Genomic DNA, 72,089 nt, shown 5'->3' with positions numbered 1-72,089 from the left:
TGGAAAATCGCTTAATAGGGTAGCTTTAACCAGCTTGCTGTAAATCCTTTAACAGGGTGACTAAAAATCTTTGAGTTCTTAAAATCCTCTAACAAGGTAACCTTTAACAGGGTTTAACCCTTAACCGGGTGATCCCTAGCAAGATCAGTTCCTAACAGAACCTATTGTAAAGTCTTTAACTGGACTAGGCTCCTAACAGAGTGGACTTCAAAAGGGTTCAAAGAACCGCGTGTGGGTATTCATCCCCACCATGGTTTTTCCCAGTTGGGTTTCCACATGAAAAATATGTGTGTTATGTGTGAGGCTTTTCATGCGATGCTTTGTTATTCTCTATCAAGTGGTAAAGCATGTTGAACCAGTAAGTCTTTACATTTTTGTTGATGTATTACTAGTGTATGCATATGGGTGAAGTGGAAATAAGATGTTAGATTGTGTGGAAAGCTAAGAGTTACTGGTTTATATCTTTCACATTCTTACTGTGTTTAACGGGTAGTAATTTGGTTTAGACCGGTGTTATTGCTTGCCAGTCAAGTGCAGTGTTTTTAGTCAAACCGGTGTAAGGAAAAGTTTTTTTGTTTGTACTGATTCACCCCCCCCCCTCTCAGTACCGGTTTGGTACTAACTATTCATCATTGATTCATCAATTGGTATCAAAGCGTCCTCCAGGTCCTCTATGTTCTAAGCTTTACCGCTTGAGGTAAAGATCCTATTCTAATGATGAAGAGGGAAGGTCCAAAGTTCAATAGAGATAACTTTAAAATATGGAAGGATAGAATGAAGATATACATCAGAAGCATGGGTGCTCAACATTGGAGCTATGTTGAGAATGCTTATGTTATCCCTACCGGTACTCTCACTGATGATCAAAAGAGAGATTCAGGAGAATGGCCAAGTCATGGAAGCCCTAATCAACAGTTTATCTAACATTGAGTTTATTGATGTTCAGGATAAAGAGAATCCCAAAGAAGTATGGGATGCCCTTGAGAATATCTATGGCGGTGATGAGAATGTGAAAAAAGCTAGGAAGAAAGCATTAGTGGAAAGTTTAAAGACATGCAGATGGTTGAAGGAGAGACCATTCAACAATATGGAATAAGAATCAAAATTGTTGTTGGAGATATCAAGAGTGCAGATGGTAAAATGGAAGATTCCACTGTTGTTAGCAAAGTTTTGAGATCCTTATTACCAGTCTATGCAATAAGGTTTGCTGCTATTCAGGAGTTGAGGTCTGTAGATAAGGAAAAGGTATCCCCGGACTCCATCATTGCAAAGTTAATAGCTTATGAGCTAAATAATTATGATGGCAATATTCAGAAGACTGAATCAGCCTTCAAAGCATCTGCTACACCATCTAGAAAAAGAAAAGAAGCTAGTACTAGTGGTGAACCAAGACAAAGTAGAGAAATGGATGATGAGGAGATCCTGATGGAATTTGTAACTCTTCTTGCCAAGAGACTTCCCAAGGGAAACGGTAAATACAGAGGTAAGCTTCCTTTGAAATGCTTTTCTTGTATCCGGATAGGACACATTGTTGTAAACTACCCTAATGGTGATAACAAGGACAAGTTGGAGAGGTTCAAGAAGTTCAAAGGAGGAAATTGGAGAAACTTTTTTGTAGCAGTTGATGAAGGTGTCACTGATGAGGAATCAGAAGATGAAAAAAGTGAAGATATTGTGTTTGTAGCAGTCAAGGAAGATGTGTCAGACAAGAAGGCTCTTGTCTCCCGCTTTGATAATTCCAATGAGTGGATTATTGACAGTGGTTGTTCCCACCATATGACTGGTGACCAGAGTAAGTTTCTATCTCTGGAAGAGTATGATGGTGGTGTGGCTCATTTTGGTAATGATGCACCATGTATGGTAAAGGGCAGAGGGTCCATCTCTCTGAATGGAAGAAGCAGTGCTGACAATGTGTATTGGGTAGAAGGTCTCAAACACAACCTTTTGAGTTTTGCCCAGCTGAATGATAATGGACTCACTCTGGAATTCAGAGATGGAGTGTGTAAACTAAAAGGTAAGAGTGGTGAACTGATGGCCACCGGTATGCAGACCAAAGGTAACCTATTTCAGCTAAATGCTAACGTTAGTACATGTCTAATGCAAACTGGAAAATCCTTTGTGCAGAGAGTGTCAATTGGGGAAAATGTCTTCCACAACCTTCAAAGGTAAATCTTTCACTACAGACAATTTACTTGATCTTGTGCATACTGATTTGTGTGGTCCTATGAAAACTAGGAGTGTGCAGGGAGATAGGTATTTTATGATTCTTACTGATGATTGCTCAAGAATGATGTGGGTCACATTCTTGAAGGACAAATCATTTCTAATAATTAGTTTAGTTAGAATTACATTTAAGAAAGACTTTGTGCTTCTTGATTGTAAGTTTGGGTATAATTATTGGAAATAGTTTGTTCATGTTTTTATGTATCTTAAGTGATAGAGAATTGTAACAAGTGGAGGGAAAATACATAAACTCTGAAAAAAGAGAGTTTTATGCCCGAAACTTACCCACAGATTTTAGTTTCTTGTTAATTAGAGAAGAAGTTTCAAAGGGAACCTCCCCTTGCTGAGAGGAGAGATTAATTTCTCAACATAGTTGTGTGTGAATTATATATTTTGTCATTGGTACGCTAGTGACAAAATATTCACCCAAAAAGTTATAAAATCAAATATATATTTCAAAATAGAATCCACTTTTGCTTAGGAGGTCCAAATCTAATACAAATGCCCATTTTATTTTTACACACACAAAAACAATTCACTAATGATTAATATCTAAATTTCAAATAGAATATCCCATTTCACTTAAAATATATTTAATTATAAGCCATTTTGTACCTTTATACCATTCACAATTATCTTAAGCCATAAATATAAAAACCCCACTTGTTTTTTGGAATAGAAATATAAAAATATTTTTTTGTGACACCTTTAAATTCTCCATCTTAAACCCATTTGTCTCCCTAAATATTTCAAATATATTTTAACTTTTTATGAAGCCATTTAAATCAGATTCACTTATAGCAATTGTAGACACTAAAATCACGTATACACTAATATTTTTTTGTGAAACCTTTAAATTCTCCATCTTAAACCCAATTGTCTCTCTAAATATTTCAAATATATGACATGTAATATGCCTTATTCTAGGTTTGTGGCCTCTGGTGTTGATTCTTGAGTGAGTTCAAGGACCTGGTAGACAGGTTTTCCAGGTAGAAAAGTGTTCATCAATGGTAACGTGTGTAGATTCATTGTACAGATCATGCAGAGTAATTTTGGTGATTATTTGTGTGTTCGAGGATGTTAAGACGACATGTGGGAAGCATGTGGAAAATTTGTTTTGGTCTAGATGATTGTTTTGGATTGGATTGAGCCGACTTGGGTAACACATTTCATTTGTGTGTTATGCATTTTTGGGCCAATAGGAAGGAGACCTAAATTGATGTTGCAGATATAAAAGATTGATTGATATGATCATTTTTGAGATCGGTGATTGTGTGGAAAGTGTGTATGAGTGATTGTGCTTAGTTTCACATGTGAAAGTGAAGGATTTGTGCTCCAGTATAACACAAAACAACAAAACAAAGCAGTGTAGTCGAGAAGAATAAAAGAAAGTATTTTGCGCTTAACCGTAACTATTTTTGGCATTTGTAGATGTTTGAACATTCCAATTATTATTTATAATCATTTGTAAGGAAGTGAGCCTTCTGGGGTTGTAGCTCTTATTGTAATTTGAGCAGTGAGCTTTAGGTAGCATTCCTGAATGCATGTGCATTCCCCTCATGTAATATCATTATACTTCTAACAAGGTATATTAATATTGTGGGTCTCAATCCCACCGTAGTTTTTCTCTTAACTAGGTTTCCATGTAAAAATCCTGGTGTTATGGTGTTGTGGCTATTTGATTTATGTTTTTAGACTCTAATTTTATTCATTTGCATTAAGTGGTTTAAAAGAGATAAAGAATGTTAAAATTTGCTAAACATTGATTCAACTCCCCCCCCTTCTTAGTGTTCCATGATTCCAACAGTTATGATCAGAGATTTGTTCCTCGGAAGAAGCCTAACAACTTGTGGAGGATCTAGGAAGGTGAGTCAATGGATTCTGGTAGTCTGAAACATCAGCTTGTTGTTACACTTGAGGATCTTGATCAAACCTAAGCTTAGGTCCGACAAGTGAAAGCAAGCCTTAGGGATGCTGAGAACTTCATTGAATCATTAAAAGATCAATTGAACAAGTCAAGGGAAAATATAATGGAACTTGTTGATAAGGTGAAGGAAAAATAAAGTCAAAGCATTGATGAAGAAGCCTTGAAGGAAAAAATAAAAGAGCATGAAAGACTTGCTAGAGATAATACAATCCAAAAGAATGAGATGAAATCTATTGTGATGAGATTGAGGAAAGGAAGAATAATGAGGAGAAGCTTGCTCAGTCCCTGAAAGACAAATATGAAGAATGTTACAGACTTGAGAACGAGAATGGATAATTAAAGCTTGACATATAAGAACCCAGACAACATGAGAAAGATCTTGGAGAGAAGATCCTTCTTCTTAAGTTTGATCTTGATGTTGCAAATGAGTACGAGGAGAATTTTCAGATAGATGAGATGCTTGCAAGCCAGAAGAATCCTAATGATACTCAAGGTCTTGGATTTGAGAAAGGTGAAAGCTCTATATTGTACAACAAAATAACAATTCAAGAAGGCCTCCAGTAAGGCAACCTAATGCTCATAAATTCAATGGTAACTATTTTGTTTGCAATAAATTTGGTCCTATGGCTAGTCAATGCAGAAATAGGATGATCACTAACGGTCCATCTTTCACTGGACAATTCTTCAAATGCAACAAATATGGTCATAAGTCAAATGAATGAAGAAGTGTGATGAATAACTTTTAGAATAGGAGAAATCTCAGGTGTTATGCATGTGGTATGTTTGGACATAATGCTAATTAGTGCATATCAAGAGAAAATCAGATGAACTTCTGGCCTATACAAGGAAATATTGTTTGTTATGCTTGCAACAAATCTGATCACATTGAAAAGTATTGTCGAAGAAGAATTGTGAACAGGAGAGGTCTGAAAGACAAGAACAAGAATGTGAAGCCAGATGAGAAGGGAAAAGAAAATTTTGAAGAGATCAAAGATTAGATAAAGAAGACATGGGTTAAGAAGAGTGATTCAATGGTAGGAAGTGGGTCCACACATAATTTTAGAGTTGGAACTACATCCGATAGTTGAACTAAGGCAACCGGCCTTGGGGGAAGCTATCATGAAAATATTTTAAACCCCCTGTTTGAGATCTATTCCTAATTCTGGTAGGCTGTAGAGGTGTATGTGATGATCACATATGTTTTTAATGTATTTCCTGAAGAATTCAAAGGCCCCACAACATCAAAAAGATTGTTATTCAAGTTGTGACAGGTCTATGTGCATCTAGAGAGCTTCCATCTTTGAAGGCTACGAAGAATGATATTGTGACTAATGTACCCGGATCAAAATTTGACAAACGAGTGATGACTATCAACTACATCCTAGAGCATGACATCATATTTGCTTATATGGTAATCAGATATAAGATCTATTACTTCAGTAGGGGGAATTCGGTCTCCGGTACTGGAATATATGTTGCTTATGAAATGATGAGGGAAAGAAAGAAATATGATCTTTATGAACTGCTCTGAAGTGAGCTGATAAACAATTTGAAGAGGATAAAAGAGAACAAGAAACATCCCTTCAAGTATGGAACTCTGCTTTTATGTTTGTTTTTTTACTTTATGAATGAGATTTCGAGTGTTGGACAGGTGCAGTAGGCATTTGATAGATTAGTAGGAGTTCAAACAAGAGTATACTTATACAACTTCGGTGACTCCAATTTCTAGAATGCAAACCTCTTGGGTTACTTCAAGAATTTCCAACGGGAAATGCATGAGAGATAAAGAAACCATGTTCATAGTGGAAAGATATCAAGACAATCTATTTTATGGTGGATATCAATCAGTTCTTGATGGAATCTTTGGAGCCTCAGATGGTATGGATTATGCCTATGGGATGTGAGGTGGAAGAAAAAATATTGGATATTTATGCACAATATATGCTAAGAAAACCGGTTGATACCAAGGAGGAAAGATTCAAGACTTATGCAAATAATAGTTTAAAGCTACATCAACAATTCAAGAAACTGGTGATACAGAAGAAGGTCTAAAAAGAAGTTGAGACTCTTGTAGAGAGAATGAGAATATCTAAGGAAGCAATCTAGGAAGCAAGAGAGAAGAATATCTTCTCTAAGGAGTAAACTATTAAGGTGGAGAAGAAGGATAAACTAGAAGCATTTACACCTAAGACAAGGCAATCAAGAAGTTTTGCTCCCTCTTCCATCTCACAGAAGCCCTCAAGAAAGCCTGCAAGAAAACTAAAATCTTCAGTCAAGCCATCCGGTGATGATGAGAAGAAGAGAAGTCAGTTAGATTTTTGACTATAGATGACGGGGGAACTGAATTTGATGAAGTAGTCAAGGAGGTTAAAGCCAAAGCAGCTAAGGCCACCAAGATCACTAAGGAGAATCCTTCTGATGGAATTAAATTTGGTAAGAAAACCAAATCATCTGAAATTGATAATGTCATTAAGCAAGGTAAATTTACTGTTGAAACTCCTATGTCTTTGAATGAGATTATAAATGAAGTAGTAAAGAATGGTAACTAGAATCCATTATCAGAATGGTATGAAAATTTTGATGAAAATGATAAAATATCTTTAGAAGAAGCAATTGTATAGTACTTGAATGTATATAGTAAAGCTCTAATTGAGCTAATGTCAGTCATACCCAAGAGGTTGTATGAAATTTTTGATGCTAGGAGATAAACGACAAATAAAGAAGATGAGAGATTAAAATAATATGTATTAGTTCATTTATGCTCTATGATTTCTAAAGAGGAGATTGCAAGAATACTTAAGTTAGTTAAGCATGAGTTCAGGAGTAAGACCAAAGTGAATAAAATAATGAATGGAAAAGTTGATGAAGTTATTAAGGAAACTGAGAGAATTTTGAGAAATATTTTGTTAGAGAAATAGTATGAAGTTAATTTGGAAAAAGGACAAGATGATACTCATCTGAAACCACAAAACATGCCATCTTAGGAAACTAAGAAGACACATGATGATACTTTTGTTCCAGAAGTACTGATTAATGATCAGGGTGGATTAAATATGCCGAAATATTTTAGAGTTGAGGACGCAGAAGATAAGGGTAAAGCTGATGTGGTCAAAGAAGATGAGGTTGAGAATCCTTGAGAGAAGGGTGCAGAGAAAGTGCAAGTTGAGGTAAAGAAGAAAAACATTCTAGGAGCAAGAGACACTGTAGAGCTAGTGAAGGAAAAAAAATCATAGATGATCCAGAGTTTATTCAAGGTCTAATTAATCTCACTTCTCTATCCCCCATTTAGAAGCTTCAGTTAGCATCATTTGCTCAAGAAAAGGCTAGTGAGGATCTTTTGAAGTCACACATTGAGGACAATATGTTGCTAACCCAGGTATCCAATATTTTGGAGAAATTAATGTCTTCATTTCAGAAGGACACTTCAGACACACCATCCAGATAGTTGAAGAGTCTAATCAACTTTGTGGACAGTCACTTTGAATCTTTTGAGAAATCTGTTGAGGAGAAATTACGGAATGGGTTTAATGCTAAGAGGCTCTGAACATTGAATAAGATGATTGCCAAGGATAGAGTCATTGTAGATGCCCGTGTTAAGAGCATGATGGATGCATTATCTGAAGGTGGCAATATGTAAAAATCATGCCTATCGTTGACAAGGTTCACTAAAGACATTGAGAAGAATTCCAAGGAGCATGAGGATGAGCTAGCACACATATCTCAATTAGTTGATACTCTGTCAGTTTCATTAAGAAGTCATGAAGATCAAGTGATAGCATTGCTTGATAAAATCAAAAGATTGAGTCATGACAACGATAGAATAATTGGAAGAGTTGGAGAACTTTGAAGTTGCATTAATCCTAAGTTAGATATTGGCTCAGTGTTCTCAAGGATACTCAAGATGCTCTGGCTAACAGTGATCTAGAAGAGATAAATACTATAGAAGTGCAAAGCAACCTTTTAAGAAGTTTTATAACAGTGTTGGAGAGTTTGAGGAAGTTCTAGGATAGCCACTTGGATACATTGAAGAATTATTATTTAAACATCTTTAAATTTTTGTGAGTATGTAAGGACTGTGTGTACACATGAAAATAGAATTTTTGGCTTCAATTTTTTTATTTCTAGGACCCTACCTTTGCCATTGATGTCAAAGGAGGAGTGTAGAGGACTGAAAAATGTTGATCTTAGGGGGAGTTGTTGATTTTTGGAGTCCGGTAGTCAATTTTTTGTTGCAGTATACAATATTTTGGTTTTACTCCAACACTTAGTCATTTCTCACTAAGTGTTGCCATTAATGCCAAAAGGGGAGATTGTTGGCAAGAGACACTGTATTTTCATTCAAATATTGTCATTGATGGCAACTGGGGTCAAATACTCAATCTACAATGCATAATTCATTCATACCAGAAAAATGATTGAGGTCTAGTTGAGGTTCGATGAGATATAATAATGTATCTGACAGTGTACAATATTTTGGTTAGCAAATCATTTGTGTCAAATATTTTATGTTGCAGATCTTGGAAAATAATTATGGACATGTAATATTACTTATTCCAGGTTTGTGGCCTTCGGTGTTGATTCTTGAGTGAGTTGGAAGATTCGGTAGACAGGTTTTCAAGTAGAAGAGTGTTCATAACCAATAACATGTGGAGATTCATTATGCAGATCATGTAGAGTAATTTTGGTAATTATTTGTGTGTTCAAGGATGTTAATACGACATGTGGGAAGTGTATGGACAATTTTTTTTAGTCTGCATGATTTTTTTGGATCCGATTGAGCTGACTTGGGTAACACATTCCGGTTAGGAGCTTACAATGATGCCCGATTAGAGAAGACCCTATTAGGAGTCACTTGGTCAAGGGATTTACAATATGAGCTCTATTATGAGCTTTGTCCTGTTAGAAACAACCTCATAGGAGGATGTAAACTCAAGTTGTTGAATTAGTTGGTTAAGGGATTTACATGAACAAGGCCTATTAGGACCTACCCAGTTAAGGGATTTTGAACCTGTTGCAACTGTTAGGGAACAATAGATGAACGATCTGTAAATAGCACTTCGTTCTTGCTTGTTCCGATCCACTTTAGCTCCAATATAATTCACTCTTGCAGACACACACCTCTGGTTCGACTACACACTCTTTTCTCAGATTACCGACACAATAAACTTCATCAAAACTAACCTAAATACACTTTACATCTTTGTCGGTTACAAAACCCTAGATACATCAAGATTCAAATCAATTGAGATCATAGATCATCACTAATCATTTCAAATTATCATACAAATTATTACAACAAATATCAAGATAATTTCAACTGTTGAATAATATAACACAACGCCACACATCAATCTGATAAGTAGTCAAACCCTTAAAACATTCTTATATACTCTTTGTTGTTCCCAAGAAATTTCATCCTTAATCGTGCCAAAACAATATTTTAATTTCTCACATGGGTTATGACACGTCACCATCAAGTTATGAACATAATGAAATTCACCGCCAAACCATAAAGCATCACCAATTAAGAGATCTTGTTATTGGTTCTAAAACCCTACTAAAACCTACTGAAAATACAACAACAATCACAAACATGACTTTTGGTTATCAAAACATGATGCGGTTTTGGTCATAGACTCATTACAATGATATAAACATATGTTTCAAACCACAACACCTAATTCCTCATCAATCTTCAAAACCAATTGCTTAAGTATAACACTGTTTCATGTTTACCGGTTAAGTCCTATTTGCCAAGTTTTCTGCCAGCTACATAGTTCATCTCACCAACTTAATCCATTACCAGTTAGGTTACACTAGTAAACCTCGATGGCAAAGTAATCAAGAATAAACAATTGCCATAGTTGCCATCAATGACAACACAAATAACTAATCACCAAGTCACCAACCAATATCTCAATCTATACCGGTCATACATCACCATACCATCATTCTCCTTATCATATCAACTATATCATCACCAATAGTCCTTTAATATTTCATCACCAACAGTCCTTCAATATATCATCACCAACAATGCTTCAATATATCATCACCAATAGTCCTTCAATTGATATATCAATATCATCATCAGTTATGCCAATCATGCTTACATTCTCCCCCTTGGCATTTATGACAAAACTAAATGAATCATCATCAAACTCATCATGCTTCACTTTCTCTTCTCCTCCTTTGTATGATCTCCTTCTAGTTATATTACTTCTCCCATGTATTCTCTCGGTCATATTACTTCTCGGCCTTTGACAACAATGCCAAAGGTGCAAATGCATCTTATAACATCATTATTGCTGCTGCTATCTTCATCATCTCTACTAACCTCATCTTAGCTACTCCCCCCAAGGAGTAGCCCACATCTCATCAATTCATAATGAAAAACATTCAATAAGTCTACTAGATTGATGCATTATATGCATCTTAGTTGATCTTGTGTAGGGTTCTAACCCCTAATTTACCTTTGAGATATTCAAAGGTTTCCTTAGGCAAAGGTTTAGTGAATATATCTGCTAACTACTCTTTGTTAGACACATGTTCCATTCTCCCTTTCTTCTCCTCTAGTCTCTCCCTTAGAAATTGATATTTCAACTCAATATGTTTAGTCCTTGCATGTAACACAAGATTTTTAGAAATATTTAGAGCACTAGTGTTGTCACAATAAATAATCACTGATTCAATCATATTTTGCTTAAAACCTTCCAAAACATGTCAGATCCAAATAGTCTGTGTACAATTCATGGATGCAACCACATATTCTGCTTCTGTAGTTGACTTTGATACACAAGTTTTCTTTTTACTGGTCCAAGATACCAGTCTACCTCCAAGAAGAAAAGCTCCACCAGTTGTGCTTTTTCGGTCATCAACATTTCCAGGCCAGTCTGCATCTGTGAACACTTTAAAAGAAAAGTTACCTCTATAAGGATACCATAAGCCATAATCAATTGTTCCTTTCAGATACCTGAATATCCTTTTTACTACTACCATGTGTGTCTCCTTGGGATTCTTTTGAAATCTAGCAACTAAACCAACATCATGTGCAATATCCAGTCTACAGTGAACAACATAATGTAATTTTCAAATCATAGACCTATGTTATTTCTCATCTACAAAGGGTGAATCATCCTCTTTTGATAATTTGCAACTTATCACCATTGAAGTACCAACTGGTTTGCAGTCTTCCATCCCAAAATTCTTCAAAACTTCTTTCACATACTTAGTCTGATAGATAAAATTTTGCCTTCTAGCTATTGGACCTGTAACCAATGAAAAAATTTATCTCACCAATTAGAGACATCTCAAACTCTTTCTTCATTTCATTAGTAAAAGCCATACAAAAATCATCATCTCCACCAAATATTATGTTATCAACAAAAAAATTTGCAATTAACATTTTATCTCCTTTAGTCTTTAAATAGATATTATTGTCCTCACTGATTCGTTGGAATCCTATCTTAATCAGGTGTGCATGCAGTCTCTCATACCATGCTCTCGGTGCTTGTTTCAATCCATATAATGCCTTGTGTATCTTGCATATGATATCTTTATCCTCTGTCAAATAAAAACCATCTGGTTGTTCTATATACACTTCTTCTTCAATAATACCATTCAAGAAAGTTGATTTAACATCAATTTGATAGACCTTAAAACCTTTAAAAGATGCAAAGGCAAGTAACATTCTAACACCTTCAAGTCTTTCCATGTGTGTAAAGGTTTCACCATAGTATTCACCTTCTTCTTGTGCATACCCTTTGCACACCAGTCTTGCCTTATTTCTCACAACCTCACCATCTTCATTTAACTTGTTTCTAAAGACCCACTTTGTACCAATCACATTTTTGTCTTCCAATCTAGGAACAAGAGACCATGTGTTGTTTTTCTCAATTTGATCCAATTATTCATTCATTGCATTAATCCAATCATCATCTTTCAATGCCTCTCTAACTGTCTTTCGTTCAATAGTTGAAATCATACAAGAATTTTCTCTGATTTTTCTTCTAGTTAGCACACCGACATTCTTGTCACCTATAATCTGGTCTTCTGAATGATTTAGCCTTACATATATTGGGATTACTAGTTCCAGTGTAGTGACTTCTTCATCTTCATCATCTTCCTCATCATCTACCAGTTGAGCACCTATTTCTGCATTGTTTGGTTCATCATTTTTTTGTACTTTTGGTTCAATAAACACTAGTTTTTCTTCATCATCTGCAGGCTCAGATCTGCTGATCTCATTAGGTTTGTTAGAGAATTCATCAACCTAAACATTCACACTCTCAACTATCTTCTTTGTCCTTATATTGTAACACTTAAAAGATTTTCTCTTGGTGGAATAGGCAATAAATGTTCCTTCATCACTCTTTGCATCAAATTTACGAGTAAAATCATCTCTTTTAATAAAATATTTGCTCCCAAAAACTTTAAAGTAACTGACATTAGGAGTTTTTCCATACCAAATCTCATAAGGTTTTTTATCATTACCTTTATTCACATGAACCCGGTTCAAAGTGCAAACAACAGTGCTAACTACTTCTCTCCAAAACATCTTCGTTACACCTCCTTGTATCAGCATAGTCCTAGCTGCTTCCACAATTGTCATGTTTCTTCTCTCAACAATTCCATTTTGTTGTGAGTCCTAGGTGTAGAAATTTGCCTCTTTATTCCCTGCTCATCAGAAGTGAATTCACCACCCTTGTCTTAGACATTTCAGACTCTTCCCAGTTTCCTTTTCTACTTAGGCTTTAAAGGACTTAAATTTACTGAAAGCTTTAGACTTTTCTTTTAGATAAGTGACCCACATCATCCTTCAAAAATCATTAGTAAAAAGCATAAAATACTTATCACCATAAAAGCTCCTAGTCCTCATAGAACCGCATAAGTCAGTATGCACTAAATCAAGAATATTCTCAGAAGAAAAGGATTTTCTCTTAAAAGATGTAGAATTCATCTTACCCATCTCACATTATTTACATATCACATTGTTTGGTTTCACAAGCTGTGGCATACCTCTCACCATGCTAGATTTGCTAACCCTTATCAACTTATCAAAGTTCACATGACAAAACCTTTTGTGTCATAACCAGCTATCCTCAATTCTAGCCACCAAACAACTATTCACATTAGCATTTAGATGAAATAGATTACCTCTGGTTTATTTTCCAGTAGCAATTAAATCTCCTTTGCATCCCAAGATCTTGCACACTCCACTCTTAAATTCAAGGTGATATCCTTTTTCATTCAATTGTCCAACACTCAATAAGTTATGTTTTAAGCCTTCTACCTAATAAACATCATCTGCATTACTTTTACCATTCAGAGAGATAGACCCTTTACCTTAAACCATACAGGATGAGTTGTTACCAAATCTTACCACACCGCCATCAAATTCTTCAAGAGATAAATTTTCTTTTATCACCGGTCATGTTGTGTGAACAACCACTATCAATTATCCATTCATCACTAGAGTCAAACTAAGATACCAAAGTCTTTTCATTAGACAAATCTTCTTTTACAGCAACAAAGACAATCTCCTCATTGTCATCATCTTCAGATTCCTCATCAATCTCCTTCATCAACTACAACATGGCATTGCTTCTTTCATTTTCCTTTTTATTTCCTAAACTTCTCCCTTTTATCACTGTTAGGACAGTTTGCAGCTATATGTCCAATCTTATTGCAAGAGAAACACTTAAGAGGTAGTTTACCTTTATATTTACCAATGCCTCTAGATTGTCTCTTAGCTAGAAGAGCTTCAAACTCCATCAAGTTGTCTTCATCATCCACATCTTCCCTGCTACCACCATGACTTGATCTGCAATCATAACAGTGATATATGTCTATTCCTTTTCTCACAGGTGTACCAGTTACAAATGCCTTAAAAGCTGATTCAAATGACTTAGAAACACTATTATCAAAACTATTCAATTCAAATGCAGTCAGTTTACCAATAAGTGAATCAACAATTACCTTATCACTATTCACTGACCTTAACTCCTGAATAGCATAAACTCTGATTACATAGGTAGGTAAAAGAGTTCTAAGCATCTTAGTTACAACAATGTCATCTTCAATCTTTCCTCCAACACTTTTAATACCACCAACAACCTCTTTGATCCTTTGTCCTTACTAAGCTATATTTTCACCTTCTACCATTCTCATATCATCAAATTTACCTCTAAGACTCTCTTCCTTTGATTTTTGAACATGTTTATCACCACCATAGATTAGTTCTAATTTCTCCCAACTTCAAATGCAATTTCTAATCCATGTACGTCAATGTATTCAGTATCAGACAATGCACTTACAATGGCTTCCAGTGCTTGATTGTTCTCATGTTGTTCCTTAAGCTGATATGGAGTTAGAGGACTGGTAGGGGGTATATATTTAGTAGTAACATGTTTCCAAAACTAAGAACCCATACCTTTAATATAAATCTTCATTCTATCTTTCCATATTGTGTAGTTATCCTTAGTAAATTTCAGACCTTCCTTCATCATTTTCTTTCGAATCTTTTCCTTAAGCTATTAAGTTTCTTGCAAACATAGGACCTAAGGCTCTGATTCCAATTATTATTTAGAGGAACCGGTTAATACTAAGAGAGGGGGTGAATCAGTATTAACAACCAAATGAAATCTTAAACCAAACTGATCAATACTTCACCAAAATAGATCATAACTAGTACTGGTAGCCACTAAAATCAATCTAATAATTAGATTTACCAAACTACTCATTTAAGTGTTCCATATCATGCATGCAATAGAAATATATCAACTTAATACAAACACAAATCAATCACCATATGACCACCATGATTTTCATGTGGAAACCCAAATGGGAAAAACCATGGTGGGAATTGGTACCCAGAAGATAATGCACTCTTTCAGGATGCACCTTGTTAGGAGCCTAGCCTGGTTAGGAGCTTACAATGGTGCCCGATTAGGAGTAGACCTTGTTAGGAGTCACCTGTCCAAGGGATTTAGAATATGAGGTCTGTTAGAATCTTTTCCCCATTAGAAGGAACCTTGCAGGAAGATTTAAACTCAAGTTGTTGAGCTACTCAGTTAAGGGATTTACATGAACAAGGCCTGTTAGGACCTACCCGGTCAAGGGATTTTGAACCTTCTGCAACTATTAGAGAACAACAGATGAATGATTAGCAAATAACACTTCCTCCTTGCTTGTTTAGATCCACTTCAACTCCAATCTACCTCACTCTTGAAGACACACACCTCTGGTTTAGCTACACACTCTTTTCTCATATTACCGACACAATAAACTTCATCAAAATTGACCTAAATATACTTTACATCTTTTTCAGTTACAAAACCTTAGATACATCAAGATTTAAATGAATTTACATTATAGATCATCACATATCATTACAAATCATCATACAGATTATTACAATAAATATCAAGACAATTTCAACTGTTGAATAATCATAACACGACACCGCACATTGATTTGATAAGTAGACAAACCCTTAAAACAATCTTCTATTCTCTTCATTGTTTCCCAAGAAATTCCATCCTTAATTGCACCGAAATAGTATTTTAATTTCTCATGCGGATTGTGACACATCACCATCAAGTTTTGAACATTATGAAACTCACTGCCAAACCATAATGCATCATTGGTTAAGAGATCTTGTTACCGATTCTAAAACCCTGCTAAAACCCTATTGAAAATACAACAAATCACAAACATGACTTCTGGTTATCAAAACATGATGCATTTCTGGTCATAGACTCATTATAATGATATAAACACATGTTTCAAACTACAACACCTAATTCCTTAGCAATCTTCAGAACCAATTGCTTAAGTATAACATTGTTTCATGTTTACCGGTTAAAGTCCTATTTGCTAGGTTTTCTGTTAGCTGCACAATCCATTTCACCAACTTAATCCATTATCGATTAGGTTACACCAGTAAACCTAGATGACAAAATAATCAAGGATAAACAATTGCCATAGTTGCCATAAATGACAACACAAATAACTGATCACCAAGTCACCAACCAATATCTCAATCTATACCGGTCATACATCACCATGTCATCATTCTCCTTATCATATCAACTATATCATCACCAACAATCCTTCAATATATCATCACCAAGAGTCCTTAAACCGATATGTCAACATCATCATTAGTTATGCCAATCATGCGAACAATGCATTTTTGGGCCAACAAGAAGGAGACCTAAATTGATGTTACAGATATATAAGATTGATTGATATGATCATTTTTTAGATTAGTGATTGTGTGGAAAGTGTGTATGAGCGATTGTGTGTAGTTTCACATGTGTAAGTGAAGGATTTGTGCTCCGGTATAACATAGAACAACTAAATAGAGCAATGTAGTAGAGGAGAATAAAATAGCATATTTTACACTTAACCAAAATTGTTTTTGGCATTTGTAGATGTTGTTTATCAGTTTAGACATTCCAATTATTATCTGTAATGATTTGCAAGGCAGTGAACCTTCTGGGGTTGTAGCCCTTATTGTAATTTGAGGAGTGAGCTCTAAGCACTGTGCTTGAATGCATGTGCATTCCCCTCATGTAATATTATTATACTTCTAACAAGTTATATTAATATTGTGGGTCTCAACCCACCCTGATTTTTCCCTTAACCAAGTTTCCATGTAAAAATCTTGGTGTTATGGTGTTGTTGTTATTTTCTTTGTGTTTGTGCACTCTACTTTTATTCATTTGTATTAAGTGGTTTAAAGGACATATAAAGAATTTCAAAAATTGCAGAACACTAATTCACCCCCCCCCACCTCTCAGTGTTCCTTGATTCCAACAACTCTCTCTTGTGTCCCAACATGATATTGAGGATAAAAAATAGACCACGTTGATGTTTCTTATGTCCTGGACCTCATCATTAAGCACTTGTATTTCATTCTTTCTAGGTCTACAAGTATTTAGATTTGATTGTTGGATGTAGTGGGACTACATGTACCAATGAGATATATAAATTTAAGGACTTGTCATTACTAATCAAGTATAAATATATTTAAGCACTTTGTAAGATGAGGTGGTTTCTATTGGAATACAATGAACCCAAGAACACTGAGAGGGGGGGTGAATCAGTGTTCTATCAGTAACACAAGATTTTTAACCTTTTACAACATACACATATAAATCGGTAAATGAAGAAACATATAACATGAACCAAATAAACCATCCACATAATACACAAAATTTATACGTGGAAAAACTCAAAAGAGAAAAAACCACGGTGGGATTTGTGACCCACAATAGCAATTCACTAGCCATATGAAAGATATTACATAGCATGGGGGCTTGCACATGCATGAAGGCACACTTCCTAGAGTACACTACTCAACACTAAAGAGTCTCACTAACTACAAGCTTCTGCTGAAATAAAATAGTACTGGTGAACTCACAAAATGCATCTGCAATGCCAAAAAGAGTTCCGGTTAAAGCTTTGTTCTGTACCGGTTCATAAACCTTGAACCTTCTATCAGTATCTCCTTCCTTCCAATAATGTCTTACAAAAAGTCTACAAATCATTGCATGATATAACTAGTCATTTTTTCGAAGCCTTAGCTACCCTGAATACCCTAATTATAGCTAACAATCTTAATCATGATAAATTATGGCTCGAGGGAGATTCACTTAATATTATTAAGTATCTGAAGGGGGAGTCGGAGCCATCTTGGTCAATTGAAAACATTATCCTAAAAGCTAGGGAAATCATCCCTAGTTTTAAAGAAATAACTATTCAACATGCCTTCAGAGAGAAAAATATGGTGGCAGACTGTCTGGCAAACCTAGGAGTTAATTCTAATTCTCAAATGATTTGGCATGGGGAAGATATTAATATGAACATTAAAGAGCTCCTTAGAAAGGACGGATTTACGGGGAGGGAAGGACCGCATAATCATGATAGGGTATATGAATAATTTACAATTTGATGGAAAGGTAATGATTACCTAGAAAAGCGGTAGAACCCCAATCATTTTTAATATTACGTCGCACACTTTCTGGGTCACCCTTTTCAAAATCCCGAGTAACTACAGGAAAGAAGTGTTGAGTTTGCAAAGGAATAGAGCTGAGAATCTGAATTCGAATATGGGAGGAGATTTAAGGAGGGAGGAACTAGATAATACGTCAAGATGGAAGACGATGCCGAAAGTGTGGGAGAAGTTGGAAAAAGGGTCCCTCACAAGCTTTATGGAGAAGCTGGTGGATTATGACAAAAGTAGGGTGAATCTAGCTGTTTCCAAAAAATTTGAAAATTGGTGTAATGGGTCCTTTAAAATCTATGGGGTTAAGTTCAAATTGGATGCAAGACTCATTGCTACTATGACTAGCATGCCCCATTCTGGGCTTAATTTTTTAGAGACCTCAAAGTCTTAAATAATGCGGTTAATTTGTTCCCATGTAAGGAAAAAGAGAGGGCCAGAATTGGCAAAGCCATAAGGGGTTACTATGAAGCGTCTAATATCAAGAAAATCTGGGGCTGGGTTTTGAATGCCATAATGGAATATATCACTGTTGAGGGCCGATGTTCCAAGGCCCACACTTACCACTTTGTTCTTTTAAACCATTTCAGGCATGACAAAAGGGTCTCCCTGCCCTACTACCTTTTTAGGTCCCTTTCAAGGTCCCTCAATAAACACAGTAAGAACCCCTCTAATCCAGTTCTCCATTGTGAGATTTTGTTGCGCATTTATGAGCACTGTAAAACCCTCGCCATTATGGAAAACAAGAGGTTATTTGCCTCTCCGGGGAAGAGAAAGCTGGAGGGAGGCGATTCTAGCAAGGATAAGGTGTCTTCTAGCAAAAAAAGTAAGAGTGCCTCTGGGACGGAAACCCATTAAGAAAAGATTGAAATAGAGGAAATGGGAAAAGAAGGCAGCAAAATGGATACGGATGATTTTGATGGTGAAGATAGCTGGAAAGATGAGGGGGTGGGTATTGAGGAAGAAGGTGGTGATAATGAGTCTGACAATGAAAGCCCTATCCACAATGATTGTCATGGCAAGGACAATAGCCACCCAATGGAGGATGTGGAGTACAAAGATAATGAGGATAAAGATGTGAATTCTAAGAGGGAGGAGAACAAGGATCCTAAGAAGGATATGACTAAGGATAGTTTAAGTGAGGATAAGGAAAGTGCGGGTAAAGGGTTATTCCTGGATAACCTCAGAAAACTCAGTGAGGCGAGACTGGATTATGACAGATGGACCTATGAACTCTTGAAGAACTTGGAAAAAAATGGGAAACGAATGGATGAGAAGAGGAAGGATAACGATAGGGATCAGATAAAATGGAAGTAGGATATGGAGGAGAAAATAAAACTGCTGGAAGAAGGGAGTGTGGCGATGAAAAATTTGTTGGGCATTATCCCGAATATCCTGTCAGTAGTCACTAAAAACTTGGAGGATATTGCTAACGTCTTTGATAATTCCAGTTCTCCTAAACCGGTGGTGGACCTTGACATGGATTTAGATTCTATCCAGATTGGCAGTGGTGAAGCTACTCTAGCTGGTGCTGCTAAGAGGACCAGGGCAAGTGTCAAGAAAGTTGTGGCTGCTTCTGCTAAGGATATCACTAATCTTAGGGAAAACATGAAAGAACTGCATGGGATTAGCAACACCTTGGCTAATGCCCTGAAAAAAATCAATTAGTTTCTTCTCTTGGGTCTTGCTGGTTTTGTTGGCTTTGTGGGGATTTAGTCAGTTCTCTATGGTTTTTTGTTGGATTTTCGTTGGTTTGTCCCTTTTTGTCTCTTTTTGCTTTATCTACTAAGTTTCGCTTGTAAAGGGTTTCGAGGCCCCTTCAAAACCTGTTTTCACCTTAATAAAAAACATTTGCATACAAATGATCTACATACATATCCTTTTCATATACCCATAATCCTATTCGCATCTCTCTCATATCATAATGACCTAACAAACTGACCTATATACCCTTCACAAACAATATGCCTTATGTCGGCTTACAATGTATTACAAAAGATATACAATGTCGGCCTTATACAATAAGTACAAAATGATTTTACAAATAAAACTTTCTTGATGTCGGCTTCCCTGAAGTGCTGGATGTCGGTGCCGGTGCCGGTGTCGGTGTCTGCCTTGATTTCTCCAATGCCGGTGAATGCCTCCAAATGCCAGTGTATGATTTCTATAGAATCTTGTTTCCATATAGAATCTTGTTGCCATATATAATCTTGTTGCCATCAATGACAACATATGAATCCAATGAGTGTCAGTTGCCAACAATCTCCCCCTTTGGCATTGATGGCAACACTCATGTGAAAAATGGATTCCCTACAAATTCAACTGAAATATGACACATGCTCCCCCTAAGAAATACACTCTATCTGATATCCTTCCCATATTATTTTGTTTGATATTTTTCTGATATTTTATATATATATATACACTCCCCCTTTGTCATCAATGCCAAAGACTGGTGAAAGAATTGAAAGAATATGTGCAAAATAATTTACCGGAGCTTGACCAATTTCAAAATTTCTAGGTAAGCCTTGTCCAGCAACTGTAAATATGTATCCCAACCAGATTTGAAAGTATCAGACATGGATACCAATCCACTCAATAAGTGTGCAAGTGTTTCCTTCTTTGAGACTTTTGTCGGTGTGGGCTTAGCAATCATATCCAAACATTCCCTCTTATGTACACCGAGTGAATCCAATCATGGACTCACCAATCCTCTAAGACTCCTTTCTCTCTAAATGATCTTTTCTCTCTCCTTTTCAGAAGAAAAAATTTGGTTCTCCAAAGACAAAATTTGACCATCAACAAATGTTGTTAGTGAGGGCAATCCATCAAAAGAATTTTCAATGTTAGCTATCTTATCATGTAATTCCTTTAATCTGCTATCTACATTTGTTGTAAGTGTTTCTATGTTACAACAAACCTTATAGATATTTGTACACTGTTTCAAACAATTCTCAATAAGATTCTATTTTCCTTCAATTTTCTTCTTCTATGTGTCAATGATTTGGTCAAAAGTGGCTCTCTTAGCCATAGTGAATCTCTCAAGTGCCCGTCGGTCTGAAATTTTCCTCAAAGATTGAAAGTTGTTAGATATATGACCAGTTAATACCTTAAGCTTGCCAGAAGGGCTTGCTTCATTTTCAATCTTACAATCAGGAATTGGTCTGTGTAAAACTATGATTGAGTCATCTATTATTCCTTTATCTGTCGATCCCTCCTTTATTAGTTTCTAAGTAGCCATCATCATTAACTCAGTGGGACTCATCTCAATTATTGATTACTTCTCAACTTGAGAAGTGTCAATTGCCAAAGCCTTTGCTGGGGAATCAACATTAACTGTCGGTATAGTCTAAGTTCCCTTTACCTTATCCTCCTTAGCACTGGTGGCTTCACCACTTGGTGCAGTGTCAATTACTGCCATTGGAGTATTATCCACAATATTGTTAGTACCCTGTACATTGCCTTGCTAAAAAATAGTTTATGTCGATATTGACTGTACACTCTCCTTTACTGCCAGTTTATTCAAAATTGGAGCTAAACTATCCAAAATACATTTCCCTTTAGATCTGTTCGGGATGGTGGAAGTTGTTTCTTTTACAAATTCTTCTTGGGAGGTCAGAAAATCAAGATTCTTTTGGAAGAATTTGGCCCAACCATCTATGATCTCATGTTTTCCTAAAATGTTTTGAAATAACCCCAAATTTTTTCATCTCTATCGATACCAAGAATGGTGATTGCATCCTTGATTTTCATACCTACTGGTATGTCATGAGCCTGACACTTCTTCCCTAGACCAGGTAGCTCATTTATGAAGTAAAACATTAGACAAACAATGAGATTTCCAAACCTAAAGGTTCCTTTCTTAACACCCTTAATCTTTCCAAGATTTAACATCAGTTCACTTCTCAACCATTCACACAAGTCATATTTACCATCATTCCTCAGCATCTGATGTGCAGCATGGATGCAAGAACTAACAACATAATTCGATCGGATAGATTGAGTTACCTTGTAACTGATTATCATGGTTGCAAAATTCACATCTGTGTCCTTGATTATGTTGATCCTCATCGATCTAGCATCATGGGTTGCACCAGTGAGCTTCTCAACCACAATGTTGGAGATCTTCTTGCCAGGTTCTTGTCCGACTTTGGGTAAGCTAGTGATAGCTTGAATAGCTTCCTTTGTGATCATTTAGGGCCGATACAACTAGATGAACTTGTTGTGAACCCTACTCAGAACAAATCTGATTACCTTATCTTTGAATTCTGGTATGTGTAGGATACCAGTTAACCCTAGATCCTCAATAGATTTGTATTACAACTTAATTGTTCCAGAGCTTCCCAGTATCACAGATTGATACATGCCCTTTGTTTCCTCTATGCCTATATCCTTCAAGGTGCAGTGAATGTATGCCCTTACATCTTCAACATACATCACACCATCGGGAACCATAGAGAATGCTCCCGCAGAGTCTTCCTTCTTAGCTATCTAGGAAGCTTCCTTGAAAATGAGTCTCAGCCTATCCTTGACTTCAACAATGGTGCGATTTTCAATGAAAGTAGGAGCAGATGATCTGGATGCCATTGTAAAGAAATACCTTAAAGTGATAGTCAGTTGAAAGATTTAGTTCTTTAAAAATCCTCACAGAATTCTTTTGCTCACTCTTAATCACCTAAGATTTGCCTTTGCTTCGCTCTAGATTGCTTGAATGCTAGGTGAATGAAAATGAATCCACTTTTCCCTTTTTCTCAGCGAGTGAGCCCTAATTCTTCACTATCATAAATGCTTCGTGATGAACCCTACCGGATGCCGGTTTCACAGTCTTATGTCGGGTAAACCTTCATCAATTATTAACACAACATTCTAGATCTCTTCCAGATCTCCTCCAGGGAGTATGCAAGATTTACAATGAGTTTACCAGCCCCTAAGGCATATGCCTCAGTTACCAGTGGAATTTCCTGTCGGTGTAGGAATGCTCTGGTCTACCGGTGGAGTTACAAGTGCAGGTACTGGTGTAGTTGTATCTCCACTTGGTTCTTTAGATTTTCTAACCCATCTCTTGGTGTGATATTGTTGTATTTCATCTACCTTCTATTTTCCCTTCTCATTTGCTTTATCATTGCTAACTGGTGTAGTTTTGCTTTTGCAGTATTTAGCAATATGACCTATTTTGTTGCATGTAGAACATGTAAAACTGTTCTTTTGAATTGCTTTGACATATCTAATGTCATTCATTGACCTACAATGATTAGCCAAATGTCCAAACTTTCCACATGCATGACATTGAACATTCATTCTGCAGTCTTCTGACTTATGACCATATTTCTTGCAATTTGTGCATTGACCGGGAACAAAATTGTAGTTTTGATTTGCTTTATTTCTACATTGTCTAGCCATATGCCCAAATTTATTACACACAAAACATCTACCATTGAATTTATAAGCATTAGATTACCTTACCGGTTTCCCCCATTCTGATGAGTTCTGCATATTAGTTGTCTAATTTTTATTTGCAGTACCGGAGCTTTCACCTTGTACAAATCCAAGTCCTCTAGAATCTTCATTTTCCTTTGTCTTCTCAATAAATCATCCAATTGTGTTGTGCTAATCCTGAATTTTTCTTTATACTCATTTACAGTAGTCAGATCATTTCTCAGAGAAGTTATTTGTCTTTCAAGCTCTTGTTCATTATTCTGGGAGTGTGCCAAATCAATTCTCAATAGATTATTTTCATGAGTCAATCTGCCACATTCTTCAAATTTGTTTTTCAGAGATATAGCAAGATTTTGTTCCTTCTTCTTTCTGTCCTCAATATCTTTTGATAACCTCATAGTCAGGTCTTGCATTTCATTCTTCATGAGCATGTTTGCTTGACTCATTTTTTGACATTGTTCCTTAAGTGCATTTTTCTCTTCATCATCCTGGTTTTGCAAAAGTTCCTTTCTCTTAGCTTGAGCTGATGATAACCTTTCTTGTAGAATAAGAATGAATTCATTAGCTGAATTCAATTCATCTTGCAGTTTCAAGTTCTTCATCCTCTCAACACCATAGTCCTCAAGTGTCATCTCAAGTTGCTTCTCCATAGCCATGTTCAATGATTCTGGTTTTAGGGTCTTCCTCAAGTTGTTAAACATCTTCCGAGGTACCAGGATTTGATACCAATTGTTGGAATACATTGAACCCAAGAACACTAGGGGTGAATCAGTGCTCTACCGGTAAAACAAGATTTTAACCTTTTACAACATACACATATAAACTGGTAAATGAAGAAACATATAACATGAACCAAATAAACCATCCACATAACACACATAATTTATATGTGGAAAACCTCAAAGAGGAAAAACCACGGTGGGATTTGTGACCCACAATATCAATTCACTGGCCATATGAAAGATATTACATAGCATGGGGGCTTGCACATGCAGGAAGGCACACTGCTCAACACTAAAGAGTTTCAATGACTACAAGCTTTTGCTGAAATAAAATAGTACTGGTGAACTCACAAAATGCATCTGCAATGCCAAAAAGAGTTATGGTTAAAGATTTGTTCTGTATCGGTTCATAAATCCTTAACCTTCTACCGATATCTCCTTCCTTCCAAGAATTTCTTACAAAATATCTATAGATCATTGCATGATATAACATTCACATACAAATGATCTACATACATATCCTTCGATATACCTATAATCCTATTTGCATCTCTCTCATATCATGATGACCTAACAAACTGACCTATATACCCTTCACAAACAATATGCCTTATATTGACTTACAATGCATTGCAAAAGATATACAATGTCGGCCTTATACAATAATTACAAAATGATTTTACAAATAAAACTTTTATTGATGTCGACTTCCCTGAAGTGCTGAATGTTAGTGTCGGTGTCTACCGGTGTATGACTTCTATGGAATCTTGTTGCCATATAGAATCTTGTTGCCATCAATGACAATATATGAATCCAATGAGTGTCAATTGCCAACAGTTTCATCCTACCAATACCTATGCCTTAGACAACAACCCTACAACACAAAATTAGGCCTCACATACCTTCAAGTATATACTGGAATCCCTTAGGTTGTTTATTTAACCTAGTTAGGCATCCTTTTGGCCATCATTCCATTTAATATACTACTTTGTAGACTATGACAAAAAATTACTTGCAACATATCCCAATTGTTTTGATAGTAGATCATGGGACAACCAATTCCAAGGTATTAACCAGCCAAACATGTGCTAGGATAGTGGAAAATCTATTAAGCCTTATCCTACTAAAATAGGTTGTGGCTACCCACCATTAGACAAATGGTATATTTACAAGTTTGCAAGGACTTGTACACCTACCTTACTAGTTTTGGCTTGTTCATGTGCATTATGTGTTTGTTAATATTTAGACAAACTCCCCCTTCTTGAAATTAGTCCAAACAGGGAATTTTTCCATGTTGAGACTTTTTTTTTGTTTGTTTTGTTTTTTTATTTGTATAAGTCACAACTTGGTCTACAACTACAACCTTGATTTCAAGTAAAAAATGATAGTAAAAAACTTGGTCCATGACCAAATTCATAAGGTTACTCTAGCCTAACTCATAGTTGTCACTTTAGTCCAATATAATTCAATTTATTAACCAAAATAAACCATTGTCCAACCTAGCTTTAGACCATTTAACCCATAGTTAAAAAAACTCTACGTTAACTCCATCAGAGTTGGGTTGACTCAAGTCAACATCAACCTCAGGTTAGTTCAACCTTACTTTAACTTTACCATAGTACATTTAGCCTTAAGTTTAAAACACCCTAGTTATTTTAATTGAAGTTAACCTAAACCATAGGTCAACCCAACCTTAGTTCAACTTAACAGTTATTTAATTTACCTTTATATCATCCAATGCATATTCAACCAACCCTAGGTTTACTCCACCCTAGTTAGTTTAACTCAAGTCAACTGAAAATGTAGGTCAAACCCATCCAACCCTAGTTTTTAGTCCATCCTATTTATTTTAACTAAACCTTAGTTTAACTTAGCCATAGTCAATTTAACCCATAACCAACTAATCCTAAGTTCACTTACCTTAGTTTAACCCTAGTCCAACTTAATTCAGCTTAACTTTAGTTCATAATTAATCATATTAATACTTAACCCAATCCTAAATTAACCATAGTCAAAAACATTATTAACTTCCATACTCATTTATCTCACATCTAGGTAACACCAAACTTTAGCCATGGCACCTGTAGCATCATTATTTGTACACCCTTAATTGGGTGGTACAATCATAGGCTTAGGTTAGCACCCACCTTATTATGTTGCATCTTGCATATTAATTTCCCTTTAAGCATTTAATTAATAAATTTAATCAAATCTAAATTCTTATTTTATCTCTCCACACATCATAAAATTGGGCCCTTAAACCTAAGCGCGCCCCTTTTTATTTTATTCTTCCAATTAATTAATTCATCAAAATCCCTAATTAGGTCCTATTTCGAGCTTCAAGGCCTGATTTCACATATCAAAACATCTCAAATCGCCGCATCCTCCTGGGAATCATCTTATAATCATAATATCTCGCATGCGAATCACATCAATCCCTACTTTTTCTCCCCAAATTTTGGGATCATGTTTTAGCAGTGTTATAATGTTTAAATCCAACTTGGTATGGAAAAATATCATTTCTATGTTGGCCTATGATCAAAAAAAAAGTTAGGGTTTCATACATATAGCCTTTTCTTTCCTCATTTGAAGGATCCATCTACAAGCAATTGAATGAGCCTCTTATGAAGTGAAAGTGCAGGTTGTGTAGAGTCTTCAATAAGAAAATCAAGAATTTAATCAAGCCTTCATCAACCATTTTCACCATCAAAGTGGAGCTTAGAAAATTTTGAAGAATAATAGGAGATCACCAACTGTTGATTGGCTTGTACCTCTCCCTTAGGGTTTGGTATGGTTTCATATTATGTTCATATAATTGTATGAGCTTCATAATACTTATTTTCATATTTACATTCATGCTTTAGATCCATTATTGCATTTTAATATTTAAAGCATTTACATTTACATTTACATTCATTTAGGGTTTACTCTCTAAGCATAGGGTAGATCTCTAGATTTACATTTAGGATCTTGCATACACACAAGGTTCTAGCACACACACACATTTAAAATTTACATTGGATATTTGTGGAGGTGGAAATCACCAAAAAAAGAGGTTTGACTAAGGAAAAACCCTATATAGCCACTGAAACACCATTTTTCAAGTTGCAAGTGCAAGTATGGAAATATGGCAGATGCACGATCTTCAGAACCGATAGAACAAACAGTTGCAAATTCAAAGGCAAAAATAGTCTTTAGGGACCAAGGATGGTGTCCTACTCCAGGACCAAGGTATGGCGCCTTGGTCCTCTGTGTTTTCCTACTTCTTGTGGCAGTTCAGCAGTGCAATATCTCAAATTTGTAGGTTTTAGATCCTAGCTCTATGTAGTATCAGGGACCAAGGTGTGTCGACCTGGTCTTGCTCAATTAGGCCCAAATTTTGGTGACAGGTACATATCATAATTTCATTTCCAGTTCTGTGGTTGATATCTCATATTCAATTCTATACGTTTCTGTTATTGCAGTTAAAGTAGTTTCTTTCATTCATCTTTCTATCTTAGTTTGTCATTATTGCACATTTTGCACACTCCCTTTCATAGAAGAAAAGGAATAGAAACCCTAAGAGTATTCATTGACTCTCTTTCACAAGAAGTAGTCAAAGTGAATCACTTCCTTAGGCTCTTTCACATTCCAATGTATGGTTGAAAGTGGGGTTAGGTCCTAAACCACTCAATCCCATTTTTCACCATCACAACACCATTTCACACTCAAGACATAGTCAATTTATATCGAAGTCATAAGTCTAACTCTTAACCATAACAAAACATCCCATGCACATTTGAGTTCATATAAAATCATAATTTATCCATAGTCATATCACACTCATTTTTTACCAATTTTTGAGTCTATTTTATCTTTGGTTGATCACATTTTGAGTTCACCTTTTGTCTTTCTATATCTTTTCATGTCAACTAAGAAATTGTTTTTATCGATAGAAACAACAATCAACATTTTTATTTTATTTATTTTTTTATTTTTTTATATATATAAAAATGGAGTGCTGAGAGGAATAGGTTCGCGAGGAAAGGCAAATGCGCAAGGAGAAGGTCCATGAGGTAAGGCAGTTGCACGGGGTTGGCTCTTAGGGTACGGATAAACTGGTGTGCAAGGCTAATCAGGCGTACAGGTTCATTCCGGAAGACAGAGATAATGAATATCTGCAAGACGTCACTAACAAACAGAAAGATTCAAATTGGAAAGTGTTTGATGTGGACTAGGAGGAAAATGTTATCTCTGAACATGAGGGGAACTGGGAAGACATCTCCCATCGGGATCAGTTTTTAGACCCGCCATCCAAATGTAGTCTCAGAAACCCTAACCATTGCATAGTGGATTTATCTAAGGATGTTGCTGATGATTGTTCTATCTTTGAAAACCATGCAATCATCGGAAGAGTTGTTGGCCCTAAATTTCCCAGGAAATCAATCAGGTCATGGGCAGATGAGCATTGGGGTAAACATGTTGTCATTAAATTCCTGCCGAAAAGTTTCTTTGTTGCAGTCTTCGCGGAGGAAGAGGAGAGATACTGGATATTTTGCTCTCAAAATTGGTTCTTTGATAGCCATCCTTTTTATCTACAACCCTGGTATCCTAATTTCGACCCTACTCAGTTGGCGATATATGATAAACCCTTGTGGGTCTGTCTATACAATCTCCCTTCTGAATATTGGAGTAACCCTTGTTTAGAATGCATTGGTAGGACTTTGGGCACTCTGCTGGAAATTTGTGAAGCAATCATTGATGCGGATCTATACATCTATGCCAGAATAAAAATTGTGGCGGTCAAAGAGATTCCGCCTTCCATTTCCATTATAACAAATGAGGGGAGTTGGGTTCAACAGGTGGAGATTGAAAAAGATATTACTTCATGCACCAGATGTGGTAGTAGGCGACACCCTGTCGAGAGGTGTAGGATGTTTTTCAGGAGGGTGTTCAAAAAGCCTCCCAACAAATCTGGCAAAGTTTGGAACCATATTCCTCCTACAAAATCAGAATTATCTCTACTGATTGGCCCGATCTTTGCCAATACTGATCCGCCACCAAAGCAATTATCCCAAGATAATGGAACTGCTTCAAAGGCCCCCATCTACAACAATACTCCTCATCCAGGATTGGTATCCCCTTCCCCTCCACCTAATCAAGATGATACTAAAGAGGATAGGCTTTCCGCTGAAGGATCTAAATCCTCTTGGCCAAATGAAGAACCAGAAAATTTGGACGATTTGGATATTTTGGATCCCAGATGCATTAGTCAATTTGCAAATACACTCCTGGGTAGAGCCAAGGGATCTAAGGGTCGCATAAGCCACAAAGTTATCCATGAACAAAGAGCTCATGAAATGGGAATTGTTAGTGTTATTGATTATCTTAAAGTATCCAAGGGAGGAAACACCTCCCTTGGAGAAAGATGAGGATTTCCTCCTGGAATGTCAGGGGTTTAGCTACCCCTGACAAGAGACGCTTGATCAAAATAACCATGATCAAGCTAGCATCTGATATGTTTTTGCTACAAGAAACTAAGCTAAATTCAGAGAAAGCTCTGGATTTTAAAAAAAATTGCTATTATTGGGATGGTATTTTTCAGGAGGCGCGAGGCTCGGCCGGGGGGCTTGGGATCATTTGGAACCCATCACACATCAAGGTAAGTAGTATCGCTTCCCATGAGTTTTGGATGGCGTGTTCTGTCAAATGTAAAAAGTCAAACCTATGCTTTCCATTGTTCAATATTTATGGTCCAATCAAAACAGAAGATAAGCGTAAGGTGTGGTGTGAGGTGTCGGATTTGGCTCTTAATCTAGATCTTGGGAAAGTTGTCATGGTAGGGGATTTCAATGCAATCCTCTATGCAGAGGATAAAAGGGGTGGTCTAAAGCTTCCCTCGAAGGTGGCAGAACACTTTAGAGATTTTGTTACCAATTGTAAAGTGGTTGATATCATCCCTAAGAATGGTACCTTTACTTGGAATAATAGAAGATGAGATTTTGTGAATATTGCTGAAAGATTGGACAGGTTCTTTGTTGGGGAATGGTGGTTACTGAGTCATCACTCCATCGACTCTGCTATCGAACCCCAAAGTGGGTCAGATCATTATCCTATATCACTTAACATTGGACAAGATACAGAGCAACATAAAAATTATTTCAAATTTCTAAGTATGTGGTGGTTGGACCCAGCATTTCTCAGTCATATTAAAATTTGGTGGAGCAAAAGTAATGTTTTCTCTGGTTCCCCCAGTTTCAAATTCACCAAAAGATTACAGTTCATCAAAAGGAGATTAAAGGAGTGGAACCGAACCTCCTTCAAAAATGTATTTGCAGAAAAAGCCAGGATTGAAGAAGATTTAAAAGCAGTTAACTCAGTTGTTATGGCCCAAGGAATGACAAATGTGGAATTCAAAGTTGAAAAATCCCTCAAAAATTAGTATTCTAAGATTCTGCAGAGAGAAGAACTGTATTGGAGGGACAAGGCCAGGGAGCATTGGGTTGCTGAGGGGGATATGAACACCAAATTCTACCATGCCTCTGTAAAGGCAAGAAAATGTGCAAACAGAATCTGTTCGATCCAAGACAAGAATAATTCCTGGGTCCATACCCCTAAAGAGATAGAACAAGTGGCTCTTGACTACTTCAAGTGGCTATTGGGTGATTGTAGGAAGGATGAGCCCACCTCCTTCCCAGCTTTAGATGATATAATACACCCGGTGTTATCAGATGCGGATGGGAAGATATTGATGGCTCCTTTTACCTTAGAAGAAATTAAATCGACCACCTTTGCGTTACATCCAAACAAGGCACCTAGCCCAGATGGCTTAAATGCTAAGTTTTTTCAAAAATGCTAGAACTTTATGGGGGTTGATATTTGGAGAGTGGTCAAAGATTTCAGGAAGAATGGCAAATTTATCAAAGAGATAAATCACACCCTGATATATCTTATTCCCAAAAAGCAGAGTACATTGCTATGAAGGATTTTCGACCGATATCTCTTTGCAACACACTATACAAGATCATCTCCAAAGCTATGGCAGAGAGACTTAAAGCTTTACTCCCAAAGCTGATCTTAGAACATCAGAATGGTTTTACACCGGGTAGGGAGATAGCCAACAGTATTATCCTAGTCTCAAAATTCATTCACACCTTGCATAAAGATAAGATTGGGGGAATGGTAGTTAAATTGGATGTGGAAAAATCATATGACCGAGTAGTATGCCAGTTCCTGCTCCGTGTACTAGAAAAATTTGGTTTTCCTCCCCAATGGATAGCCTGCATTAAGTTTTGTATCTCTTTGGTTAATTTTTCCCTGCTGGTTAATGGGAGCGTTTGTGCTTTTTCCCTGCCACGAACAAACTAAGACAAGGCGACCCCCTCTCCCCTTCAATTTTCATCATTATTGCAAAATTTTTAGGAAGATTAATTTAGAAAAAACATTCGCAAGGGACATGGAAAGGCATATGCATCCATGACTAGCTATCTACCATCACACATTCTCAATTTGTAGATGACACGGTGGTCTTTAGGGAGGCCTCTGTGGCAGAAGCTAGATGCATACTAGAAAATTTGAACCAGTATTTAGAAATCTCGGGCCAAGTAATGAACAGGGATAAGTCACAACTCTTTCTCTTTAACACTAGCAGACAAATTCAGACAAGAATCTTGGGTATCCTAGGGATCAAGATAGAGGAACTTCCTATGAAATATTTGGGCATTAAAATTGACAAGGGATGTCGTCAAACACACATTTGGGAGGATGTGAAACAATCCTGTATCGCCAAATCAACACAATAGAAGAATAGATGGTTATCTCAGGATGGGCACCTCACAATGATCCGATCAGTTCTGTCGGCTATTCCAATCTATAGCATGTCATGCTTTAGAATGCCACAGGCAGTCAGGAAGAATTTAGATAACATGATGAGAAAATTTGTGTGGGATGGGGCTAAAGATACTAGCAGCATTCCCCTCATCAATTGGGAAATGATGTGTTATAATAAAGAATCGGGGGGGACTGACTTAAGGAAAATGGATCTCCAAAACATTGCCCTTGGAGCAAAACTCTCTTGGAAGATGTATCATGAACCCCAAAAACTCTGGTGCAAAATCTTTCAAAAGAAGTATCTTGACATGGATCAACCAGACAAAATCCTTACAGTGGCAAATGCAGACAGATGGTCTTCAACTTGGAATTTTTTATGGGAGTGTAGATCTGTGATAACTGACCACATCTCTTGGCACATTGGATATGGGTACACAACAAAATTTTGGGAGGATTCATGGGAGGGTGAACCTGTGTTAAATGAATTGTTTATGGAGCAGGATTGGACCAATTCAATCAAAGACAGGTACGGTTCTTATGTTGAGGACTATTTTGACCCAGACCACTCAAATAGTAATATCCAAAAGTGGAAACGGTGGATTTTGGATGTCCAGATCTATGCGATCAGTTAAGATCCATCCTTAGCAGAAGAAATATCCTTGTGTCCAATGCAGACGATAATATTTTCTGGTGTGGCTCAAAGTCGGGTGAGTATTGCATGAAGTTGGGATATAAGGTCCAAAGGGCAATAGGCCCATTCACTGATTGGTCGTCTAAACTATGCTGGCACAATAGACTTCTCCCCAAAGCTGGCACTTTTCTATGGATCGCTCTTCATAATCGAATCCTCACAAGGGATAGGTTCAAATTAATAGGCATCTTTGGTTCAAGCATATGTGTCATATGTATGAATGCGGAAGAGTCGGTTGATCATCTACTCTATACTTGCCCAATGGCAGTGTCCTGTTGGAATTGGTTTTTAGAAAAAATATGCTACACAACAGTTAGGAATTTGAATTTGAAGGATTTCCTCGCTTCGTGGCCTATGAATAGATCTTCTATGTGGAGCGATATTTGGATTACAGGCCCGTCAATGATAGCTTGGCATTTATGGAAGGAAAGGAATAGGAGGATTTTTAAAGATAAATGCCTCCCAGTGGATAGACTCATCGACTATATCAAAGTGTCCATAGAGGAATTGATCAACAGGAAGCAAAGAAAGCAATTTCGACACTTTACTGATTGGGACAGAAAAATGGAGGAAAATTGGTCCCTGGCCACCCTCTCTCAGATGCCAAAGCTCTCAAAGAAGAAAGGCATTAGAAAACATATCAGATGGAAGGCTCCCCCCGCGGGATGGCTGAAGTTGAATTTTGATGGTGCCTATCGAGGAAATCCCGGGGCCTCTGGTTTTGGAGTTGTTATTCGTAATAGTGAAGGCAAGTTATTATTGTGTAGTTATGGGGCCTTGGGGGTGGCCAACAACAATGAAGTAGAAATTCGGGCCCTCTTGGAAGGCCTTAATTTATGCGTTACCAATAAAATGACCAAGATCGTCATTGAAGGGGATTCCTTAGTTATTATTCAAGGGATTATCAAAAGGGGATTTGAGAGTAGGAACCTAAACAAATGGGTCCCATGCATATCTCAACTCCTTAATGATATTAATCACTATGAATTTACTCACACATATAGAGAGGGCAATTGGGTGGCAGATTTTGTCGCCAATTTGGGGGTTGACATCCCACTTGGTACTACCACTTTTGATATACAATCAGTCTCAGAACCAGTCCACGATCTAATCAAAGCAGATTACGCATAGTAAGGTTCTACGTCGGGTTCACATTTTGGCGGCATGCTAGGACACTTTTGGTATGCAGGGTCTATTTTTGAAAAATAATGGTTGCAGATGTTATAGACAAGTGGACCGTGTGCATAGTAGATCTGTAATCTACACTGACACTTCTCGATCTCTCGGTTCACGAGAGATTTTACAATCCTCATTGTGGAAAGTGTTGTTCGGTGGAAGCTCCTAGAATGGGATGTTTCCTGCTATTTATGGGATCGTTCTTTGAATATCTCCATACCCGAAGTGTCTTTTCTTGAGTTGGGACTGTGGATAATGGCCTTCTTTGGAGACATCTCGTGTGTTAACTGTGAAGAGGACCTGAGGGGGCAACTACAGAACTTGTTCTTTATAGTGGATGCGGCCTATGATGCCATGGAGGGGTTGGTAGGTGTGGTTCTCAATCACCAAAGGAATTGGTGCGACTCAAAGGTCCTTGAAGCCACACTTATCCCGATGGTGGATGTTCTGGAGTCAAGGGAAAAAATGGTTGAGCTTCTAGGCGGATTTGTTAAACCTCTCCTAGTGGACACAGTGGCTAATTGTATTTTGAATTTACCATCCGATCAGAGACTGAGTATCCTGAAAGTTTATTTTCAGATGGAAAACTATCTGCCATCTGAGAGCTCGGAAGAAGGTTCATCTACAGAGGATGGGGAGGAGTCGGACATCGAAAGGCACAATCGTGCTATGGAAAAATATATGGCGAAGATGGAAGAACGAGATAAAATGAGAATCTTCTACGAGAACACATGGGAAGTGTTTCGTTGTGATGTTATGAACGGCAATATGGAACCCTTCAGGCATTTACCCAAACTGAGGAGTAGTGGTTGTCGGATCAATTGACTAGCAATGTCATCCATGTTGGTGAATGCATTTCTGTTATTCTACAAGCCCTGCATGGCATATAGTAGTTGTTAGGCCTTCATGAAATGGTTTATGGTTTTTTGATTCGAAACTTTATGTAATCTTTTTAATTATTAATATAGGGCGCTATCCCCATACTTGATAGCACTTACCCAAAAAGTAAAAAAAAAACAATCAACAGTTTTTATTTCCCCAATTATCCAATTATTACATGAATCCAGGAAAAATCATCAAAAAAAAATGTATACCCAAGATCACTCTTATGAACCACTTCAATAGCATAATGATGATAGAAATGTCCTTCACAACCATAATGAATATTTAGATGATATAGATAAGTTTTTAAAAATAAAATGAGTCTAAAATTACATTGAAACATATTGAGATCACATCCTTCAAGAACTAATATTATAAGGAGCTCAATTACTATGTGTTTTAAACCTTAAATAATTAAGAACACAATAACTCCCTCTTACAAAAAATGATGAATATCATGAAATATGTACATAAATGACACTACTCATGAGAATTATAGAAATAAAGAAATGAACAAAGGGATAGACTTTATTGGAAATTCCCATCATGGTTCCCTTGAAAGACTTCAAAATATACCAACCATATTTTTTATGGTGCCCATGAAAAGGCTTTAATCATCTAAGCCTTCGATCAATCATAACTTAATGTATATAAAGGATACTCTTAAAAGACTTCAATTTGGTTCACCTTCCACTAAAGGACATAAGTTTAAGGAGATAAATTTCCCTATCCCTTTGAGATTTTAAATGCACAAATACTTATTGTTCCACACTTTTAAACACCAAAATTAAACAAATACAAAGGAAATTGATGATCAAAGGTTCATATTGAGAATTTTATATCGCTTTCCATGAGGTGTCCTACAATGATGATTATAAATGTTATCTCTTCTCTTGTATTCTACAAAGACAATATTTGATTGGTTTGATCATCTACCTAAATAGACAACAAAAAATTTCTTTAAGTCAAAGAATTTTGTTAAAAACTTTCCATACAATGTCAAACATAAATTTATAATATTTGACCTTTACAATGTAAAAAAAACTAAGGTGATATTTTTTTTCTTTACTTGAATGATGACTAAGCCTAGCTAGTATGTTTCCCTGGTCTATAGTGAGAATAAAATTGTAAAAAAATCTTAATTTTGAAATGCATTCCATTTATGAGTACATTGTGTATCTTTGACAAGATCATTGAAAAATATGTTCAAATCAAGAAGGAATTAGTTTTCGAAGAGAGTCAAATTTTTTAATCAAGGTTTATTACGACAACATAGCCAAAATGAGAAGCCCAAAACATACAAAAAAAATAGTCAATCATGACATTAGTGATACCAAATATATACAAATAGTTAAAAAAGACTTGTATTGCTTGTAGGGCAACATGAAATAAAAACAAGAAAATCCAATACACAACTTGCATGAAACGTTGGAGAATATATTCAAGAAACTCTTACAAGTGGTATGAAGACCATGAATGCTATGAATACCACTGAGTGAAAGGCCATAAAACTAACAAATGCATGAAAGTTAAAGATTACATCCAATATTTTATAGATCAAGGTGACATTAAAGTAGAAGGTGGACATCTTCACTTGATGTAGGTTTGGGAATATACTAAAAATTGTTTCCAAAACATGATCAAGCTTAAATATCTCTCAAATAAAACTTATATACACATATGATATATACTTTCATAAATCCTCTTATGACTATGAATTCCGTTCCAATGGAGAATTGGCTATGGAGATTCCGCGCGGTCAGAGATGCTTTGTCGATCGGGTCGAGTGCTCTCGGGAACGGGCCAATCCATTGGGGAAAGAGGGAGTCGCACGACGAAGCGGGCATATGATGTTTGATTCTTTACGAGGAAGCACTCTCCGAGGGCATATGATGTATAATTCCTCGGATAAGATTTCGGCAGTCATGTCGGAAAACGACCTTCCGGTCCGGATACGGAAAAACTCCATCCAGTTCCCGATGGAGACGGAGTTTTGCGAATTCTTCCCGGAACTAGAAGATCATTTCGAGATTTTCGAGCATATCCGAGGGTTCAATGTGACTATTGCAACTTCGGCCAACACGCAAGAATAAATGTTCGGGACGGCCGTTGCTGTCTCGCCGAAGCGCTATAGAGGTAGGGGTGGCCATGTGCCAGCCGCCGCTGGCGACAATATCCTCAACCAACTACTGAAGGAAGGCCGCCGGCGCGCCCTCAAGTGGAACAGCATCCAAACGAAGACGAAGCACCTGTTCGGAAAAATCATAATACAAGAGTCTATCTACATAGACCTGATCATATCGATTTCGGGCGGGGCGTAAGTAAGGTTATAGTCAATTCGGCTCCGGAGGCCCAGAACCATTTCTTCTCCAAACCCACTGTTCATCAGGGTGGGAGGGAATCTATAATTGGGTGGGGATATTGGCGAGAACAGTAGGAGGCGGCATAGAATTCGTTTATTCGCGGCTCAGAAATCGCATCCCGCGAATAAACGACGCTCAACTCACGGGCTCTCTTCACTCACGTCGAAGTGGTTACTACATCCGCGTACAAATCTCATCAGTCGTTACCTTCTGCTCCTTCATAATCATTTCTTATGATTGGACCTATTCCACCACTATCAAAGGTAGGGCGTTTCATTGTGATGCCGATCGCCAACCAATTCCATAGTCATTTAGTACGTCCTCCCGCCCGCTACTGACCCATCCGGTACTTATTCCTGATGAACACCCGCCCGGTGATTAAGGTAGATTCATTTCCCCGATCAGATGCCTTGGTTGCTACATGATCATGATCAAGACCCTATTGACCAACCCTTCTTCGAGTGAGTCTGGCCCCGGGGACTCGATCGAATCAACTGCCAATAATCCCTTCATCTGAAGATAGTGGTCTAAGCGCGAATTCAAATATGGATGGATGTTGAGTGTTCGGAATCCCAGGCAGACCCGGAACATAGAACATTTAGGAGCAAACTCATTCACAAGGTGTTTGGCACCGAGCTATTTCGAGAAGTGTAACCACCTCTGGAACTATAGCGTGAAGATTCCCCCGCGACTTTAGTCTGATCATGGGCGTTCGCCCATCCGGGGGTTAGGCCCATGATCGGACTAAAGTCCTCGCAGGTTAAATGCTGCATCGAGAGAAGTATCACTAGTCAATGGTTCTACTGTTCCCCCCTCAATGGTTCTACCGTTCCCCCCAAGATTCGAAGTTGGGGTGACTGGAGCGAAAGAATATCGTATGAATCTTTCCTGCTTTATCATACGAATTTTGCATTGAAAACTCCTCCGGGAGAAGCTAGAATTCGTTCCGTTTGGATATCGATCGGTCCCAGTCCGACACGGTTGACGCGCCATTGGTTCCCAGAAGAGTCAATATCTCCATCGGCTAAACCCCATCTGACCCCGCCTTTGGACCCGTATCCTGTTCGTACACGATCGACGGAGGCCTCTCCGACATGTGCTACTACGTCTTCAGTAGCACGCTCCTACTCCGTCTTTCCCTCCATAAGTTATCAAATTTGGTGCCCTTCGATCCCCAGTTGCTATGAAGGACGAAGGGTGAGATATAATCAATTTTTTCACCCAAGTGGTTTCTGCTTCTCCCCGTTCTTGTTTCTAACTCTTCCCCGGGCAGTTCCCAATGTTCGGCACTTCCCATGCTTCGCGGGGACAACATCAACTAATTTGCTCATGATCAAGTTACAACCTAAGATCTTTGACCACATTATGTCAACTGTTCGTATTTCGTTCATTCCACCAATATGCTCCCAAGTACCCGTAATTGCGATCCGTTTGCCAGAACCGAAGGGTCTTTCTGTGAAAACCTCCGCGAAGAATTGTCGTTCTTTCATGGTTTCCCCGCTTCCTACAGCAGCTTTTTCCGCACCTCCGGATATCTGGTGTCAAATCGTCGCTTGTTCACCTATTCATCTGACGATGGAGTTGACCATCTCGGTGGCATCGATTGTACGAGTGAGGGAAACCGGTCAGCTTGGCTCTCCCTAGGGCAAGGGTCGAACCATAGGGAGAGGGTAGGGCCGAGCTCCCCCCACCCCGGCACTAATAGTTATAGTAGGGGCCCTCTCATAATGGGTCTGGGGGAGCACCCCACCCCTTTCTAGTTCAACTATAGTGGGGGGGGGCCCGCTCACCCCCACCCCCCCGGCACTATAGTTATAGGGTGGCCCTATCCACAGTAGGGCATATAGCAATAGAGATCTACCTACTGATCTCTATTCGATTCGCACGCCAACCTCTAGTTCCCTCCCACTGCCATTAATCAACCTGCTAATGAAAGCAAATATATCGAGACCCTCTGCCATTAATGTACGCCCCAGTCGAATTGTAGGGGGCCCTTCGACATGGTAGGGGCACCCCCAGCCCCCTACAATTCGGCTGGGGGTCCGTCGAGACCCTCCCCCTACCCCCAGCCGCCCTACAATTCTATGGGGGTAGGGGAAGGGTGAATCAGCGCAGGGCCCTACTCGAGCTACCTCCGTTCGAGTCTTGACTGGAGCCCCCAGCCCCCGCCCAATAACTATAATGGGGGGGTGGGGGGGGCGGGGCCCTTCAAATAGTAGGGGGGGGGTAGCTCGATTGTAGGGGGCAGTCAAGCCCTACAATTCTATGGGGAGAGGTTCCCCCGCCTTACTATTCTAAGGGGGTTGTAAGGGCCCTACTATTCTTAGCCAGGGGGGTGGGAGGAATGGAAAGTCGACTCTTAAAGCAGGGTGGGCCCTACTATTCTATGGTGGAGGCTATAGATTGGGTTGGGTGGGCCCTTACGGGCCATTGAATCTGCCGCCCTATGGGGGCATGTTACATATAGAATCGAGAAGAATCTAAAAGGGAGAATAGTAGGGCTATCGAACGAAAGAACTAAAGTTCGACTCAATTGTTTCTTGCCCGTAGGGCTTTCGAAAGAACTTTAGTTTAGTTTCAAAAGAAGTTCGACGAAAAAGAAAGATTAGTTTATTTCGTGTGTGGGGAAACTTGACTGGAGGGAGATTCTAGTGGAGGTAGATTAATTGTGGGGGGCTCAAGTCTTTCGGAAATAAAAGTAAGACAGAATTACTCGAGCGAATTACTCTGGGTGGGGGCGTTGGGTCGGTTTTACAGTCATATGACCTAAACCCATATCTTTAATTTTCAATGAGATGGTCCGATAGCCTTGGAACGGTTTTACGAGTATTACAAGTCCGATCCTGCTGTCAGATTGTTCACGGAACGACTATGGAGATTATTCGGACCATATTTAGGCCTAGTATTATCCTGATGTTCATCTCTATACCATCATTTGTTCAGTTAGACCCCCGCTCTGGCGACTTGTGGTGGGGAATTTGAGCCCCCCACCCCCCTACCATTCTATAGGCTAGCAACCTGATTCCATCAAAACCCCACTTGTTTCGAAACAATGGGCGGAACCATGGCCCTAATCACGGATCTCAAGACGCAGCAGCAACACCTGTGATGCAAGGAATCATTGACTCACATCAAATCATTGCCGATGAACCATCATGGTATCTCCCCCGTAGGGCTGATTCTGATTTTGGTTCTCGTATCACGGATGTTGGTTCGAAAATAACCCCACTGTGCATTTTAAGCCCCCTATCTATATAACTGGCACTATAGAATTACTCTCCTGCTGTCGGATTGTTCGTGCAACGCCTTACGAGATTATTCGGACCATATTCCCAATGAGACGACTCTTTATTGGACTATTCCATAAACGGATTCTACTCCATTTACCCACACTAATCACGAGTTCTTCTCCATCTCCCTCGTATATCGTCGTAATGCCCTTCATCACGAGTTCTAAAAAAGACTTTTCATGCCATTTCCATTCAAGTCCGATTCGGATTCCTCCGCCGTTTTCTCTCCCCCCCGAGCCTTTCTTTCGGAGTGATAAAGAAGATGGTACACTTGAATCATATCCTTCAAGTACTTATTGCTCGCCCGGAATTCCACTTCTGCAATTGGTAGGTCACCGGGTTCTTAGAATCAGTCGTGTTTTCCGTAGTTTTCCCATCTTACAACTCCCGTACCAATTTGATCGATTCGGAATGAATTGGTTCAACATTCTACTAGGGAGCCCGATCTTGACTCTGATGTGTGGTATTCATTCTCGTTTGGCTCTTGGAATCCCCAGCAGTGGTTGGAACAGCTCGCAAAACTCAACCACTTTACCTACTTTATCGCCCCCAATCGTTTTCCGTACCTCTATCGAAACGAAATGGTTTCGTGTTCCTTCATCGATCGGTTATTCCCCTCCGTTCGCATCTCCCTTTCCAATTTCGGTCTCAATGGGGCCACGAGATTCAATGGCAAGCAGCAATTGAATTATCGCCCGAGGGTCCACTGGCGGGGATTTATTATTGCCCGGGTGGGTGGGGGATAGTGCAGCTAAAAAACCCTGCCCTTACGTCAGTCAAGGGCAACTATCCATCCATGGGTATGCTCTCTCCCGGCTGGGAGAGGCGGCCTATCCACCCTACCTAACTATATAACCCCGTAGGGGGACATTGGACCTTACAAGTGGTATTGGACCGGCTGATGCTTCAAGAGTAATTGAAGGATCAGCATGTCGCAGTATATGAAAGACGGTGCGTTATCGTTGCTTCCACCTCTGCTTTCTGGTTTTATGTTTTATGATGTTATATATGTGTATTTGACTGCTGCTGGAATAAGGCCTTGTTTTCGAATAAGCACCTCATATTATTTGTTTCCTCGCTTCTCCTTTTCACTCTTAAATTTACCACTTTGACTGCGGCCACTTAAAGTATTAGATTAATGGCTCTTACTTAAAAGTAAATTTCGGATAATGCGACATATTTTTATTTAGCCCTTCATTTTCTCATTGCCACTTGTTCTCGGGGGGCAATAGTAGCAGCATTATTGGCTTACGCGGAGCTCCACCTCTTGCTCCTCAGACTTTAATTTGTTTGGGGCTTACTTTTTGTTTGGTTTTTCTAGTCACTGAAATGAAGATAGTGCGTTTTAGCCTTAGCCAACTCCTTTACGCCCTTTATTTCCGCATCTTTGTTGGCGGTCAACTCACTATCAAAGTAATTATCAATGATGTCAATGCCAATGAAATGAATCCCCTTGGTCCTTTCCGAATGAGGTTAGCCTTTGCCTCTCCTAACCTCGCCAATTTCGAAGTCTTCTCTCTCAAGCCTTTAGACATCTCTAGAGTTCGATCATGAGTCATGAATGCAGTCTCCAAAGTACGCCTTAGCAGAAGTCAAAAGGATATCTACGTTAATACATCTAGACTTACCGGTGGTCTTAGAATCCCTAGATGTAATTTGCTTTTAAGGCTTGGAGACTGGGATAGCAGTGTCATTGAGAAACACTGGTTTGATTCCGGAATAATAATCTTATCAGCAGGTGGGTCGGCCGATGCCATCTTCTATGGCCGACAACAGCTCTGAGGGGCCAGCAGGAATACTCGCGCATCATCAGATGCAGGAAAAATTGCCTGATCATCACCCTTACCATCGGCTTTCTCCCCTTTTCCCTTGGTCTCTTCTACTCCGGGATCCAATGCTTCTGGAGCTCCGTTGTAGAAGCTGATTGCCCATTGCTCATTTCCCTTGAAACACCTTTCATTCTCCTGAGCATGATCAGTCTTCCCTGTATCATCTTTTGGTCTCTCGACTTGAATTTCGCCTTCTGAGTCGTATCCAGCCAGTCGACGGATAGATATAATTGCCCTCGCATCCACTTGTGGAGTTAGGCCCCCTACAATTCTAATGGGCCGATTCAAGTAGAAAGAATATTTTTCCCTTTCCCGATGGATAGACGGATCGTCGAATCGATCGATCGGCGGCCCCTAAAAGAAGATTATTCGGATAAATAGATGGATCGTCGAATCGGTGGCAAATTATTCGAATGATAGACGAATGAGAGACGAATCGTTGAGGCAGATAGACGAATGAGAGACGAATCTTTCTCTATCTTTGCCAGATTATATACGTAACATGCCAACAGTAATAGAAACCTCCCGGGGGGGCCACCCATCCACCCCGGCCTATTCGACCACCCACAATAACCCCTTCTAATTTGTCTTCTTGGTTGCCTGATTGGGATAGGAGTTCCTCTTTGTCTTCTTGGTTGCCTGATTGGGATAGGAGTTCCTCTTTGTCTTCTTGGTTGCCTGATTGGGATAGGGGCTAGGGGGAAACCAGTGCCAGGGGGTGGTGATCCGATGCTCCACCCTTCTGGCCGGTACATCCAACCTAATCAAGTTCCTTCTAGACTTAGAATAGTCAATTAATGGCATTTCTGGCGCAACTATAATGAAGAAAGGGGGCGGATAGTTCAATGTTACGTATAGAATTGGGCTGACATATGGAATCGAGAACTTCCCATAAATCTTCCGGAAGCATCTATATGACTGTGGGGCAATAATCCCTACTATTTGAAGGGCCTCCCACCCACCCTTTCCTAGCCATAGAATAGTAGGGGCCTCCCACCCTGCATGCAGGGAAGCCTAAGTGTAGGGAAACTCTAGTTCCGATAGCCCTACTATTAGGCTTGATTCTATACCAATGACTTGAGGTTGATAGATTGATTTGATAGTTATGTTTTGGTATTGATGTTGACTTATGATCTTGATGATGTTATTTAAACGATATCGACGTCAAAAATGGTGATGTTTCCTTTTTTATGATAATGCTCTTAACGAACTGATGCTCGGTATTGGTTGATTGCTTATGGACTAAATAATGATGTTGTGACTTGATGCTATTTATTATTGACGATGGTGTTGGTTGACTGATTAATTGTCATTGCTTGATGGTGATATTGGTATAATGATTTGATGACGTTGTTTGTTTGATGTAACATTTGAGGAAACAGAAGGAAACAAAGCTTGGGAGAAAGCGATGCAGGACAAATAGAATGCCTTGATTAAAAATGAGACTTGGGAGTTAATTGAATTGCCACAAAAAAAGATGGAAGTATTGAGAAGCAAAAAGCAAAATTAGTAGCCAAAGGCTTTGCACAAATAGAAGGAATAGATTAGAATGAAACCTTTGTACCTGTAACAAAAATGAGTCAAACTAGGACAATTTGGTAATGTTGCACAAAATAATTGGAAAATTCATCAAATAGATGTTCAAGTGCATTTTGTCATTACTTTTTAGAAGAAGGTATCTACATGGACTAGCCACAAGGATACGCAAAGAAAGGAAAGGTACATCCTACATGCAGACTAAAGAAAGCACTATATGGACTGAAACAAGCACCAAGAGCATGGTATTTGAGAATTGATGCACGTTTTAATAAAAAAGGATTCCAAAGAAGTCATTCTAATCCTAATTATCAAAATTTTGAGAGGGGTCTAAATGTCTTATGAGTCCTAATCTAATAAAGATTCTAGTGTTAGTGGCAGAGGGAAAAATGAATATTAATGACCCATGGTAACTATAGGTTAATGAGATAAGTAGTTTTAGAACTTGACATGGATCCCATTGACAAAGGGACCTTGGGATGGAAGTGTATGAAGAGCAATGGATTATGGTGATGGCCTGGTGGATTATGGGATGAGTTTGCCCTTTATCCCCTCATTTTACTCAGAAATGGGAAAAGGACAAGGTCGACCCTGGTTTGGATCAAGGTTTTTTTTAGGTGTTGGTTCTTCGAATGAGATTGGGGCTATGGATAATAATATACCAATGGGAGGGTGTTAAAATGACCTATCATTTTGACTAGGTTATAAGGAAACTATCCCTCATGGACCTAATCCTTTGGTCTTTATGAATGATCCACAAACATTAGCATTGGAGAGTAGGGATGTCTTGGCTTGTCGTATCAGTACTGACGCCCCTTTCAGAGATACGAATACCCTCAGAGGTCAACGTGGCCCGTGTTAAATCGGTACTGGGATAAATTAAGAAATCCTCTTTCCACACAAACACAATTATAATAAAACTTTTATTGTTCAATGAACACATGTTGAGGCACAACAAACCTTAGGATCCCATATACCTACTCCCATAGATAGATATGATATTATCAAACAACTTGAGAAGTATTCAATAAATATTTATATCTAGATCTTCTCAAACCACTGTGAATTCACCGAGACATATTAGATACAATCTTGAAAGAGTTGAGTGTTTTTAGAACTCATCATGCACCTCAATTTTTATTATTATATCACCTTTACTCTTGAGTGCATGATATGTCCTATACCATAATCCTCCTCTTCATATGAAATCTTTTGTTTCCAAACATAAAATCAAGTGTGTACAGATAGATAACAACTTTGGATTAATTTTTTGTACCTATTAATCTTTAAACTCTTGGGATACATAGTTATAGATTATTTAGAACTCCATACAATCATAATCAAAGACTATGATAATGCAAAAAAGGAGACTACTGAAAGAATCATGCTTCCCATCCAATTTTGACTTGTTGTCCATAAGACCCTCTCTCATTTTGTTGATATTTAACTTCCATATAAAATTATCCTTCGTCACCAATGGGTACATTCCAACCACACCCACCAATATCTCAAATTATTTCATGGAGGCATTGAAGTCAACATCCTAGTTGGTCAATACTTCTAATATTGTAAAATATTTGAGGTTTTATTCCTAAAATCAAAATACTATTTCATCACTAAATCTATAGAGCCACCATCTTAATTAAATTCCTCTTATATTTGATCCTAATGCTATACAGTCCAACCTAACTCCTTCAACTAAGGTCAATATCATTGATAAAGGGTGCGTCAAGTATAAAATCAAAGAGGCCTTCCACATTGGGGTAATTCCATGATCACCTAAATCCCATGGTCATCCTAACATGGAATACAAGTAGAAGTGAGAGACCTTGCACTATGGATCAACTACTTTTAACAAACATGGTTTTCTCTTCTATGAACAAATTGGATCCTCAAAAGTGTCATAGTTACACATTGAAGAGAAATATGCCTCTATTTTTTGATACATTTGACTATGGAGATAGCCACCCAAGACCGAGAGGCCTAATGGAAAGAACAATGAAATGAGAAGATAAAGAATTAATTGTATTCATATCAAGAATGTAAATATAATGAATCTAAAATGTATTAGAGACTATTTCTTACATAGGCCAAGGTTAGACATATAATAACATAAGATTATGACATATGTCTTGATCTTATGATATGACACGTAAACTGATAACTTATCCAAGTTGATTATGGTGGAAAAGTGATAAATATCCACTTAAAGTAGGAATTCCACTTAAAAAGTGTGAATAATCCCAAGTGTTTCCTAAGTAAACTTACCTAAGATGTGTGATTAGTGCGTAGATGTCTAATTTGCTAGGTGAAACCCCCCTTTTATACCAAGACCCCCCTTAAGTGAAACTTAGGGAGATTGTACACAAATACAAACAATGCAAGATGCAAAATAGGTCCTAGCAACTAGGCCATGCTAGGTGTTGGGAAAATAGGTGTTGTACACCTTAAATAATAATACTTAGGGAGATTGTACACAAATACAAACAATGCAAGATGCAAAATAGGTCCTGGCGACTAGGCCATGCTAGGTGTTGGGAAAATAGGTGTTGTACACCTTAAATAATAATATTTATAATTATAATATCTATTTATTATGTGAGTTTCCCATGGACATGTAAAGTAATATTTATTTATTTGATGTTGTGCATGGATGTGTAACATGTAGAGATTCCTTGGGAATATTCTTGGGCCACTTGATGAGTTGTATTTTAATATTGGGATAATATACTATATTTATTTAATATTGAGGAAATTAATTTCATAAGGTTGCCAATATTAGATGTGGGGTCAATCGGTAGTTAGCCCATGTTATTTGCACATGGTTTTGATGTAATACCACTTGGTGGTTTTGTGGGAGCTTGTGTGTATAAAAGCAACTACAAGGGTAGTTGTTTGGGTTAGCCAAGTTTAGGATTTGTGGAGGTTGGAAGCATGGCATGGGATGTGGTTACATGCTTGTTCACATAGAGTGATTGTTGATGGTTGGGGTTTTGAAAGCTTTCATGGATGTATTGCAATGTTAAATTGTTGAATAATACATGGATGATGGATGCTTTTGGAGGCTTGGGTTTTCCCTCATGAGGGTTTTCCTAGGGTATATCTTGTGTTAACTTTGATGGGTATGTTGACTATTCTTTGCATGTGGATTCTATGTGATTATTTTGTTGAAATCTCAATTGGGTTATGTGGAAATTGTCATAAAGTTGGCTGCAAGTTTCCTTTCAAGTGGTATCAGAGTTATGGTTTATGTTGTTATAACACTAGGTGTTGAATCCATGAATGCATGAAAGAATGTTAGATAAGACAAGATATGAGGGTTTGTTGTAGGTTGTGGGGTTGCAGATTTGTGGGTTTTATTTCATATTTGGTTTTATAGAAATTTGTTTCAAATTGGGTTTTCATGGATTTACATTTTGGGGGTTTTGGGGGTGAAGTTTCAGATTTGACCTCGTGGGACAAAATGGACCCCAAGGTTGTGATCAAGGAGGCCAATAGATGAATTTTGATATAAAATATGCCCATCTTTGATGATGTTGAACTGAGAAGCAAAACATTTTAAACGATATGATTGTACAGTCATACTGCCTGTGAAATGTCATCGTCTGAAAAAAATAAAAAGATTCCTACAAAATAATACCTATCGGCTTTTTTGTTAAATAAAAAAAGTAAAGATAAAAAAATGAAAAAAAAGTTGAAATTGAAAAACAATTTAAAAATAAATAAATATTGGTGGGGGATGGGCCACCACCTCCATCCTCCCACGGGTCCCGTGGGTATCGACAGTACCTGCAGGCCCGTAGACCTGCATGGCTTGTTGCCCCCTTGGCTAGTGGTACCATTGGTACTGGTGGCATTGATGGGATTCTCTCAACCAAGACACCAGTATCGTGGGGTCCCATGGACCACCCACTTCAGTGGGTTAACACAAAAAAAAATTCCATCAGTTTATTTAAAAAATTAAAATTTGGTTTTTATATAAAAACTTTGAAATATTTTTGAAATCCATCTAGCAGATTTATATTCTAATTTAATTTGTGGATGGGTCTGGCCAGGGGCAACCTGATATTATTTTATTAAAAAAAAAATGAAAATCAATTATGGGGCATATTAGAGAGAAAAATGAAAAAATATTTTTGATGGAATATTGGCAAAATTAATTTTTGGAGTCCATGCTTGCATATAGTCTAATAGGTTATTTTTCTACAATGGAGCATAACTCGAGCATATGATGTCAGATTTTCAAATTCTTATAGTTGTTGGAAAGGTGACTTAGTGTATGGAGAGGCAACAACAATGAAGGAAAATTGAGAGGCAGGGGGTGAATCAGTTTTCACCATATTAAAAAAAATAAGCACAATATCAGATCTAAAGAACTGCAACAAGAATAAAGATAAACACAATAACACCAACACACATAACACCAAGATTTTTGACGTGGAAAACCCGGTTAAGGGAAAAACCACGGTGGGAACCTACAATAGTATGTGTAAATATTACAATGGGGAATGCACATGCATTCAGACACACTGCTCAAAATAAGATGACCCAGAAAGATCCAACCCTCAGGGAAGGTTCACTACCTTACAATAATGATTGAACTACAATCTGGATTACATGAACTGCAAATATAGCATCTGCCAATGCTTGATGATTGTTCTGATTAAGCACATTTGTCTGTCCTGCAACAATCTCTACTCAATACACCATACGAAAGGATGAATTCATTTGTTCGCACATACACCACTCTCTGATAATGCAGACACAACATCACACCCAATTTACATGACTATACCACCTATTTATACAAATCATCAACCTTTACTACAAGGTCGGCCAAATCCTCAACCCTTAATTACAAAATTACATCATACAATATATAAATCAACCACTAGACCAATATAATGACATAGATGACATAGCATGGACCTAAATCAAATCTCCAAACACTCATATCCACTGGAAATCTCGGCAAGATCAACTGCAACACATTAAACCACCAAAAATGCCGCATAACATGAAGAATATCACCGGATCAACAAAATCGCCAATACCACGCACAAGGATCAATACAAACCATAAAAAATAGGACACGATCAGGAAACACCAACAAGCATGTTAGAACCATCCGCAATAGTTGCATCAACACCATTTATTCAAATCTTCATCGATCAACACACTAACTCACAAGAACACTCAACAGTAGCAATTTAGACTAGAAAGATAGCTCGTGGAGCACCAAATCATGAACCATCTGAAATAAAGATACACATTAACATCCAAAATACTCTCCCAAATCCGCAACCAAATATATGATCATACTGGGGCACAACATATCAAATACCAGAACACTGTAATACTGAACACAGAAGAACAATCTTCATACCGGAATCCACAACTCGACCAAATCACCACATAGCATCATAGAATCAATAAATAATTATATATCTCTAGTTGATTCAACATCCCAAATAGTAAACCAACTAGATCAACTCACTGCAAACACCAGAACACCAAACAACTCTCTGCAATACCAAAACATAGGAATATGTTGACATCAATGACAACAACATATCCTAGCTGACGTAGAGCCATGCAACAAAATAGGTGATAAACTTCTCTCACCCACAACTACTATGTCAAAATCAAGTTTTTTTGTTTGTTCAAGGTGTCAAACAACACACCTACCAAGTTCTCAACTCACACAACAACTTGTGTGACCAGATCCATAAAGGATTAGTATCTTCCAGTACTGATGGGATGAAAACACTCTACCCTTTGTGAATGGTAGACAATCTTGTAGTACCGATGGGATGGAAACCTATTGGATTTTGTCTATTGGTGGTCTAATCAACACAAAACATCCATAAGATCTAACTACCAAATGTGTTAGGGGGTACTATTCTCATAACTGTATCGATTGACTAGTAGCCCTACCAGTTGAGTTCTCCACACATAACTTAATAAAATTTCAAAGGACAAGAAAATCTAAGGGAATATTTAGATACCCTTTATCAAGTTACATAATTCCCCAAAATTTTAGAACCTAACCCAAAGTTTGAAAGGTCTATATCCTTACTATCCTTCCAGACCTAATTAAGCCAATTAAGCCTAATTTCCAAAGAAAGTACCCCTTGTATTAGCCCCCCAACTAAACCAACACTTCTTCAAGGTGGGGTAATGTGTCAAACCACCAAAACCAAGGTTTTAGGACTTGATCCCATCTTCTTTGTCCACTGCAAGTGATTTTTATTTCTTCAATGCAGGCAGTCACATAGAGATGCCCGCCTAGGGTCAATTCAATCTCTTCAGGCTTGGACCCTCCCTGCAAACCAACACCAAAATATTATGGTACAATGGCCCCTCTCAAATTTTACCACAGGTTGTTTAGTCCTCTGGTGAAAATGTCAGATTAAGGGCATTTTTACAGTGAAACCCTAGGTACTTGTAGGGTTTTGACCAGTCCGGATAGGGTTTGATGGATCTCTACAACCTGATTGTTAAAAGACCTCAAACTTGTTTCAAATTAAAGGTAAGAGACTTCCCTAACTCATCCAATTATTTTCAAGCATCCACCAATCCATATGGGTCAGAAATAAACATCAAACACACAGAATTTCAAGAAACTCCAAGTATATTGTATTGCTCCAAAACTCCAAAACATCACCCATTTCAACAACTTCAACAACCATAAAATCGATCCAAGTGGGCCTTATATATCTTCCCTAATGGTTTCCAACCACTTTTCAAACTTTTGAACCATTGGAGGATTAGTTGCCCCTTTTTACAACATTTTGCAATGACAACAAAAGTTGTCAACTTGCACTTTTCAAATTTGGCGACTCCAAGGTGCATTCGGCCCATTCCAAGGATTGGTCTGATGTTTCTAAGACCAATATTTATTTCTTGACTCGTGTCTAGACTCCTATTGACCCACATGGTCATTTTCCCATGGTGGCTTATAAAATGCAACCATGACAATGTCTTACATCAATTGGGTCTTATTGACTCACAAACCTATCAACCTACTACATATGATCATTTTCACCTCATGGGTGATATTAGACTCTTTAGGCTTCATTTATGTCTTTGGGTTCTCCTGCACCATACTCCCCGGGTGGTTGAATCTCAAGTCCAGTTGAGATGATTTCTTGCAATGTAGTTCCATGTTTCTTCATCTGGTCTTTATCCATCCATACTGCATCTACCTCAGGGAGTCCTTGCCACTTGACAAGGTATTGTTTTTAGAATTTATTCCTAGTTTTATTCACAATCTTGGCATCCAAGATCCTCTCAAGTTTGGGTGGCCCTTGACTTGGAAAGTATTTCAGTATGTCTACAACATCTTCCACTAGGAATGTACCATCTTCCTACCCTGTACCTTTGAATGGTGTCAGATCTTGAACATTAAAGATTGGGGATATACCTATATATGAAGGTAATTGGATTTCATTTGCATTGTTCCCAAACTTCTTGAGTATTTGACAAGGTCCAACCTTCCTCATCATGATCTTTGTTTGTTTCCCTTTTAGCAATCTCTCCTTTTTCAGATTTGTCCATACCATGTTTCCAACTTGGAACTACACATCTCTCTTTCTTCTATCAGCCTGCTCCTTGTACTTCTCTGTATTTTTCTACAATTACATCCTAACTTGGTCATGAATCTCCTTTATCCCTTCAACAAATTCTTTTCCACAAGCATTGATATGTTCAGTTGAGGGTAGGTTTCTCAATTCCAGCACACCTCTTGGATTCAACCCATAGACAATTTGGAAAGGGCTTCTTCCTATTCTCCTATTAATGGAGTCATTATAGGCATATTCTTCTTGGGAGATGATGGAATCCCACTTTTCACCATGCTGCTTGGTGAGGCACCTTAACAAAATTTTGAGTGACCTATTGACCACTTATGTTTGGCCATATGTTTGGGGATGATATGTTGAACTAAAACACAAGTTCGATCCTAACATCCTCCATAAAGTCCTCCAAAAATGCCCTAAAAATTTCACATCTCTGTCTGACACAATGTTCAAGGGTAAACCATGTATTCTCACAACCTCATTGAATAAAAGGTTTGCAACATATGTAGCATCACTTGTTCTCTTGCATGGCAAGAAATTTGCGAAACCTGTCAACAACCACAAAAATATTGTCAAAACATTTTTGAGTTATTGGCAAACCCATCACAAAGTCCATGCTCACACTTTCCCAAGGTCTTGAAGGAATGGGAAATGGCTGGTGTACTCATGCATTTGTTCTTGTCCCCTTGGCCTTTTGATACACCACACATGAATCCACAAATTTTATGACATCTTTCTACAATTTAGGCCAGTGATAAAATCTTCTCACCAACTCAAGAGTTTTGTCTATTCCAAAGTGTCCTCCCATGCAACCCCTATGCTTCTCCTTAATTATGTTATCTCTCATTGAACATTTAGGAATGGATAACTATCATCCTTTGAAAAGAAGACCATCTTGAATCAAATAAGCAGAATACTCTAAATGATACATGCTATTAAACTCAGTGCATACCTTGTATATGTCTTTGAAATCTTAATCTGTGTCATACATACCCTTGAGGGAATCAAATCCTACACTCTCCAACTGGATTTTTGAAACTATTAGTGCCCTCCTACTAAGAGCATCTGCAACTTTGTTTGAGACACCTTTCTTGTGTTCTATTGTAAAGGTGTAGGCCTGAATGGACTCAATCCACTTCATATGTTTATGGCTCAATTTCTCTTGACTATTTAGGAAGCTTAGTGCCTGATTATTTGTATACACAAAAAACTCTTTTTGAAGAAAATAGTGCCTTGACTTATTTAATGCTTGAACTAATGCATACATCTCCATATCATAGGAATAATATTTCTTCTTAGCATCATTCAACTTTTTACTAAAAACTACCATTAGTCTACCTTCCTAGCTGAGTACTGTACCTATTGCCAAATGACTTGCATCACATTGAATTTGAAAGATTTTGTCAAAATCAAGTAAGGTAAGAACCGGTTGTTGGGATACCTTTTTGCTCAACATTTCAAATCCTTCATCCACTTCCTTGGTCCATGAAAATTTTCACTTTTGTCCACCATTGATGGTCTCTAACATGGGAGCATAAATCTGGCTAAAATTCTTGATAAACTTCCTATAAAAGGTAGCAAGGCCATGAAAAATACTTACATCACCAATTGTTCTAGGAGTTGGCCATGTGAGAATGGAATTCACTTTATCAACATCCATTTTCAGATTTCCTCTAGAAATCACAAACCCAAGGTAAATCAGTTCCTCTTGCAAAAACACACACTTTTCCATGTTTATCATTAGTTTATCTTCATTCAACCTTCTTAAGACCATATCCAAATATTTTAGGTGCTCCTCCTTTGTCTTGCTAAACACTAGGATGTCATCTAGATATAGTATGACAAACTTACCAATGAACTCCTTCAACACCTCATTCATGAGTCTCATGAAAGTGCTAGGGGCATTTGACAACCCAAATGGCATCACCCTCCATTCATACAACCCTTCATTTGTTTTAAAAGTAGTTTTCCACTCATCACCTGCTCTAATCCTTATTTGGTAATAACCACTTTTTAAATCAATCCTAGAATAATAGTTTGCACCTCCTAAACAATCAAGCAAATCTTCTATTCTAGGCACAGGGAATCTATACCTGATGGTTATCTTGTTAATGGCCTAGGAATTAGTGCATAATCTCCATGTTCCCTCCTTTGGTTCTAAGATAGTTGGGACCACATAAGGGCTCAAGCTCTTCCCTATTAAACCTTTATCAAGCAACTCTTGGATCTGCCTTGCAACTTCCTCATTTTGTTGGGGAGTCATTTTGTAGGCTATCTTTTTTGGTAAGGTGGCACCGAGAATGAAGTCAATGCAATGACTTATCTCCCTTATTGGTAGTAGGGTCCTTGGCAACTCTTCTGCAACTATGTCCTTGTATTTTCTCAACATTTCCTTCACCTCCTTAGGGACTATCACCCTTTTCTTTCCTACCTTGCCATCTGCAGTGGATTCTTCTCCTTGCCTTGGTATTGACATCATTTTAAAATAAGGTGTTCCTTCTTCCTTGATTGCCTTGAGGAACTCTTTTCCTTTCATGACCATAATATTGGCCTCCTTCTCTTTCTGATCCTCACTGTTATCATGTAGGGGTATCAATTCAATCACCTTTTGATCTTTGGTGATGGAGTAGGTGTTCTTGTGTCCATCATAATGGGCCTTGAGGTCATATTGCCATGGCCTCCCAAAAAGAAGATGACAGGCATCCATCTCAACAATATCAAACATAATTTTGTCTTTGTATGCTCCTATCAGAAATTCAACCCACGATTGATACTCTACCAAGGTTTATTTTCCTTTAGTAAGCCAAGAAACTTTATATGGAAATGGATGAGGAATTCTTCTCAATTTTAGTTTCTCTACCATTTCTAAGGATACTAAATTTTTAGTTGAACCTAAATCTATTATAACCTTACATACCTTGCCTCTTGCTTTGCATGTGGTCCGGAAGAGTGTCTTCGTTTGTGGAGGTTTAGTATTTCTTGGCACCTTCAACAATGTTCTCCTCACCATCAAGGATTCTCCTCTCTCTGGAAGTCCATAGGAACAGGTGAATTGACACTCTGACAATCAGTGTCTTGAACCAAATGTGTTCTCCTCTCTCCTTGGGAGCTTGATTCAGTCTTCTCAGGGCACTTGGCTCTAGTATGACCTACTTGATTGTAGGTGTAGCATCTGAAAGGCTCCGAGCTTCTTCCACCAAATCTACATCTTTGATTGGGTCTTGGTCCTCTGAAACTTCCTCTTGTGTTACCATCTCCATGCTGACTTTCTTGATTAGCCTCTCCTTGTGGCCTAGGACTATGTCCTCTACCATTCATATGGCCTCTGAATTTCCTGCCCCATCTACCTCTGTTATTCTGATAATTCTTTCTCTTTGACTTCTCCTCTACCCTTAGTGCTAACTGAAAGCACTTATTTACTGTCTTTGGTGCTAGTATGTTGATCTCATCTTGGATACTATATTTCAATCCACTAAGATATCTTGCCAATTTCTCTGGTTCCTCCTCATGGTGTTTGGTCCTTAGACTCAACCTATGAACTCCTTGGTATATGTACTCACATCAAGGTCTGTTTGTCTCAAACCTTGTAACTTCTTGTAGACTTGGACTTCATAGTCTACTGGCATGAATTGTGCCTTCACTTTTTCCAACATTCTATCCCATGAGGTTATCATACCTCTACCTTCCTTCACCCTCTCACCTTGGAGGTAATTCCACCAAGTGAGTGTTGCTCTTTTCATCTTGGACTTACCAAAGATAACCTTCTTATTCTTAGGGGTCTCTTTGCATTCAAAATGGTTGTTAATGTCTCAATCCAATCCATCACTTCTTCTACATTCATTTTCCCACTAAACATAAGGATGTGATATTTACTTGATGAGGATTATCTACCAATGGACTTTAGGACCTCAATAAATTCTCTTTTATCTACAAGTAACTCATCTTCCTTCCTTGGGGTTTATTCTTCTCCCCCCTATTCTTCTTCTCCATCAGAGTCACATTCACCCTCCTTTCCTCTGCCCTTGGCCTTCTCTAACTCCCTCACTCTATTTTTAAACATCTCTTAAAAAAAATTCTTCATTTCATCTTGATACATACTCTTAGGAGGCATGTTTCTAGCCTCTCCATCACTTCCCTCCGTGGACATACACCAAAAATCACTTTCCCCAAGTGATCCAACTCACTTTGATACAAATATGATGTAGAGCCAGGCAACAAACTAGGTGATAACCTTATCTCACCCACAACTACTATGTCCAAATCAAGTTTTTTTGTTTGTTCAAGGTTTAAAACAACACACCTACCATGTTCTCAACTCACATAACAATTTGTGTGACCGGATCCATAAAGGATTAGTATCTTCCGGTACCGGTGGGATGAAAACACTCTACCCTTGTGTGAATGGTAGACAATCATCCGGTATCAGTGGGATGGAAACCTATTTGATTTTGTCTATTTGTGGTCCAACCAACACAAAACATTCATAAGATCTAATTATCAAATGTGTTAGGGGGTACTAGTCTCACAACTGTCCTATTTGTCTAGTAGCCCTAGCGATTGAATAGTAGCCCTACCAGTTGAGTTCTTCACACACAAATTAATAAAATTTCAAAGGACAAGAAAAGATAAGCGTGAATTCATATACCCTTTATCAAGTTACACAATTCCCCAAAATTTTAGACCCTAACCCCAAGTTTGAAAGGTTTATATCCTTACCGTCCTTCCAGACCTAATTAAGTCAATTAGGCCTAATTTCCAAAGCAATTACCCCTTGTATTAGTCCCCCGACTAAACAAACACTTCTACAAGGTGGGGTATGGTTTAAAACCACAAAATCCAAGGTTTCAGGACTTGATCCCATCTTCTTTGTCTACTGCAAGTGATTTTCACTTCTTCAGTTCAAGCAGTCGCATAGAGATGTCTGCCTAGGGTCAATTCAATCTCTTCAGGCTTGGATCCTCCCTACAAACCAACACCAAAATATTATGGTAAAATGGCCCCTCTAATATTTTCCCATGGGTTGTTTGGTCCTCTAGTGAAAATGTCAGATTAAGGGTATTTTTATAGTGAAACCCTAGGTACTGGCAGGGTTTGTGACCAGTCCATATAGGGTTTGATGGATATCTACAACCCGATTATTAAAAGAACTAAAAATTGATTCAAATGAAAGGTAAGAGACTTCCCTAACTCATCCAATTGGTTTTAGGCATCCACCAATCCATACCAGTCACAAATGAACATCAAACACGCAGAATTTCAGGAAACTCCAAGTATATTGTAGTGCTCCAAAACTCCAAAACATCACCAATTTCAACAAAAACCTTGGAATCAATCCAAGTGGGCCTAATATACACTCCCTAATGGTTTCCAACCACTTTTCAAAATTTGGAACTGTTGGAGGATTAGTTACCCCTTTTTACAATATTTTGCAATGACAACAAAAGTTGTCAACTTGCACTTTTCAAATTTGGTGACTTCAAGGTGCATTCGGCCTATTCCAAGGATTGGTTTGATGTTTCTAAGACCAATATTTATTTCCTAACTCATTCCTAGACTCCTACTGACCCACATGGTCATTTGTCCATGGTGGCTTATAAAATGCAACCATGACAATGCCTTACATCAATTGAGTCTTATTGACTCACAAACCTATCAACCTGCTACATATGATCATTTTCACCTCATGGGTGATATTAGACTCTTTAAGCTTCATTTGTGTCTTTGGGTGCTCCTGCACCACTAGCAACAACAATATCCAATATTTATGGCATGTTTAGTCTTGGAGATTTGGAGTTTATGTCATTGTACACTCAGTATGTATCTCAAATTGCTCTCATGTTAACATGGTTATCAATTTTGGTTTGAGTATGTATGTTACATTGTTGGGTCTACAAGTGGTGTCCAATTATAGGTGGTTTATACTTACATGATTGCATTTATGGCTTGGATATGTGTTGTCTATTCTCAAAGACCTTTCATTGTTGATGCATATTCAGATTGGTGGATTGGTCTAGTCACATGGTTTGTTGATTTTGTTGTCATGTTCAAGAGGAGAGATGTGGTTACCAAGTACAGTCATGGTGGAGGACCTATGGTGTTGAGTATGTGATGCTGACAGGTTGGACACATTGAGTGTTAGTTGCTTGTTTTCTGGAGGTGATCATGATGTCATAGATGTTCCTTGTATTTAGGGACTTTGGCATGACATGATTGGATTTTTAGATGATTTGATTAATAATGATTCGATTTAGATTCTTGATTGATTTCAGTGACATATATTCTTGTGTTGAGGTTCATGGTTACTTTGGTTTTTGAGACCTCATGATGTCGACTTTGAGTTCATTGATTGTTAGATGGCTTTGGTTGATTCTCATGTTAGAAGATGGTTTTATCATGATGTCATGGATATCTTGGTTACACTTTCAGTGGGATCTTTTGACAGTGAGGATGTGGTAGTGTAGGATTGGTTCCTAATTGTTTGTTGGCAGCTTTGTTATCTTCTTGGTTTGGAGTTCATGATTTACTTGATGTTATTGAAATTTCAATTGTATGTGTGTAGACCTGGATAATATTCATTTAAGAGATGGCTATCACAATGCTATGGAGATCTCAGTACCATAGTTCAATGGGAGCTTGTGGCAGTGATGTGTATTCACCAATGGATGGTGTATGATCTTCTTAGTGTGCATATGTTTGGAGGATGCCTTAGATACTTGTTGTTGCAAAAGGGTCTTTCACATTTGTGGGTAAACTTGTAGGAGATGGTGATCTTCATTATATTTAAAGATATTGACATCTTGGAGGATTGACAAAGTTCTTGGCCAAGGTGTGGTTTCCTGTTTCATTTGACATGTTATCCTTGTTTGATAGGATGGTTGATATTATGTCATGGTACACTCTTGATTGTATCATTAGAGTTTTGGAATGATATGGTTATTTGATATGTTCATATGGAGCATGTTATCTCCTTGGAGGAGATGATTAGATCACGTTGTCATGTTTATGTTCCTGATTTTGTGGTTGGAGCTTTGACATTGATCTTGGTAGTCCTCTTTGTATTGGGTACATGATCATTTTCTTTATTACTTCATGGTGGTGCTATGTTGCATTTGGAGTTTTCCATGCATTGATTGGTTACAAGTACTCGTGTATGCATCGAGACATAGGTGATGTTGATATTCTCTTTCTATTAGAGATATGTGTTGAGATGATTGATTGGTTATAGGAAGACCAATGAACATTCACATGGTATAGACTTGAGATGAGATTTTTCTTAGTGCGATTCACGATGAATTGGATAGCTTGATGAGAATTATCATTCCCCACTCTTGATCTACTCGATGGTTTACTACTTGAGAGGTATTGCACCCATTGTTCCTTTCAAGTGCATTTTGTTTATGCTTATCTTTCATAGATATGGATCTTAAACTATGGATAAATGGTTAGTTTTGGAGGATTCAATTTTAGAGATGTTTAGCATTAGTTCTCTCCTTGTGCATTTGAGTTGTTATTATGATGGAATTCATTTATTGAGTTTGGTAGATGGTTTATTGGGCTTATTCCCTAGGATTAGGAATGGTATTAGTTTGATCTTTTTTATTATGAGAGGCTTGCATCCTTGTTGATTACATGATATATATGTTTGTTTGTCCAAGGGACTGAATGGGTTTGGCAGTTGTAATGAATTTTCATTGGGGTTTTATGGAGGAGATCATACTTGACCCAGTTGGCATTTAGAGGTTTATGTAGAAGGACATGCTATAGGTTTTGATTTGCAGTGTTTCTCTCTTTGGTCTTGGTTATCTTCCTGGATGTTTGGTTTCACATTACATTGGTTTGAGGTTGTTTGGAGCTATGTGTTCACTATTTTGTGTTCATGTGTTGTCATGTGGGAGATGACATGGAGGTTCCTTTATCTATTTCTTTTATTGTTTGTGGAGGACATGGGAGAGTTATGGAGATTTGTGGTGAGAGTTGTACTTGCAGGCTATTGGTTTACATGTTATTCATATTGTTGTGGATGTTCCTTGATACTACATGGTTATGATTACATTTTTTATGATATATTGTTAGTGGATTAATTTCAAATTTGACATCACCTATGTAGTGGGAGTTTATAGGTGTGTGTGTGATAGGTATTGCACTTGGAGGTTATGATTGCATGTTATAGGTTTTATATGTTGATGATATGAGATTCAATTTATATGTATATCTTGGAGGTATGGATAGTTGGATGTTGATGGGAGATATCATTGATGTCAAAACTTGCATCATTTAATTTCTCATTATCGAACTGGGTGTGTCTTAGAGTTGTATGTGATAAGGAAGTGTTTAAGTTGGGGGGGGGTGGGGAGGGGGTTCTACACCGAGAATAGTGACTTATGCTTCGGTCTTTCTCTGTTAGGAGCTCTCGGGATCTCTTTCTGAGAACTAAATCTTAGGCTAATGATGCATTTCTAAAATTGAAACTAAAGATACTAAGTCTATTCTAAGGAGGACTCTGGTTCTTCAAGTGCAATAACAATAGGACTTGATTAGAGCTAATTCATGGAATCATCCGTATAAGACTAAAATCATATTTAAACTACAATTCAAATTCAAATTCTATTCTATTTGCTGAGAAATAAAATCTATTTTACGTTTGCAGAAAATCATAAATCTATTCGACAGAACATTTAAAGCAAACTAAATTCCATGAACAAGGTTAACAAAGTTTCTATCTAATAACAAATTTAATCACCATTGTCTTCTATTTTAACAAAAACAAGAGAAATTAGAATGTAACGACTGATAATTTCTAATTAAGCTAAGATCAGAACATGAATCTAAATCTATAGGAGTAAATTAATCTATCACAATGAATTACACATTTAATCTAGGAATGAATGCTACAAATTGCAATTGATTCTTTTTAGTCTTTTAAGATTAATATGAACATACATAGAAGAATGTAGCTAGATAAAACATGTTGTATTTAAATAAAAACACATAATCAATTTAAGATCACCTCCCTTTGGTTCAATGGGTCCTGCTCTTCCTCTAGTGGGATCCATGAACATAGATATTTCAGATCAACTTCAAATTTTCATTTCAATTGTCTCTCGAGAGGGAGTAAAAAAAAATTTGAAATTACAAGAAATGAGACTCTGAATTGATGACTAACTAACTAGCTTTCTGCTGAAATCTATGGGATATTTATACACATATCTTTATTTTAATTCAAATACAATGTTACTTGCCAGAAATGAGTAACAACTACAAACTTAAACTGCAAAAAACTTTTAAAATGCATTTATTATTTAAATGAAACTTGAATTTCTATAGAACAACCGATGAAAACAAAGGTTTCATACAACTGGAGCGATCAGGAGTTACCGGGCATTCCATGTTGTTGAACAAGAAGTTCATAACTCCATGTCTTGCAATAACTTCTAAATATATCTAAAACATATCCAGGAAAAATAGGATGAAATATAACAACAAAAAACTGAAAGACCAATTGTTTCTTCATTTATCAATCATAAAAGTAATACATTTAACACAAATCACTATTTGTAATATATCCCCTGATTAGAAAGGTATAAGAGTAAAAGAAATAAACATGCATGCATAAAGTTTGCCTCTAGGCACTTTAATTAACAAAGTAAATAAAGTTTTTAAGCATAAATTAAGATTAAAAATGTAATTTCCAAGTGCTCATCAGATTTATTATCACTATTTGTAGTTGCTATTTCAGCTATGGTTATTGGTTCTTGATATCTACCAATGCATTTGATAGATTTGGATTAAGTGTTTGAGTTTAGATATTAGTTGAGACAAGACTTCTAATTTGTTGTGACAGATTGTATGGCTCTCTTTGGGTGAGAGAATTTGGGTATGAGATGGTGGTCAGTTTGTTTCTTGTTTCAGGTATCTTGATGAAGCATATGGAGCACTTTGATTCCATGATGGTATATGTGCTAGAAGGATTTTTCCCTTGTTCATGTTACGGTTCCATATTGCCCCTTATGCATGTATACAAGTGGGAGAATGTTGGGAAAATATGTGTTGTACACCTTGCATAATAATGTTGGTAATTGTAATATTTATTTATTATGTGAGTTTCCCATGGACATATAATGTAATATTTATTTTATTTGATGTTGCACATGGACGTGTAACATGCAGAGATTCCTTGGGAATATTCTCGGGGCCACTTGATAAGTTGCATTGTAACATTGTGATATTATATTATATTTACTTAATATTGGAGAAATTAATTTAATAAAGTAGGCAATATTAGATGTGGGGTCAATGGGTAGTTAGCCCATGGTTTTTGCACATGGTTTTGATGTAATACCACTTGGTGGTTTTGTGGGAGCTTGTATGTATAAAAGAAGCCACAAGGGTAGTTGTTTGGGTTAGCCAGTTAGCCAAGTTTAGCATCTATGGAGGTTGGAAGCATGGCATGAGATGTGTGGTTGCATGCTTGTTAACATGGAGTGCTTGTTGATGGCTGGGGTTTCGAAAGCTTTCATGGATGTATTGTAATGTTGCATTGTTGAATAATACATGGATGATGGATAATTTTGGAGGCTGGGTTTTTCCTTGGTGAGGGTTTTCCTAGGGTATATCTTGTGTTAAATTTAATGGGTATGTTGTCTATTATTTGCATGTGGATTGTAGGTGATTATTTTGTTGAAATCTCAATTGGGTTATGTGGAAATCGTTGTAAAGTTGGTTGCAAGTTTCCTTCCACTAATTACCCATGTATAGATGCAGTGCAATCTATTACAAATGAAGAAAAGGAGAAAACAAAATGGGACAAAATTCCCCTAACCCCCCCCCCCCTCTCAAAGAAGAATGAGAAGGGCAAAAGCCCATGTGAGAAAAAATTCCACCCATAAGAGATAATAAGAGAGAGCATGGAGCCAAAAAATAGAGTGGTGGAAGAGCATCTAGGGAAACAATGGTTGTTGGGTGTGTAGAGAGACATTAAGAAGGTTTTGGAACACTTAGAGGGTCTACCCAAGGGAGAAGAGTGGGATTTGACCTTTTTCAGGGTGTGAATAAAATACTGCTCAGATAGAGGTGTGTTTTAAATCAAAGCTTTTAAAAATGGGGGCATGAGATGGATATTGCATCTAGGTTTAACAGATTCATTCCTAGAGGAGGTAAGACAAAGGGCATACGCTTTGAGGGAAGACAAATTTTCTAATGCCAAGACATAAGACAATATTGATCACATACAAGATATTGAAACAGTGTAAAGATAGACTAGAAGGTAGAACCTTCTTTGCAAAATGGGCAGTTTTAGGAACTTCAAAAGAGAAGATTATTTGTTGGTGGAAAGAGGTTTGGGGTGAAGATTCATAAAGAAAAGTGTTTGGGTCTTTAGTGATAAGCCCATGAAAGTTGGAAAAGATGAAGGTTATATATTTTTAAGAGAAACATTCCGCTCTTGGGGCGCAATGGGAAAATGGAAAGTTGGTGTTTCATTTTCTTGGTCATTGTGATGATTTGCATCTCCCATGTTGGTTATGGGTGGAGAGTTATGTGGTGTAGAATTATGTGATGAGTTGGAACTAGCTTGAGAAATGGTTGATGATATAGGATAATGGTATATTGGATGTACTTTTTTCATGGTTGCTTGAATGGATGGACTGTAAATATTGGGAAGCAACCTTCCAAAAGGATCCCCCCTTCTCTACATACAATGAATATGACCCTTGTTCTAGTGTACCTATACATAGCTGGTAAGAAGATTGGATGTTTGTTTAAAATATAAAGGTTTCAAAGATTAAAAGTAATGAATTCTATTCCTAGGATTGCATGAAAAACTATTAAACAACCCAGATAACTTCATAACTTGACACCTTCCCTAGCAATGATGCCAAAAATATTGAGATTTCTCATTCCACTTGTGAATCAATCCCAACCTAATAGTTTTCATAGCTCAGGAATAGTCATTAAAATCCGAGCAACCCTTCATTGACTAGAAGTAGTACATTTAACTTGTCAAACCCAGTATCGTGGAGCTTTAAATGGGCCTGCATTATATGTGCATATATCATTGAATAACACTTCCACAAGTAGTTGGTCATGTCATTGAAGAATTCCATGAATGAGTGACACTCTTCAACAACTCAACGTAATTGGGCCACTTGTTAACTAGTTCAAGGTTAACTCTACCTTTCGTTATAGGAAGCTACATAATACCAGTTGTAGAAACATCTTCAACCATCTTGGTTGGACTATTGCATAGCAAGTTAGCATGTAAAACATCACAAATCATATCAACTATCCAATATCATCACAACACAAATTTAATTATAAGAATATTTATGTTTGTAGTGTCATAAATTGTATCCACAAACAATTTTGTCCTCACCTAGACCTCACCTTGGTGTCTTGTCTTTCGATGCTCAATGACTATTTTGATTATGCTCACAGTACCCTACAAACCTATATTTTCACCATCTCTCTTGCCTATTCCCTAGGATTGAGTCCTCATTCTCAAGACTAGGGTGCTAGGGAGCCCTAGTCCTAGCTTAGGACCATGGCACCATAGCGCCTTGGTCCTATCAATTAGGAAGCAAATTTGGTCCTCAAAATGGTCGCATCAAGTGAGTGGGAATTTAGATCTCAGGTTGGCCCTCTCTAAAAGTTTAAATAGTTTTTAGGCAGTTAGGTACCTCTCTCATTTGAAATTTGACAAACTCCTAAGTTGTCTAATGATCTCAATTGCACTCTAACAAATCCAATTCAAGTGAGCAAGCAATCAATCATTAAAGAAGAAATTTTAGTCAAGTTCAAGCATTCAACATGGCATCCATGATCAACCTTCTATGAAGGCATTCTACAAGACATCCTAAAATCCTTGCATGAGGATTCAAGCAAGATTCATCAAGGTATTTATTTCAATTACAAGTATTCAATTTTAGATTCAACCTTTCCCTCAAAAGGAAAGCATCTTGTTGCAATTTCCATTACAATCATCATTTTAATTTTAAGGTTAATTCCTAAACTAAGGTTTGACCCAAGGTAAACCCCTATCCACAACCTTTTTTCTTACTTTCTTTGTGTAGGGAATTGACTCAAGAGATGTAATCAGATATTTTGATGGAGTTGACGATGATGAACAGGTTCAGATTTTGATGGAATGAAAAGCAAAGGACAAAGGCAACCTACCTTTCCAATCTCCAAAATTATTCTTGATATTTTGATAGTGAATCCAGTGCATCTCCTTGATCTGACATAAATCCTACTTGTCTGCCTTAGTGCTAAAGGATCAAGGTGACACACCTTCCCAGTCCCAAAAAATTAGCTGAAACTTTTAGGAACAGGTTCTGATTCCCTTCTTCTACATATATTCATGTCAGTGGCTCTGTCTGATACCTCTAGCAATTTGTTATTATTTTTTCATCTCAATTCCCAATTGCTTCATCCCAAATCATACAATTTAAATCCAAATTTCAACTCAAAAGAGGGTGGTAAACAAACAAGTAAATCTAATCAGAATTTTAGCTCTTTTCCTAATTGAGTTGTGGCTACATATATTGGATTTACCCCTTTCAATGTATTGGTCCCCTAGGTAAATTAGTGGTTTTATTATCTTAAATGGTGAAAGCCTAAATTTTCCTCACTAATACATTGTGGTGAACCCAACTTGCTTCATGCTTATTTCTAATTCATTGTCTCAAATTTGATTTGTATGCACTTTAATATTAATATTTGCACTCATTGATTAATATTTGCAATTGAATTACATAAATTTAGAGGTTAAATTTATAAAAAGCCATAATTTATTATTCTAAAATTAACTTGCGGGTTGCATAATTTTTTAATTGTATTTCTTAGATATGATTACTATGTTGTGCTATGTTTAGATTTAGGTGCATCTAATATTCAATATTATAATTCACATTATTTAATTATTTGGTCAATCAATCATTTTACAAAGAAATGGCATTGTTTAATCATTATTCCCAATCTTTGCATTCAATTCTCCTCCCTTGTGCATGAGGTGATGAGAATATTTAACAATGGATGGGTCAACAGAACTTAAATAGTAAGGCAATCCCCTTGATTGAAATATTGAAAAGAATAATTCAAAGTGATAAGATAGGTGTGAATTTGTTGTGTGGTGTTGCTCATATTGTTGATACTAATATTATGCTAGTGAAAAGTTGTGTTGAAGTCCTTGGTTACTCTCAACCTCTTAACCAAGTTCATCATTCCATTCCTATGCCAACATCCTTGCCTAGTGGGCCTACATTTGCATCTTCTATCATGACTACTTCCATACAAAATGTTAATCCTACACATGTTAGTCATGGGGGAAATCCTATTAATCAATATTCTTACATACCTCCTTTCGTGAGTCTTCCATTTGTGTCACAACCATCTCCCATACCAACATACCATAATGTTCCCCCTCCTAATTATCAACCTCTGCCTACCTACAATAATGTTTATCCTCCATCAAAATCGAATATGTCTAATTTCAGTCCTTCCTCTGAAGCGACTATCAATAACCTAGCTCAAGTTGTTACATCCTTACAACACCAACTAGCTTCCATTACTCTATCCAAGTTTAATGTTCCCACATTTGATGTAGTGAGACCACTATCCAATGACATTGTTTGTGTGGTTCATACTAAGAATATGAAAATTCCCCAATTGGAGTTGTATAATGGGAAGGGTGACCCCTTCACTCATATAAAGACATTTCAAACTTTGCATAGTGATTTTTCTCATTATCAAAGACTTACAACCAAATTGTTTACTTGAACTTTTATAGAAAAAGCCTTGTAAAAGTATTGTTCTTTGTATCCTTATTCTATTACTTGTTAACAACAATTGGCTAATGATTTCATTTGACAATTTCAAAATAACATTGGTCCTAAGATTACTTTGACTGATTTGATTCAGTTTAAGCAAGGAATTAAGAAAAAGTGACTGATTTTATTGGTAGATATAAACATTTACTGTCACAAATTTCTTATCTTGTAGCTAATCATGATGTTCAAAGAATTTTTATTGCTAATTTACAAAAGGATATTAGAGATAAGATTCTATTTTTTGAGTTTACTTGTTTTACGCAATTGTGTGCAGTGCTTCATAATTATCAGCTTCAAGTGAGTCTATTTGAATCATCCTCTTCAATGGCTCTAGTCGATAAGAATGAGAGTGCTCAGCAATCCTTTATGAAGTTCAAACACAATAAAGTTTTCATCAAGATAAATGACAACATCAACACTCAAGTGGCAACCATGACATTAGTGGTGGCCCCTTTATCCAAATACTTTAGAGAAGAATTAACTCCTCTTTTTGAGTCTTTGCATAACATAATTTTGAGATTGATGAATGCTAATGTGTTGCAACTTCCTCCCATCAATACAATAGACAATTCTAAACCATTGACATCCTCTCATGATCGTAAAGCTTTTTGTCAATATCATCATCAACCTGGTCATGATACTGAGAAATGTTACTAGTTAAAGAACAAGATTCAAGAGTTTAATGATAACAATACTATATCTATAGCTGGTGTTAATGACAAAGGGAATGTTTGTGGCTACCCCTCTTAATCCAAACCTCCAAATCTTCACCAATCTGTTTCCTTCTCATTCTACCAATGTTGTTGAGTCTGAGAGTCTCTTTCTTTTTCTCCTAATGACCTTGGTATAGAATCTAATAATGTTGTGAACCTTGTTGACAAACCTCAACCTAAAAAATACCTATGCATTACTTTTGATCCTAATGAGACTATTGTTGTACCTAATGGTACATTATATATTACTACGAAAATCAAAGATAAACTCTAACGAGGGGTTCTCATTGATTCGATAGTATGGTGAATGTGATTATTGAAGAACGCCTTTTTAATCAATGATTGCATAATGTCACATATGATATAAATCTGATGTTATGGTTAAGGTATATGATGGTTTCTCTTGCCCAACTATTGGTTCTATTACTCTTCTCATTGAGGTTGGTACTAAGTGCTTAGTTGTTACCTGTTTTATTATTCTTAAATTAGATTAATTTCATGTGAAGTTGGGACATCCTTGGCTCTCTTCCATGAAAGCTATTTCTTCTACAATTCATAAGTGTTTGAAATTTCCTCATAATGACACTATTCTAACAATTAATCATATCCTTGATGAACCCACATCGAAGCATGAAAACCTCACTCTTGATTACTTTTAGCCTAAACAAATTGAGCCTCTTCAGCCTCAAAAAGACATCCATTTCTTACATCAAAAATGGAAAAATGACATGATAATATCCTTGAGTAAACCTTGATACCCTACACCCATGAATAATCCTACTCCTCATAATGGACCCAAAATCCTTACTACTCTTATTCCTCCTATATATCTCTCAATCTTTCTTTCTACTTTCTACAAAGGAAAAATCTTGGAATCTTCTATCTCTCAACCTATTGGGGCTTATTTTATCCCTCCCCCCATAAGGGAAGAAAAGAATCCTATGTCAATTGATCAAAAACCTTCACAATCATTGACTAAAACTAGATAGAATCGTTATGCAAGAGAACAATGATGAAGATGTCGTGCTAAATCTCATTAGCTTTCTTCCCAAACCATTTCCTCCCCAAAGACACCAAATGTTGACTTGGTCCCATTTGTCTGGCCTTTGCCTAACCCTAAGGAGGATTTTCAACTCAAATCACCTAAATTAAAATGCTTAATAAAAATGATGGTTCAACTTCTTTTCATGTTAAGGATCCTATTTTTGTTAATTTAGATAAGGATATGGGTGATGATGATAATGGTGTTCATGCTAACTATGTTGATTTTAATTATTCTGATGTATGATCTTGTTGAGATTAATCATGAGTTATCTTCACAATTTTCAAAAGCATTAACCCTAGCTCCTAGTGACAAACAAAGTGATTCATGATTAGAGAATGGTCTTTGTGTGGAACTTGCAGTAGATCCATCTACCATGCTTGATGTGGTTACTCTCACATCTTTTCCACCATCCCTAGATGATATGAAAAAAATTAGGAGGTAGATGGTTTTCTTGACTAGATTCATTCATGTTGTAGATTCTCTTTTGTGTGTTTTCTTGTTCATAATGTGCTTCCCCCATGATGTGTTGCTTGATATATTTTTGTGTTATGTTAGATTCTCTTTGATTGAGCCTTGTTACTCTGTTGGTGCAAGGTAATAAAGAGACTAAATATGTTGTGACATTCCTCTATTTGTATCTCAATTATTCTATATGTCATCTCAATGTTATGTCGTACATGTGCTATTGTTCATAAATGTGCCTTGTGTTGTCTACTTAGTGACTATTGTCTTCATTTTCAAACAATGAGAAAATCAAACACATCCATACAATTTTACTCAAATTGTAGTTCATGTATTCATGCATCTTATTATGAAGTTCTTTTCATTTGCTTGTTCTTTAAATAACAAGTTTAGAGTTTTGTTCATTTATCTTTAGTCATCCATTGTTCTTCTATGAAAATTGGGTTTTCAAGTTTTTATTGCAAGTCATTTTTCATTGTCATTTGCAAAATGGGTTTTGATGCCTGAATTGGAATTTTTAGTTCTTTTTTCCCTTTCGTCATTGGGTCTTAGAAACATGATTTTAACTCTTAGATGCATTTATTTCTTTTCAATATTGTAAACAAAATTGTTTTATAGTTGTTATTTGTTTTAAAGTGCAATTTGAGTAATGGTTTTGACATTGTCATTCATAGCTTTCTTTTGCATTTTCCATCCCTATTCTTTGGATTTTGTTGAAGAAGATTATCGCCTTGGTGGATTTGTTCTCTCCCTATATTTCTCAAGGGAGTATTCTTCTTCTATTCTTTGTTTTTGATATTCTTAGTAGCTCATATTTGTTAGGTTTTAATTTGATATCATTTTAAGTCATTTTCCATTTTTATTCCCCATAGGCTAGGGATTTTATGTTCATTTATGTCTTTGTTCTTTCAAATTGCAATGATCTTGCTATTAAGTTCCCCATGGATTGAGCATTTTATATGTTCGTATTATAGAAATCGGATTCCATGTCGTTAAAAGTGTCTTCACTTACACTTATAGTTTAGTTTTGTATGCTTGACTACATATTTGTATTGCATAAGGATTTTACCCTATAGTTGGGTATACAAAACTCGACTACATATTTTTATTTACCATTGATTACAAACAAAGAATCAGTCTTCATTTGTAATTGGACTTGAAGACCCGATTACAAGTTCAAACCATTTCTTGCCTTGTAACTGGGTCTTCAAGACCAGTTACATGTTGTAATTGGGCCCTAGAGACCTAATTACATCTTCAAATTATCTTATATTTGTGTGAAGTAAATTGTGCTCAAATATAAATGATTGAAAGATAACACTAAACAATCTAAGCAACACAATCAACCCCAAACACCTAAAGATTGGGATGTTTAAAGAGAAATAAATGAAGTACAATAAGCATAAAACAAGTGAATTCAAACCTCATTTACCAACTTTGATTAGATTTTACCATGTTTTGATGTGCGCTCAAGATGTAGCTAGTGCTCAATTGCTCCATGATGTGATTTGATGATAGGATATCAGGATGAAATTTGACATTATGATGATATGAATATGCTATAATGGATGAAATATTGCATGATAATGATATGGTAGTGAGAAAGTGGATGATGAAATATTGCATAATAACAATGCATTGCATAAAAGGTGGAGAAGTTGATAGAAAATGAGGAGGGATTAAATAGGATTGGAAGGGATTGGAAAATGCAACACTTGTCCTCAAGTGTGACAAGTAGCAATCCTAGAAATGAAAAGTGGAACAAGATTGCACACTTGTTTTCAAAGAGGACAAGTGGCTCAAAAGGGAAAGACAAGTGTCCTTAAGAAAGACACATGCCAAAAGAGGTTTTACATGTGTCCTCAAGGACACATGTCTCTTTTGGGAGGAAGATACCCAAAAAAAGAATCAAATTTCCTAATATTAAGGAAATTACGGGAATATGTGTGCACACACATGTGAGGGAAGGTTAGGATAAGGTTAGTTTGGGGAGATAGGGTTGGTTAGAACCCATGGGTTAGATTGAAGGTTAGGTTACAAGAGGGTTAGTTATATAGTTAGAAGTTAGGAGACATGTGACATATTTAAATAATTATTTAATTATTTAAATGAGGTGAGGGAAATTAATTAATTTAGAATTAATTAATTAAAGAGATTGGAGAGGGGCATTAATTAATTTAAGGATTGGAAAGGGAGGAATTAATTAATTAATTTAATTAATTCAATGGATTGGAAGGGGGAATTAATTAATTAGATTAATTAATTCAAAGGATGGACTTAATTAAATAAAATATTTAATTAATTAAATGGCTAAAGGAAATAAATTTGAATAAATTGATTAGCCAAATTTAAGTGCCTACATTTTGCCCCTCTTCGTGGTGGCGCTAGAAGAATGTCGGTGCAAAGACAATAAGACACTTAGGAGAGAAGAAAAAAGGGGCAGATGCCCCAGGCAGACGAAGGAATGGGTAGGATGCCCCCTCAAGAGGGTGCACGAGGAGAAAGAACTGGGCGGTGTCTTGAAAGAAACACTACCCCAATAGACAAGATGGAAAGCAAGAAGCACGGGAAGAGGAGATAATGCAAATGCAGTGGAGATGAAGATGGAAACAACATGGAGCGTGAGCACCTACAAAATAAGACGTCATGAAGCACTTATTTTGATTTAGTAGTGTCTGTGAGTCACCGGGTTTAAGGATCCAAGGTGAAGTTTCACAGCCAATGCATGGACTGACATAATATAAACAGACACATAGGCTAATCTAGCACCACACAGAGTTACAGAGACCCTGCAGACAACAGTGCTAGAATAACCCCAAGTAGAAGATATGCCCCAATGTAAGATGAGATAACAAAGACCTCATGAGGGTACAACAAGGAACACATCCAAAAATAAATGCCAAGAAAGACCAAAAGAAACAAGATCACATCCCAAGCCATGTTATTCCTAGCGCACCATGATATAAAGGATCGTGGCGACCGAGAGGAAACAATACTCAAGGAACTTAAAAAGATAAACAAAGATAAAAAAAATCAAAGCCAACATGAGGGACTAAAATATCTTTTGTCAAAGGATTTGATGATGTCTGGTTTCAGGAAGGATACATCTTGTATAAGAAAAAAAAATCAAGATGTCTGGTTTCAGGAAGTATACATCATGTATACAACTAAGATAGATCCAAATGTCTAGTTTTGGGAAGGATACATCTTGTATAAGACAAATGATGGGTGTTGGTGAGAAGGAAACATCTTGGAATAATGCCAGGATAAAAGATTAATGTGATCAAAAAAAGGATCTGATAGGATTATGATGACCAAGATGGTCAAGGATGATTGTTGAAGAACTAGCTGATACGATTGATCTCGAAGATAGGATTGACAGACTCCTATGTACAATGTGATGAATCAATGATGAACAGTTAGTAACAAACTAGTATTGAGAAGGGGGTGTGAATCAGTACAGACAAAAACACTTTTCCTTAAACCAGTTTGACTAAAAACACTGCACTTGACTGGCAAGCAATAACACCGGTCTAAACCAGATTACTATTGGTTAAACACAATAAGAATGT

At 37.2% G+C, this 72,089-nt stretch overlaps 2 protein-coding genes across 2 annotated transcripts; both read left to right on the top strand.

Moving 5' to 3' along the window:
- Positions 1 to 36,619: 36,619 nt before the first annotated feature.
- LOC131066068 (large ribosomal subunit protein uL5m-like) lies at positions 36,620 to 36,970 on the top strand. The gene has a single exon (XM_058000746.2). It carries the CDS (start codon positions 36,620 to 36,622, stop codon positions 36,968 to 36,970), a length of 351 nt encoding a protein of 116 aa, XP_057856729.2.
- Positions 36,971 to 37,975: 1,005 nt separating this feature from the next.
- LOC131066075 (uncharacterized tatC-like protein ymf16) lies at positions 37,976 to 38,885 on the top strand. Its single transcript, XM_059210340.1, has one exon. It carries the CDS (start codon positions 37,976 to 37,978, stop codon positions 38,882 to 38,884), a length of 909 nt encoding a protein of 302 aa, XP_059066323.1. The 3' UTR covers position 38,885.
- Positions 38,886 to 72,089: the final 33,204 nt, after the last annotated feature.

Source organism: Cryptomeria japonica, chromosome 1 (assembly GCF_030272615.1).
Source record: "Cryptomeria japonica chromosome 1, Sugi_1.0, whole genome shotgun sequence".
Lineage (NCBI taxonomy): Eukaryota > Viridiplantae > Streptophyta > Pinopsida > Cupressales > Cupressaceae > Cryptomeria > Cryptomeria japonica.
This window is presented reverse-complemented; position numbering and strand designations above follow the sequence as displayed.

Bases quoted from the DNA above. Each gene is read 5' to 3' on its own strand.
- LOC131066068 (XM_058000746.2), top strand. From the start codon at position 36,620: ATGGAGATTCCGCGCGGTCAGAGATGCTTTGTCGATCGGGTCGAGTGC.
- LOC131066075 (XM_059210340.1), top strand. From the start codon at position 37,976: ATGATCGGACTAAAGTCCTCGCAGGTTAAATGCTGCATCGAGAGAAGT.